Source organism: Acanthopagrus latus, chromosome 18, assembly GCF_904848185.1.
Source record: "Acanthopagrus latus isolate v.2019 chromosome 18, fAcaLat1.1, whole genome shotgun sequence".
NCBI lineage: Eukaryota > Metazoa > Chordata > Actinopteri > Spariformes > Sparidae > Acanthopagrus > Acanthopagrus latus.
In genome coordinates this window covers 18957740-19026654 of record NC_051056.1, presented here as the reverse complement: position 1 = coordinate 19026654, position 68915 = coordinate 18957740, and the positions used below count along the sequence as shown (strand labels likewise).

General features: G+C 40.8%; 8 protein-coding genes and 3 long non-coding RNA genes across 16 annotated transcripts in view; 8 read left to right on the top strand and 3 right to left on the bottom strand.

Moving 5' to 3' along the window:
* The window catches only part of LOC119007986 (A disintegrin and metalloproteinase with thrombospondin motifs 2-like), a 123080-nt gene extending 113458 nt beyond the window's left edge, over positions 1-9622 (top strand). For both annotated transcript variants that reach the window (XM_037077997.1, XM_037077996.1), the window contains 4 exons: positions 1-116; positions 483-612; positions 1641-1727; positions 5802-9622. The exon at positions 1-116 is cut by the window's left edge and continues 92 nt beyond it. In XM_037077997.1, coding sequence (XP_036933892.1) covers positions 1-116; positions 483-612; positions 1641-1727; positions 5802-8404 — 2936 coding nt within the window. In that variant the 3' untranslated portion in view covers positions 8405-9622. The remainder of the gene's footprint in view (positions 117-482; positions 613-1640; positions 1728-5801) is intronic.
* A 6688-nt stretch (positions 9623-16310) lies between these two features.
* On the top strand, positions 16311-18555 carry si:dkeyp-72g9.4. The gene is made up of 2 exons (XM_037076824.1): positions 16311-16539; positions 17474-18555. Exon 2 carries the CDS (start codon positions 17476-17478, stop codon positions 18226-18228), a length of 753 nt encoding a protein of 250 aa, XP_036932719.1. The 5' UTR covers positions 16311-16539; positions 17474-17475; the 3' UTR covers positions 18229-18555.
* A 6273-nt stretch (positions 18556-24828) lies between these two features.
* LOC119007274 (interleukin-8-like) lies at positions 24829-25986 on the top strand. Its single transcript, XM_037076829.1, has 4 exons — positions 24829-25039; positions 25220-25334; positions 25441-25518; positions 25657-25986. The coding sequence occupies exons 1-4, from the start codon at positions 24973-24975 to the stop codon at positions 25733-25735; spliced, it is 339 nt and encodes a 112-aa protein (XP_036932724.1). The 5' UTR covers positions 24829-24972; the 3' UTR covers positions 25736-25986.
* LOC119007278 lies at positions 25817-36798 on the bottom strand. Of its 2 annotated transcripts, XR_005071082.1 has the most exons (3): positions 36549-36798; positions 36289-36400; positions 25817-26386 (listed from the first exon to the last, which is right to left on the bottom strand). It is a non-coding gene; the product is annotated as an uncharacterized LOC119007278 (long non-coding RNA). The 2 variants fall into 2 exon arrangements; XR_005071081.1 differs by lacking the exon at positions 36549-36798 and having other exon boundaries at positions 36289-36422.
* LOC119007275 (C-X-C motif chemokine 13-like) lies at positions 28176-33943 on the top strand. 3 transcript variants are annotated; one of them, XM_037076831.1, is made up of 4 exons: positions 28176-28389; positions 28564-28678; positions 28886-28963; positions 33587-33943. In XM_037076831.1, exons 1-4 carry the CDS (start codon positions 28323-28325, stop codon positions 33663-33665), a joined length of 339 nt encoding a protein of 112 aa, XP_036932726.1. In that variant the 5' UTR covers positions 28176-28322; the 3' UTR covers positions 33666-33943. The 3 variants fall into 3 exon arrangements, with proteins under 3 accessions (XP_036932726.1, XP_036932727.1, XP_036932725.1); XM_037076832.1 differs by lacking the exon at positions 33587-33943 and adding an exon at positions 29122-29451 and having other exon boundaries at positions 28178-28389; XM_037076830.1 differs by lacking the exons at positions 28176-28389; positions 28564-28678; positions 28886-28963 and adding exons at positions 31789-32860; positions 33027-33141; positions 33358-33435 and having other exon boundaries at positions 33587-33940.
* On the top strand, positions 35934-37485 carry LOC119007273 (platelet basic protein-like). Its single transcript, XM_037076828.1, has 4 exons — positions 35934-36124; positions 36307-36421; positions 36570-36647; positions 36806-37485. The coding sequence occupies exons 1-4, from the start codon at positions 36058-36060 to the stop codon at positions 36882-36884; spliced, it is 339 nt and encodes a 112-aa protein (XP_036932723.1). The 5' UTR covers positions 35934-36057; the 3' UTR covers positions 36885-37485.
* A 2582-nt stretch (positions 37486-40067) lies between these two features.
* On the top strand, positions 40068-41301 carry LOC119007272 (platelet basic protein-like). Its single transcript, XM_037076827.1, has 4 exons — positions 40068-40293; positions 40473-40587; positions 40739-40816; positions 40972-41301. Exons 1-4 carry the CDS (start codon positions 40227-40229, stop codon positions 41048-41050), a joined length of 339 nt encoding a protein of 112 aa, XP_036932722.1. The 5' UTR covers positions 40068-40226; the 3' UTR covers positions 41051-41301.
* On the bottom strand, positions 40377-41130 carry LOC119007277. The gene is made up of 3 exons (XR_005071080.1): positions 41001-41130; positions 40718-40839; positions 40377-40566 (listed from the first exon to the last, which is right to left on the bottom strand). It is a non-coding gene; the product is annotated as an uncharacterized LOC119007277 (long non-coding RNA).
* Positions 41302-44349: 3048 nt separating the features above from the next.
* On the top strand, positions 44350-46861 carry LOC119007271 (C-X-C motif chemokine 6-like). Of its 2 annotated transcripts, none has more exons than XM_037076826.1 (5): positions 44350-44605; positions 44761-44859; positions 45117-45231; positions 45383-45460; positions 46727-46861. In XM_037076826.1, exons 1-5 carry the CDS (start codon positions 44539-44541, stop codon positions 46737-46739), a joined length of 372 nt encoding a protein of 123 aa, XP_036932721.1. In that variant the 5' UTR covers positions 44350-44538; the 3' UTR covers positions 46740-46861. The 2 variants fall into 2 exon arrangements, with proteins under 2 accessions (XP_036932721.1, XP_036932720.1); XM_037076825.1 differs by lacking the exon at positions 46727-46861 and adding an exon at positions 45616-45858 and having other exon boundaries at positions 44356-44605.
* Positions 44867-51970, bottom strand: LOC119007279. The gene is made up of 4 exons (XR_005071083.1): positions 51129-51970; positions 50955-51010; positions 46734-49150; positions 44867-45210 (listed from the first exon to the last, which is right to left on the bottom strand). It is a non-coding gene; the product is annotated as an uncharacterized LOC119007279 (long non-coding RNA).
* On the top strand, positions 48523-56247 carry LOC119007269 (putative monooxygenase p33MONOX). Its single transcript, XM_037076822.1, has 8 exons — positions 48523-48662; positions 49658-49780; positions 49939-50126; positions 50293-50404; positions 50660-50787; positions 53887-54038; positions 54201-54376; positions 54994-56247. The coding sequence occupies exons 2-8, from the start codon at positions 49753-49755 to the stop codon at positions 55197-55199; spliced, it is 990 nt and encodes a 329-aa protein (XP_036932717.1). The 5' UTR covers positions 48523-48662; positions 49658-49752; the 3' UTR covers positions 55200-56247.
* The last annotated feature ends 12668 nt before the right edge of the window (positions 56248-68915 follow it).

Sequence of the window (68915 nt, the reverse complement as noted above, 5' to 3'; positions counted from 1 at the left end):
ATAACACCACGCGCGCCATCCACAACAAACACTGCCACGACGACCGGCCCGAGACGCGCAGACCCTGCAACCGGCACGCCTGTCCCACCCAGTGGAAAGTCGGGCCGTGGTCACAGGTACGCAGGCCGAACGGGAATTTAAAAAAAAAAAAAAAAAAAAACTCAAAACAGTAGAAAGGAACATGACGTTTGGCCGATTTTCGCAGGAACATACTTGAACTGAAATGTTTGTACTGTAGCCCAACAGCTGGTATTTTGGTGAGACGTTCACTGTTTTAAACATCACAGGACTTTCTCAGAACTGTATTCTTGGCAGGTATCATAAGCTGTGAAACAGGTCATGTGATCCTCACTGTTTCTACCTGCAGCAAACCAGGGACAGTGATCACAAAAACAGTCACGATGCTCATGTACTCGACTTTGTGTTGTTTTAAATGTGCCCTTATTAACCGAGTTATTTGTTATAAAACACTGTGTCCCCAGTGCTCAGTGACGTGTGGAAATGGGACCCAGCAGAGACAGGCTTTGTGCCACACCAGAGACAACACCATCGGCCTGTGTCTGGACAGTAAGCCCGACACCATCAGAGTCTGTCGCATGGATCCGTGTCCCAGTGAGTGTTAAGGAACTTCCTTATTGTTTTAACATTTACTTGTAATAAGCAGAACAGGCACACTTTTCACGGCCGACATTTTGACTTGTCAAAGCACAAAAAGAGTTTGTAGCATTAATGATGGCTTCATTCAATTTAGGTGAGCCAGTTATAGGACTCTGGCATTGTGCATGCTCACTCACAGTAAGCCCAGTAAGCCATGTCATACTGGGTTACTTAACAGTACTGACCTTGTTAAAGTTTATTGGACCCACCTGTGCTTTTGCGGCAGTTCGCATTTGGTTTAAGTGTCTGCTCTGGATGATCCAATCACAGGTGGACAGCTTTAAGCCCGTCAGTTCACACCTGTAATTAAATGCATTCCAACATGTATCTCGGTTGAATTCTGTGATCGTATCTCACTCCCCCGCTCTTTATGCAAATGTACACCTACATCCCTAGGACAAACTGATACGTTTTTTTGTTTTTTGGGGGGTTTTTTCCCACAAAGAAACACATTTATAACATTTGCCCATTAAAAAAAAGCAAGCCAAAATACAAGAAAATGGTTCATGGACAGTGTTTTACAAAGTTTATACAGTTTCTCCAGGGGACTTTCTCCCTAGGCATCAAAGAAATATGATTTATTAATTATTGTTTACTGTATTTGTCAATACTGTATGTTATATTCAATACATTTGGTTAAAATGGTAAAATCAGTTGAAACAGCGAGTTCAGACAGTTGTTGGGGGGTATGACGGACTTCGGACACAGATGCGATGCCGCAACAAATTGAAACTTCTTACGAGGAAAGAAATATCTTAATGTATTGTATTTAATACCAGATTTAAAGGGAGGACGCCAGTGATTTAGAATTTACCCTAGCCGCCCCACCGTGGTTTGTTATGTTTCTCCTCCTGCTTTGACAGTTCAAAAATGTCCTTATGCCTGAATAAGTAATGTCAAACATGCCTTGATATCAGATAGAAAAATAAAGCAGGAAACGGTGTTCACAAGTGTTCCCTTCCTGTCTCCTCTTTTCTCTGCAGAGGGCTCATCAGACCTCAACAAGAACGGCAACATCCTTATCCAGTGGCTGTCCCGCCCCAACCCCAACTTCCCGAAGATCTCCTCACGTAAAACCTCCCTCTATAGTTCCCAGCCTGGTCTCCACGGCGGCAGCCGCAGCTGCATGTCTGTCCTCTGCTGGGCCCTGCCCATTTCTGTCCTCCTGTCTCTTCAGGGCCGGCCCCGGCTGGCCCCCTGACCCGCCTCTCCCCCAAGCCCCGTGCCTGTGCCCACGCCCGTGAGCGAGCGGCAAAGCTTTCGCTTCTCTTTTGGGGGGGGATGTTGCCTCTCTCTCTCTGTGTCTGAGACGGCTCTGACTGGGGGGGAGGTCTCTGGCTCCTGTGTGTGCTAGTTGGTTCTCTCTTGCTCTGTCTCTCTCTCTATCTCTCTCTCTCTCCTTTGTGGAGCATTGTGTTGTAACCGCTGGCCAGTCGAAAACTCAAAAGATCAACAAAAAACGTGATGTGAAAAGGATTTCGAAGTGGCAAGGCGAACAGGTTTTCATTGGCGTCTCCTGAGACGTGCCGAAGAGCCGTTCACGTGTGAGGGGCCCCCTCTGCATTTGGCGGCCATGTTTTGCGCGAGCTAGCTGCGTGTTGTCATGGGTTACCACTCCTGAGATGCAGCTGCGCTTTTTTCTTTTTGTAGCGCACTGTCATTGTGGGGAGAAACAGGTGTGAAAATAAACAGAAAGGGTATATAAATATCTATATAGAAAAAAAAGTTATAAAAAAAATATGAAAGCTTTATTGTGAATGTGATCTTGTCACAATGAGGACATCTTTGCTAAAGTGCTCATCTGACATCCTGGTTCCATTCGGGGATGAGAAAGGCGTCTCATTCTACGTTCCATTCTCAGATTGACAGGAACTCAGCACAGGGACAGGAAGTGACTTCAGTAAACCTTTTGACTTTTGGGGGAGGGAAGTGTGAGGTGATGAATCTTTAAGTAAAGGCTAATTTAAAAAAGAACAAAAAAAAAACAAAACAGGGTAGTCTGACCGCTTGAGGTTGCTTCCCATTTCACCTCATCATCAGCCATCCTCTCTTTGACTGTTATACTAAAGTTCAATAAATGCAGCTTATTTGTGCTTGCAGACTTTAAACAAATACATCTATAAATATATTTGTATTTATATATACCTATAAATCTAAATCTATATGAGTAACAATAATATTAATAATGTTTTACCATGAATAAGCTGTAGCTTATTTGCCTAAAACCTTTGGACTGCTATTGATCGCTTAGATCCTTGACTGTTATGTGTATTTTTTTATTGATTTTACATAAATACAGATGATTATTTAATAAAGGTAAAGTGTTTCAGGGGGAAGGGGTTAGACCTATATTATGCAGGACTTGGTCAGTTAGTTGCCTCTCCATTCTCTCAGATGGATCAGTGGTTTACTGTCGCTTCTTGTTTTCTTTACGGATAGGATCACGTTTTGTCATGCACATTTGCATTCATCACCTGTATGCATGTTGTGTACATGTGTGCGAGTGTGTGCGCGTGGGTGTGTGTGTGTGTGTGCATGTGTGTCTCTGCATGGATACATGTGTGTCTTGTGTATAAGCTTAGATGAGTGAGTAAATGGATGTGTGACTGAATGAGATGTACTTGTCTGTGAAAGAGGGTTTGTGTGATTGTGTATGTGTGTGTATATGTGTATGTGTGTGTGTGTGTGTATGTATGTGTGCTTGTGTGCTTGTGTGTGTGTGTGTGTCTTTGCATGCGTTTGTGTGTAAAAGAGCTTCATCATTCGGGCTTTTACACATCGCGATCAGATACAGAAATACCTCATAAACTTTGAGTTGAGAGCGTCCGATGATCTCATTTTCTTTTGATGAACATTAACCACATGAACAATGCCTTATCTTGGATTGAATGTAATGGCATTTATCTGTGAAAGAGATGGCTTTACTCATTCAAAGTTTCACTCGGAATAGAGGCAGCTTCAAACCAACTTAACAAACTCACACCCGCCGACCATCAAACCTACCAAGGTGATGTTGGACCAATGTCCGACTACTGGGAAGGGTTTACAAAGGGCCTAGGGTATCGACACATATGGCATCTAGAAAAAAAAAAAAAAACACTTCAGACTTGTCATTGTATTGTGATCACATATTTCTGTTGTGACTATGTAGCGAGCTATCCAAGGTTTCCTTCTGCTGGAGTTGGACTGTATGAGACCAAGCCAGACCTAGCAGTGCGACTGTATATAACATTGGTGTTGACTGTATTTAATAATGTTCATGACTGTTATCTTCTTCTATAATATTCTATACTATGGGTAACTGTTTTGTGGCTTCACTGGCCTGCTGCGTGGGGCTGGCTAACGTTTGGCTAACGTTGAAGAAACATTCAGATGGACTATGTGCACTGCGTCTATATGCACTTTGATTTATCAGGGAAATTTTATTAATGTTTTGTAAATGTTTCATATGACACTTAATGTGCCATTCCAGTTTTTACATCATCATGGAAATTATGTATTTTATTTAAACAGCCCATATAATTTATGTACTTCATTTTTTTTTTTTTTTTTTTTTTTTTTTTTTTTTTCCAATCGATTAACAGATTGACTGGTTGATTTCCAAGTAATGAAGTGTTTTACCAAAGTGACTGTGAACTTGTAACTTTCGATACAGTTGAATTATTTTTCTTAAGAAAAGAATATATCTATATATTGAGCAGGGGGGGCGTACATCTCATTGTTTCAGTTACTGTCATTCTCAACAGCAAAGTTGTATCAATAAAAATGTTTTAAAAAGTGTCATCTTTTTCTCACCAGGAATGTTGACTGGTTAGATTGTTTGTCAGAGAGAGTGTCAAATAGTCCAAAATTGCCAGGAGAACATGTTTTCTTTTTACTGGCATGGTACAAAAAGGGTACAAGTCAAGTGGTAGAGGATTCAAAATTAAAGCAACATAATGCAAAACATTATATTCTTTCTGTATTGGTACCCCTATAGCTTTGGATTGCAATTAATGTATTATGGCCATTGTTCATGTGCATTAATTCTAATTACATTACTTATAATCAAAAGCATCACTTTGTATCACTTTGCTGACAGCTAAACTTCAAGCAAGTAGTAAGCCAGCTCATACTACTCATCAAAATAGAAGCCCACATTGGTGTCTCCCTCGCAGCTAACGTTGACTCTTGTCTAGTGTCTTGCTCGTTCACTCCCTCTTTATCTCTACTTAGCGTTTTTTTAAGCGTAGGCTGCTGAGCACTGTTGTCTGTTGTCCAATCACATGGTCTCATTTCTGGTGCCCTTTCCAGTGGCACTCTCCGCAAGCATTCCCTGCTTATGATTTTAAAATGACCTCTTCCCAGTGGCCCAAAGCTCCTGTGTTACCAGTGAAAACACCAACAATCCCTTGGTGCTCTGAGCTTTACAGTCCAGAGTCAACTAGCTGCATGGCTAATTGGGCTTACTAGCTAATGGCAACTTAAGATAACTGTAGTTAGTGATTACTTTAGCAGCAAATAAATCTGTCCATCAGGAAACAACTCAAAGACAATGGAGGCCAAATAACAGGATACCTTCAGATTGAAATTTTCTCAATGTAATGCACGATAGTTGGTGCATTCTGCACTACCTATAGAAGATTGAACCCTCTTTCCTTAGGTACATAGGGCATAAACAGGTGTTCAGGGCGGATAGTTTCAATGACAGAGGCACCATTCTAACTATTACAAGTCAATGTACCATCAAAATTACACTTAAGATGTAGGTACCACAAAGCTGCATGCGCGAGAGCAAGTCAAAATTGGATTAAAAATTGAGACCTGAAACACTGTTTTATATTTACCACACAAGACTGGCGACCCTTCTTTTTCCATTTCAGTTGCTCTGGACTAATCTAATGACTGCTCTTGATGTTTGGGTTTTTCTCCTCTTTCTTCCTGCATCCTCTGCTAGTGGTCTGGCTTTTTCCACTGTACGCTGCACGGTGTGAAATTAACACACACACACACTCACACACACAGATGCCTGTTTGTTTCAACACAGAGATTAATTCTAATGTAACAATTGCATTATTCCACACACCAGTGATCAGACACGTATAACTTCATAGTCTCTAATCTTGGCTCTACCCAGTCTCAGCTCTCTGTCCTCTCCTTCACAGGCCAGAGATGTCATGGAGATCGCTCCACGTTCTGTCGTATGGAGGTATTGAAGCGCTACTGCTCTCTACCGGACTACCAGCGCATATGCTGCAAGTCCTGCAGCAATGTCAACATAACAGAGCATCGACCCAACTCCACCTCCAGATCCACCCTCATCACATCCATCCGGCCCAGTGTATCAGACTCTCCACCCACCAGCACCCTCAGCTCTGATTTCACCACCAATCAACCCACCAAAGCTGTTGTCACCATTGTTCCAGCTTCTACCATTGATCCTTTGACCACTACTCATCCTCCTACCTTCACCACTGCTGATCCTCCTCATTCCACCCCTTCCCCACTAAGTACTACACAAAATATCCCCACTCAACCATCCACCAGTGCCCCTGTCCTCTCCACTTTCTTTTCCATGCTAACCACCCCAGTTATTACAACCTCTCCCACTGTAACTGCTCATCCCCTGCCTCTGCCTGCCCCAGACATAGATGACAGCACAGTTCCACAGTTAAAGAGCACTACAAATAGTCCAACAATATCCGGTATGATAACTACCACACACCTTCCTGCAACGACCATTCCAACTATGATGAGTCTAACAGAAAGCAGTATAAAAGCAGACAAGCCACTGAAACCCAAGCCCAAAAAGACTATTCCACCAAAAACGAAGCCCAAAAAGGTGCTTCAGCCAAAGACAAAAGCTACAAAGCAAACCCAAATGAAGACAAATCCCAAAAACAACGCAGAACCAGGGCCCAAAAATGCCACCTCTCAGGTCAAGGTTAATCCAAATCGGTTTAAAGTGATAAAGACATATCCAAAAAAGAAAACAATTCAAACAACATCTTCATATTATACCACAACTGCCACTCCTCATACAAGTCCTAAACAACTGAGTGGGACGAATCCAAAAAAGAATACTGCACCAAAAAATTCAACAAGAAAAGATTTTCTGCCAAAGATCAATCCCAAAAAGAAAACAAATGCTACTCCCAAAAAGGCTACTCCAGTAAAAACTATACCCAAAAAGACTACTCCCGCAAACACAGCTCCCAAAAAGACTACTCCAGCAAAAACTACACCCAAAAAGACTACTCCAGCAAAAACTGCACCCAAAAAGACTACTCCTGCAAACACAGCTCCCAAAAAGACTACTTCGGCAAAAACTATGCCCAAAAAGACTACTCCTGCAAACACAGCTCCCAAAAAGACTACTCCGGCGAAGACTGTACCCAAAAAGACTACTCCCGCAAACACAGCTCCCAAAAAGACTACTTTGCCAAAAACTACTCCCAAAAAGGCTACTCCCATAAACATTACTCCCAAAAAGACTACTCTGCCAAAAACTACTCCCAAAAAGACTACTCCCATAAACATTACTCCCAAAAAGACTACTCTGCCAAAAAGTACTCCCATAAACATTACTCCCAAAAAGACTCCCTCTGTAAAGACCACTGTTATAAAGATTCCTCTAGTAAGGACTACTCCTGAGAAAAAATCCAAACTCACACCCAAAAAGGAGGCTCCACCAAAGGCCAATCCCAAAAAAAACATTCAGCCAAATATGAAAGCTACAAAGCAAACCCAAGCAAAGACAAATCCCCAAAACAACCCCAAACCAGGGCCCAAAAATGCCACCACTCAGGCCAAAGTAAATCAAAATAGGTTTAAGGTGATAAAGACTTATCCAAAAAAGAAAACACATCAAACAACATCTTCATATTTCACCACAGCTGCCACTCCTCAGACTAGTCCTAAACAACTGAGTGACTACTTTTTTTCCACTATTTCGTCAAGCAGTAGTGTATATGCGACAGCTGCAGACACGCCTTTCCCTGAATCCAGAATCAGCACCACATACATCAGTAAGACCACAACAGCTACTGATGAAACTCCACTGTTGTATCATGATGCTTTAGCCACAACACCCAACACTTTTGACAGTGTCGTCACACCTACTGAAACCATTTATGTCGAGGATGTCAACATTCCTAGTGGAACTGCACCAAACAGTGATGTCACAATGACTAACAGTGGTGATGTCACAATGACCAACAGTGGCGATGTCACAATGACCAACAGTGGCGATGTCACAGTAACCAGCGGAACTATTATCAGTGGTGATGACATCACAGTGTCCTACAGCAATGTAGGAGTGATCAGTGACACCATGGTGCTAGACGACGGCCACAGCATTGTGATCCCAACCATCAACAGTGAGGATATGACAGACTTAGCTTCCTCGCCCTGGATGGACCTGTCTGAGTACATCCCCGTCAGCATCCCTGTTCCTACTACAGCCGCAGACCCTGTCACCATCTCACCTCCCACCACCATCACTCTGACGACAGAAAAACCAGTCATTGCAACCACTACCATCTCAACTGTAAGACCTCAGCGAAAGCCAGATGAGAGCAGTGATAATAACTCCATCGATGTCATATATAACAGGATCATCGGCGTGGACAACGACATCTCCCAGAACAATTTGATCCCAAAGCGCCGGGTAAACCTCCGAGAGAGAACCAGGAACAAACGCATTCAGGAGCTTCTGGAGGAGAAGCGGAACTTTCTCCTCAGGATGAAGAGAGGCCACTCAGCATGATGCACCAAGCCTTCTCATTTCTCTTATAGAGATGAACATTTTCTTTACAGACATTTGTAAGCCCTAACTAAACCCTCTGAACTGCCATGATATCAGGCCTTTCCACAACAAAAACCCGTAAATCTTTCTGTCATATCACTATCATGACAATCAGGACTGTTGCAGAGAGAGAATATTATGGCCAAATGTTTGAGCAGTTGCTTTGAATAAAGCCCTTTAGAGTACAGACTGGTGCAGATTTGAAGCAAATCGCCTCGCCTGTGTAAACACAATAAGGAGAAACAGAAGGGATGAAAAGTGTGTATCCAGTTTGACCAGCACTTTACAAAGCCAAGCTTTTAGGACACAGACCACCCACAGTCTTGTTTGGGGATTCAGTGATGATGGAGATACGTGTAATTTAGTTTGTAAAAATCTCCACTGGCACTTATGAAGCAAGGAAATCTACCACCCAGAATCCAAAACTACATTTCCATATTGTATTACAGCCCAGGACTGCACTTCATCTCCCCATAAAATGAAAATAATATCTCTCAGCTAATCGGAGCTACTGTATGACAAGGCGAAAATATCTTCTTGTTAAGTGGCCAGCATTATGAATACAATACACACACTCCAAAGGGGAGCATGTGGGCCTGGAAAGCAATATAGCAATGCTATACAATCATAATGTTTACTTTGGGTTTAATTGAATTGTAAAAGTTTACACTACTTGGATTTTGTTGCCTTTTTACCAGAGCAGACGTGTGTCTGACTGCATGAAGTCTCTCATCTCTCAGGAAGTTAAGGTACAGTATTGAAGACTGGTGAGGGGCATTGCCAGACACTTGGTGCTTCCTGAATTGTGGTGATATATTTTGATATCTCATTAAGCTAAGTGGAAAACAAAAAACCCAAGAGAAAAAAAAAAGGTATTTTAAAGCTTTTTTGTTTTTCTTTTTTAACGGTCAGTCAAGTATGGTGCTTTTTTGTCCTTCATGCATTTATTTATATAAAAAGAAATACAAAAATACGATAATAAGATAAACAAGCCTGATTGTATTAATTGTATCCAAAGAGAAGCTTTGAGGGCCAGTGTTTTTTTTATTTTTATTTTCTAAAAGTTTTATTATTGGTACATCTCTAACTTGCAGCAGCTGCAAAAGTACCTATGGATCTTTCTGTACGATATCTGTACATATGAAAAAGAACTTAATGTTTAATATTTATTAAAGTTTAAGTGCCTGTGGCATTTTGCAAACTATTTGTTGAGTGATTTGTGTTCCAGAATTATGCTGCCCTTCTTTATCGTTTTACTGCAGCCAGCAGTGGTTATGTCACTCAGTCAATCCTTATAAGCAGAAATGTGTGTCACCGCTAGTGTAAGCCCCATTTCATCAGTTTTAGGTTAACACTGTGATATAAGACTTTACAGCACAACTCAGTCCGAGTCAGTCCATCATCTAATTATCAATTGCGTGCTCACAATCTTTTCCCTCAGCCTATATTTAGCTCCCATTTGAAGAGTTATACAATATCTGACAAATAGGGGGAGACACAGCACTTCTAATTTTCATATTTTCATTACTGTATTCATGTTTTTGCCCATGTCAGCATCAAACCACCCTTCTTAATGCTTTTCTTTAACTTGACAGGTCTGGAGAATCAGGTTTAGCGCATGAATGTCATAGGGATGGTTATTTCCAAAATTAACATCATAAATTTCTAAAGATAAAAGATACTCCCAGTCTCTCTATTCCCGGTGGATCAGCTCCAGCTCGAGTCAGCATGACTTTACAAAATATGTGAGCGAAGCAGAGTCATTCTCACCCATGGGATTCAAAAGGAGGAGAAGGTCTGGATACTGTTTCATAAAAAGCATTTAGATATTGATTTTGATCTGTTACATTGGAGTTTTTCCTTACTTTGAGCATTGAATGATTCAATGAATCTGTGTCGTGTTGGGGTGGGAGATCATGGAAAAGGCATTTATCAATAAAGAAAGAAGTGCATGGATAGATATCCTTGGTGTAACAGGGAAGATATATTTTTTGTGGACTGACCCTTAAGCATAAACTAAGCCCCAGGACTGCCAATTGTTGCAGCCAAATAAGCAGAAATAAGTTGTAACACTGTAACATTTAATGTGATAAAGACACTGACCCTTAATTTTTTACATCTTTCATAAGCCATCAGTTGTTGTTTTTGTTTTTTTTCCCCTTTCGGTGGTTTTCCAAAGCGGACCACAACTGGCCGACTTGTGAACTCTCCACACCACTCTTCTAACAGCCACTTAACTTCCCACTGTGTCTGTCAATACCTCCAAACAGCGTGACTGCCGTCAGAATATTAGATTACTTATAACTTCCTGTGCGGCACATTTGAACTGCATGGGACATGATACGGTGTGATGCTAACTGTCAGTAACCATACCCCACCCCCTCCCCCAGAGATGAACAAAGAGCCGAGGTAGAGAGAGGAGAGATGTTTGAAAGTGTGATATCATTCTGAGCAATCATAATTAAACACTTAGTTTCCCAGCTGATGCTGTATCACGTCAGCCTCATCAGTGTGTTTCCTTTTTTTTGTTTTTGTTTTTGTCTTTCCCTGGTCTTGTGAGATAAATGCTGTTATGAAATCATGTTGGTCTTGTTTACTTCTCCTTAAGTGATGTAACTGCTGTCTTCTTAGTGAGACAAAGGTTATTAGTTTCTCCTGACTCGTTTTGGATGAATTACCCATTTTAACACATTCATACTCACCCAAGTGGTCGATTCAAAAAAAGGAATAGTAACAATAACAACTGTTGCTTTTCCAGGGGATTATTTGCAGTTTTGTGGCAATGGATTGCATCATTTTAAACCGACGTGAATCCAGATGAATTGCAATCATTCAATTATATTATAACATCTCCATCCACTTTGATTCAATTTATTCCCCGAAAAATATTTCAGAAGAACTCTCCTCTCTGCCTTTCTGAGGAAGATCATAGAAGCATTTCTCAGAATCCCTCTGGCAGATGGAAGCTGAGTGATAAAAAATCAATAACCAGGCTCAGCAATCATGAGCTTTCTATTTATCCATCCTTCAACTCCAAGTGTACACTTCTCTCTATAGCTGCACACTGAAGCTTTTATCAGCCATAAAACATAAGCATCCTCCTGTGTCAGTCTCATTATTTTTGAGCCCATGGGCTGATGACAACATGGACAATCCTTTTGCCTTTTTGTGTGAGAAAAATCCTCTGAAATTATCTATTTCTACGCAATTTCTCTCTAAATGTATAGAGTTGTGGGAATACCACGCCGATCACTGAGATAAACTGCTCAAAATCTCACTACACTCAGTTTTAAGTGAGGATAAAAGAACACATTTTCTAAAAAATGAAAAAACATGACTGTCCAGCTTACTTAGAATGGTATTAGTTGACAACATGAAAGGAATCCTTTATTACATCATGGAGTAACCTGATTTAACCATGACTCATTAAACCCTTTCCACAAATCTTAATCAGAGCTCCTCTGATTCCTATCTGACTGCCAAACAACACCATGGCCATTGCATAAGCTGGACAGTCAGGTTTTTTTTTTTTCGTTCTTACCCTACTGCTGGCCCTCTCATCGTGGAACATCTGATTGTATTAAATGTTTATCACAGAGTTGATACAGAGCAGCAGGCTCATTCACAGAGGACATTTTGACATGTCACGGGACAAAAAAACACAGGTATGAATAATACAGCTCGTGATGGTTATATTTGGTGATGCTTCTTCAGTTTCAGGGTCATGGCCGGTGTCACACTGTCATGGCTAATTGCTTCAACAGAACAAATGCATTGAACAGAACACGAACATAACGGAGCCATTGTTAATGCTACACGTGACATTTGTGCTCCTCCTGCTCCCACAAATCAAAAAGCCTGCTGTGAAAAAGGTCTGTTTGTGTGTAAAGTGAGTGCAGAAAACCTTATCTGTTGAGTGTTTCCTGGTCTTTTTTTGTGTGAATTTGGGACTAAAAAAGGGGAAACAGATTTTATAATTAAAGCGACACTATGTAAGTTGGCAGTGTGACACCCCCCACAGGTTCTAAGTGGAACACAACTATCGTAAATACAAATCCCAGGTCTGTAGCAAATTGTCAGACGCAATTTAGATGCTAACTACAAACAAAACTGCATTTAAAGTACAAATAATTACATAATGATGCTTCAATGTTTGCAAAAACAGAAGAAGATAAGAAGAGAATGAAGGGGAGTTGTTTTTTTGTTTGTTTTTTCCCAAATCAACCACTCGGCTCATTGGTGTAACAATACAACCACAGCTAAGTGACTGTATGGGGCAATGCCTCAAGTCCAGTGTACTGTCACATGTCATGTAGGCTAGGTTGGAACACTTACTCTTGTCATTTGATTCATGCGAACCGTTTCAAGATGAAACCACATCAGCAGGGGTACAACCAACAGCCAAACGAGCAAAATCAAGTGTGTGCGAGGTCTTGGCAACCGATGAAGAGTCTGTGTTTCAATAGCCAATCAACCATCAGCAAATATCCTCATCAATTTCAATGCTGTTGTCCAAGAACAGGACTTCATAGCGGCTAATTTTCTTTTTACAGTACACAAACCACATACACACACATCAGTGTTGGCTCTGGGCTCGTGTTCAGCCGAAAGCCATCAGCTCAGCCCAGTCTTAATATGCCGAGCTATCCCCATGTGAACACAGACAGAGCTTCCGACATAAATTTACATCCTGTTGTTTTTCTTCACCACCACAGTCTGATGGTCTCATGTTGTGCCTGGTGTTTGTCATTAGTAGAATGCAGATTGATGAATGCAATCAGTGTGGAGGCCAAGAGTCTGTGAAGAGTTAAAGTGCACGACAGCACGTGACATTGTGTATATGTGTGTGGGGGTGTCTGTGTATGACTTTAAGGCAAATTTAGTTCCTTGTGACTACTCCATTAGAGATCTGGAAAAAGGTCTCTTTTTATAGGTTGGATGCAAAGAAGATGTGACTCATCTGACTCATCCGAGTTCATGCTGCCCCCGACAGCCACAAACACACACACACACACACACACACACTCTCTCTCTCTCTCTCTCTCTTGTTCTGTCTCTTACATGCAAACATGCCATAAGACTGAAAGCTGTTTTTCCCCAGAGACAGGGGCAGCTTTTAGACTGAAGGGTCCGATGTGGGATGTTCATGTCCTACGCTCCTACATTAAGATATTCACCTTGTAAAACACTGATAATAAGTGTGTCATCATGAATTTATTGAAATACACATATACACTTCTAGCTGTCCTTTCACTTTTTACTATTACGAAGGATATATATACTGTATTTGAAGTACAAATGTCTTTTAACAAGTGTCAACGTACTACAAAATTGCCTCAAGAGACATGTAAGCAATAACTGTACTCTCCACTAAACTATTTATCTGAAAAAGTTCCACACTTCAAAAAAATTAAATTTTTTTTCTGCACGTGTTCTTCAGAGATCATATTTTGAAATTAACCTCTGCGAAATGAATCATTTCAAATATTATGCTTTTTCTTCACAGTCCCATGATTGAATTACCACAGTGGTCAGAAGCCTCAATTCACTCAAATGTCACATGCCCTCAAAGCAACGTGCACATTGAGTGTCACAGAAACGAGCTTTAAATAAAGGAAAGGAAGTCAGTTTAGTTTCAAATCAAAATCACAGTGGGAGAACATTTAAAAAATGCTTTGTCACCATCAAATCACCTGCTGGCCCATTTTCACTGTCAAATTTTTGGTCTTAAAAAAGACACAATTACCTTACGATTTTACCACATCAACCACAAATTCTCAGAACTAGGTTCTTCTTCAAATTGTCCAGTTTAATACAAGCTTAATATGTATTAATACGTGTTTTTTAAATGTATTGCTTCTAAATGCTTCCTTACACAGAAACTCAGTCAGCGTCGTCTTTGCTTGGGGTCACACATATAAGAAATTTCTGGGACACTATTTGGGGACATTTTTTAAAGAAGCAACATGTATGAATTGGTTGCCTTTAAAATTCACACTCAAAACAAACAAGGGGCAGCATATCAGCAGAGTAACCAGAAGTGAGAAGTGATGGAAATTGTAGCTGCTATCAGCTAAGTGGCTCAGTTAACCAAGCAGCTGGCAGTCTGGTCCGGGAGCTCGGAGTTTACAGCTGGCACAGGGGCTTTGGACTGGGATGGTCTGGGATGACTGGTTAGCATACCTACGACAGCAGACATGATCACAATGTTTGTTCACATTAACTTCTGGGTTGAAAACCCCTGCATCACACATTAGCTCACACACAGCTTAATTATCTTTATTCCTTGTGTTCAGGGTGTTGGCTGACATGTCAATCATCTTAAATGCATGTTTGACACTTTCATATCTAATTTATAACACCACCTTCACTACCATTAGGTTGGAGAGCTACTTTACACGTTGAAGAAAAATGTCAGCTTGAACGTACCTGAAACCAGCTGTTAGGCTGAGTTGTCCCTGTTGTGTCGATAGCAAAGATGCTAGCATAGCAATAAAGCAGATGAAGTAAACACAGCAGAAACGTCAAGTATGTCAGACCAACTTGATTATATATGTATGTTTACACGTTACAGTTATGACTGAAAATGACAACACAACTAAACAAGTTTGCCAATTTCCCGTATCTACACAAGTCACGCCAACTAGCCAGATTTTTTCTGTTGTCAGCACGACATGATAGTGATTCAGTCTACACGTACACATAATGTGAAAACTGTTATTTGTTCAAATTCTGTTTAATTAAAAAAGGGGTTTTTTTATTACATTTTTTTTAGTTTATGTTTTCAACTAAAATCCTGACACATTCTTACATGCACCTTTAATAACCATCATTAATAAATGGTCAATTAATAGTTACATACATTTTAGTTACTGGTAACTTCACTGTTAACTGTTCACTGTTAATGAAGCGTCATTAATACATTTTTTTTAAGCGAATGTAAAAGTCTATAAAAGTCTATAAACATCAGCTGCAACATCATGATTGCCATCCCAATAAATGTTTATAGATGAACAACACAGTAAATATTAACAAATTATTAAAAACATCAGGTGCCACTTTAAAATAAAGGAGTGTTTAATAAATCATTTAATTCTCTGATTACAGTGAAATTACCATTAAATTAATCAAAAACTATAATAATAATAGTATAAAACTATAAATTAACTATTTATTAATGATGGCTATTATAAAGTTACCTTCAAGTATCAATTTAAATGAACTGCAGACTATCGCCCCCCCCCAATGTCTCAGTAACACATTTACATCAAGAACAGTTGTTGTATGAAGGTTTAAGATATTAAAGGTATAGTTAATGGCAGAGAGGGAGATGGCTGAAGTCCCATGAGGTCAGTGGTCTTGTGATTTCAGCTATGCAGCTTTGTGTTGCGTGTACACACACGCACACGCCCACACACACAGCAGCAGCATGTGCAAAGCTCTCACATGTGCATCACATTCGATGCACATTATGTGCTGCACACATGCAAGGTCAGATATGTTTACAGTAGCTCCAGCTGCGATATGTAGATTTCTGGTCACAAAGCATAATTTATTTTAGTCCTATTTGCCAAAATGACTGGCTGTGTTCACTGACAGTCAGCCATTTTTAGAAACAGCACGTCTTGAAAAAAAAATGAGGCAAAAATAACCCATCTCTTTTCCAGCCTTTTGGTTTTGTTTCTTCTGTCTCTCTTTCTCCCTCTCTTCACTCTTTCTCTGCCTCTGTTTTTCTCTTCTCCATCAATACAGTTGGCCAGTGACAGTGCTGGGTTTGAGGAAATGGATGGTGAGTCTATTTTTAGAACCAGGGAAGGAGGGCAAACCAAAAGTAAGCTAGGGAGAGAGAGAGAGAGAGAGAGAGAGAGAGGGAAGGAGGGAGGAGGGATGTGAGGGGAAGATAAATCTGCATTCTACCGCTGCCTCTGGTCAGAGACAGTTGGAGCGCAGCTCAAGGAGAAGCAGCATCACTGGCAGGAGACACAGCATCACAATTTTAAAAACACATTTTGCTGCGAACAGGCTGCAGAGTGATCTTTGAGACTGCAAGAGCAGAGACAAGAAGGAAAGACCAGCTGGACTCGACAAAGACGAAGGTAAGTGTGAATGCAAAGTGTGCAGAATAAAAGCTTGCATAACTATTGAAAATGCATGAGGAGAAAATACACAGGCTGCCTGATCTGTGTTAGAGCCCAGAGCTGCTGCCGTGGAACCATTTTTAGCCACTGTATACCAAAGGTGTGGTCTAAATTTAGCAATGGTTACACCTTGGAAGAAACTGGGAGAGGCTGGCATTTTGGTTTGCCTTGCACTATTTTTGGCACGGAGGTTGAGACGAAAATACATAGCGGGCTCCACTCAGGGTTATAACAATATGGGGTTATATAAGTAAACATAAGCTGACACATTCTGTGGCTCTACACGACTGAGGTGGCATTTGAAATAGACGTCTATTTATGTTGACTCTTGCTACTCCTTGCTGGGATTGTTTGTATTTTGGGCTGTTTGCACTGCCACTCCAAAGTAAGCAGGGGATGGTGTCTGAAAAGGGGCAGAGGAGAGTCAGGAGGCGGAGAGTGTGTGAATTAAATTGGATTCATACAGTTGGGGCGGGGGGGGGGCAAAAATAGACTGATGTGTTTTGAAACGCTTCAGTTATATATCATGTAATCAATGTCCAGATTGACAGCAAAAATATGTCATGGGAAAAACACATTTGGCAGATGAGGTAATTGCATAAAGGGCTGCAAACAAAAACAGCTTCAAACAAGCTTGGTTTTGTTTTGTTTTTCATGCCTGGTCAAATGACATCATCCTTCCAGTTCAAGTCCTAATACCATCAGCCACTGTTACGACTACATCTGCGTTCTGACCTGCTTTTGCAAGAGAAACCTTTACTGTAAAACCAAAGCAAAAAAAAAAAAGAAAAAGAAAAAAAGGCCTTCCTGGGGCGTTTAGTCTACCCTGTCTGTATGCTCCCAGACATTTTGGCTCTTAACACCACCTCTTTTCTTCTTGTCCTCCTCCCAGCCATGCGGCCGCGGTCCAGACTGCTGTCCAAGAGAAGACTCCTGCTGCCCACAATCAGAGAGGGCACCGAAGAGACGGTGAGGGATTTAAATGAGGCCAACGCACTCCACTTTGACCAGGCTGTCTCCTCTGAGGACTACCTCCTCTCCATCTGCCACCTCGCCCACCCCACCTTCCCCACCAGGGATGCGTCCCCCTACAACAGCCACACGCGGCAGCTGGATGCTGTGCACCAGAGGCTGCGGCTGTCGCGGCTCAGCGGGACACCATCAGCCACCTTGGGGTTCGACCCCGCGGAGGAGGGGCACGTCATCGATATGCAGCTGGGAAGGTGGAAAGAACTGGACGGTGAGCTCACGTTTGGCAACTCTGACCCCCTGGAGTATCTGTACGGACACCAGGACAACCTCCCGGGAGGTGTGAGGGGGACATTTGGTGAGGGGAGGTTTAGAAAGCAGCATGGGGGCATACAGGAGGGCCAGGCTCGCGCCAGAGCTCACAGCATCCCCCACGCTTCAAGTCCTGACCTCTCACGCCAACGCAAGAGCAGCTGCCCAGAGCTACACTCCTCTATTCCAAACATCTCCCCAAAACACAGCAGGAGAGGCAGGCCGGCTGACAGGGGAGCAGAGGGGGAGAGACAGAATCCAGCCGTCAAGCAATCCCTCATCTCCCAGTGGATCTCTGACTGCAGGTCGGCCTGGAGGGAGGCGCGTACGCGGGCCTGCATGCTGCCCACCATCGCCGAGATATAGATGGACAGACATTGTGACAGAAGACGTCCCTCAATAATCTTTTCCTGTCAGTGCATGAGACACTGACATTAGGAGCTACGTAGATGTGTATTATGCAGATATATATATGATTAAATACACATTTAAAAACACACAGAGGCAAATAAATACTGCCACGATTGTCTGTCTGTAATGTTACATACATGTCATTAATTACTACCTATGCTTGATGTATGCTGGTGATCATACAAAATCATAAAAACTAGACAAATCTGCAAAATCTTTTTTTTTTTTTACCCTCCAGTGTTTTGTGAACTGATTATGAATCAATTAAACATTCCTTTTGATACTTCAACCAAACGGCCTGATTTATTTCCTTCGCGCCACCATCGTTGTTTTCAAGCATGTGTAAATCCTTGGAAAATGAACTCCACTCTTCCGCCTCTGCCGGTGCTGGAGTTTCTATGGTAACTGTCGTGGGATCCTGCTCTGGTAAACAGGAGAGCAGAGAAACACAGGCTGAGCGGAGATGACACCGCTGAACCTCAACATGCAGGACTGCAGGGCGTCTGCTGTGCTGGTGGTCAAAATATCCAAATTAAAAGCGGGTAAAATTATTTAATAATGATCAGGCAATAGAAGCCATTGGTTCAGATGATTACATTTGAATACTGCAGGAGCAGGAGATTCGGAAATTAGACTAAGACAGAACAAACGCAGGTTAAGGTGATGAGAACTGTTTTCATCCGAGCTGGTTTGAGCCAGTAAGCACAGGGCGACAAAACAAAGCTGCCTTCAGATGTACTTTTGAATTGTGAACACTAGGGGGCAGCATTCAGTCACTCACCACTCTAGAAAATGTTTTCCATCAACAATCACAAGACAAAGTGTTGATGTATCCAAATTACAATTAAAAAGAAGAAAAACCTGTAGCTATGGATGAATGCATACATTTGAAATAGCGTCTTCCTCTGAGATGTTCCCCCAAAAACCCAATAAGATGAGACCAAATGGTCTTCACAGGAGATTGCTCAAAACTTACAGCAATGGACTAAAAACAAGTGTGTAATGGATGTATTTTTTTTAGCATTAACTCCAGCAAGAGCATTTGTTGAAGGAGTGAGTAACACCAAAATAAAGAAGATACATGTAGTAAAGGAGGTGGAAAAGTAATACTGCACATGATACTGAAAACAAAAACTGCATATTGAGAAAGTAATATTACATATGAAAAATCTGAAAGGTCATCAAGTACAGATGTCCTTTCTGTTTCAGGGGACTGAACCAATACTGTGGAATACAGAACAGTGAGAGTGAATCAAGACTTGTTTGTGGTTATTAACAGGAAGTTCTGATATTTTTTTAAACCTGGGCCCAACAGTTTCGGAATCAGTCCAGTCCGGCTGCAATGGCTGCAGTCTGACCCTGTGGGGCAGTCCCGACTGTCAGCCATACATCCTGTAACAGTGCTTGTTCCTGCCGCTCTCAGTTTGAAGTTATTTTGAGCGTCTGACGACATTATGGAAACTCCTTACGGATACAGAGGGCTGAGAACGGCTGACAGCGTGTTTCTGAGGATTAGCAAGAGTTAAGGGAAACTGAAGCCAAGGATGTTCCTGTTTCAAATAAACATTTTCTGTTCTGCGCACCCATGTCATCATCATCTCCATTAAGGCTGAAATATTTGAGAAAGATATAAAAAAAAATTAAAAATAACTGCAAGACCAAAGGCAAACCTCAAATTAGTGCATCATTGTATACCAGCACAGTAAAAAAGTTAAATTATCTAACAGGTAATGAACACAAACATTAACAATACATTAACAACAAGGTGGATGATGAAGTCCATGCTGAACTCTGATCATTTTGAATCACCTGGTTCTCAACTTCCTGGTTCAAATTTGTCCAACAAAGGGTTTTCTGGGGGAAAATCGCCAACATTTTGGCTTCTCACTTCAGATTTTACCATAAAATAAAGTTAATGTGGCTGGGTTGTTGGTTTGTTTCCCACCTGTCTTTTGTTGTTACAAACATTTGTGTTGGCAACAGCAACGACACTGTACTGACTGAACCCTGATATGTGGTGATATGCGGGAGGAAATGTCATGGGGGGGAGGGGGGTGGGGGGGCGATACATATACCCCAATGGTTCCAGTATGAGAAACCCGCCTTCGCTGTCACAGAACAATATATTTTTGGGGTCTGGAAACTTTCGAAGATTCTTGTGCAGTCGAATCAACTTGCCGCTCCGTCTTCCTTTTCACACTTACCTCATCACACCTCAGTCAAAGGTTATTTTACAAACATGAATGTCAAGATAGACACTGCCATGACAGTTCTGAGACATTTCACACATTTAGTTTTACCATGGAAGATAATCTGAAAACAATCTCCCTCTGCAAACTGAATCAGCCATCTTAACCTTGAACGCTGTTGATGCTGCTCTGCCTCTGCGGCTTTAAACATCCTATTTTATCACGTGTTTGTAAAACATGATCCTTCAGCTATCATGAAAAAAAAAAATAAAAAATCTTGAATTTTATGGGACCAAATAAGGTATCATCTCAACTATGCTGTGGAGGGAATAAACCACACGTGGAAACCACACAAAGGAACAATCTTTAAATGAAACTTGTGCGCAGCCCTTTGACCTTCACCACAAACTCAGCAACATCCGCTCTCTGTAAAACAGCCTGAAGTGATAGGTCACCTGCAATGCAGAGCTGTTAATTTTTAAAGAAACACCAAAAAGTTGATGAGTGTACTTCGATATGTCGCTCCCCTTAGCGTAAACACTCTCCGATAGAGGACGCACCAGTGTGCAACAGTCTGAGACAAGAGACAGCGGATGTGTGGTGGGGGATCTGTAGTTCCACTTCCCTTATTTCAGATGGAAACATTGTACTGTCCTTATTCCACTACATTTATTTGGTCATGGTTAACCAAAAGCTGTCTAGTTGGGACTCCAACTGCAATACAATGCAAAGGAAACGGTTACTAAAAAGCAGAAAAGTCAAAAGAGATACATTTGTTAAAGGTTAATACCAGGATTTCTAAACTTGGGACTTGTGTTAACATGTTTTGGTGTTTAAATGGTTTGTAGTTTACCAACATTTTTTGATTCGGTCAAGTCGATCGCTTCAGTCGGCGGCTGCAACAAGGCTGCAATGTAATCCTCTGGGGCAACTCCGGCTGTCAAAGTTAAGTCCACTAAAAGTATTTGTTTTTGCCACTGACAGACAGACGTAGTCACACTGAGTTACTATAAACTCCTCTCTGTTCCTGTAACAACAGCAAGACCTTGACTTGAGCAAGATTTATATTTCTAGTACCACAAGGATCCAATTTTTTTCAACAAAAAGGCCCCCATACTTGTAGTTGTGTTTTTTTGGTAAAACATTTTTTTAGTATGAATCATTTGAACACCCAAACATGTAAATATCAGGCCTATAATCCCCTTTGAACTAACTCGAGCAGCTAAGGCATTAAAATGCTACACACGACATCAACAATCTAATCATGTATCACTGACGGGCCTGCAGTACACATACCTCTACTGCTGATATTTGTCTCATCTGTTCATACCTCTGTGCTAAAGTAGGAGTTTGATTGAATGCAGGACTTTTAACATTAGTTAGTCATTTGTATTAGTACTTTCACTGACCAAAAGGAGGTCTGTTTTCTCTTTCTCTCCTCTCTAATCGCCTTGTATTTCATCATAGACTTCCTGCTACTAGTAAAAATTACTTTTAAGATTAAATGAGAAGTGTAGCCACATCAGCAGTGCACCCAAAGTCTGCAGAGGAAGAGGCTCTGCTGACGTTGCTCATTCCTACACAGGGTCACACTTTGTGGTTATTGACTTGCTGAAGAGCACTGCTTCGTGAAAAAGGGAACGTCAATTATTAAAGATAGTTACAGTTGGTAATCCCCTATCATATCAAAACCAACATTCACCCACCACACAGCCAAAAGGGCAACTCTGAAGAACCACAATTCTCCATGATCCAAGCTGGTCATAGTGTGGACTGCCACTAATAGCTCGACTGCAGAGTCACCTCCTTTTGTTTCTGTGCATGTCAGATCATGCGAAGGAACAAGATGCACCGTACCGATGAGAGCTGGTGCACTCCAAAGTCCCCAATAAGTAAAAACTCATGAAATATTAACAGCAGGGAAATATAAAATATTCAAGCTAGCTAAGTGCAGTCTGTCTCTCATGATGAAAGTTCAGCAGACGTGGGGGCAGCACACTGTGCCAACGGCAAATCAATGTGTGATCACTAAATCCCCCGTAAAGTCAACCAGTGCTCATGATATGACTCACTAGATTTAATTTTAGTCAAAAGCTCAGCTGTCTTTTGAGACAGTTTTAGAGAAGTCACTTTTGCTGACCACCTGACTCCTGCTGTTTGGTCTTCACTGTATGCAGAAACACATGAAAGTCCCTTTCACTGCTCTTCCCTGTCAGGGAAGCCCTCCATCTTAAATTAGCTCGGATTTCTCAAGAATCACTCTCAAGCCAAGCTCTGACATGAAGACAGTGAAAAGTATCTCAGGATTATGTGTTCCGACATGCTCGCCAAAAACTTTCAAAACCCACTGGATTGTCTTATAAATGAAGTCACAATGCTTAAAGGGTCAAACTACACAGATCAGAACAGGTCTTCATATTTACCTCTGGTGGTTTGACATGGGCCCTGTGTTCACAGAGTCCTGTTTACCCATGGCCCTTATATACCCCAAATCAAATGTCCCCAGGGTTCTATGTTCCCCGGGTTGACTGTAAAATAGCAAATGGAAATATGACAAAAGTTGCTAAGCTCCGAGACTCCCATGATAGCAGGGGTCTTGGTTACCAGGGTTCTATGTTTTCCAGAATCAGGGTTAGGGTTCTGATACAAACACTATCAAACATGTGTTAACAGAATACTGACATGTGGACGCTGGGACATGCTCTGATACACTCCTGTTTTGGTTTTACTTGCCTTGGTTTTAGATATGAATCTCTGCGGTTTCATGCCGAACTGATAAATATCTCAAAACCTGGGCGAGTAAAAACAAAACTCTCAGAATGGTTTCAAGTCATTTAGTCTTTTTTCACATGCAGGACACATGTCTGTTTTTTAAAAGGCATAATGCTCATGTATCCCCCTTTTTTTTTTTTTTGATGGTCAAGTGTTTCCTAACTTCTTATAATAAATGGCTAGCACATTACAGGTAGGAATCTAATACTTATCACCTCCTTATGTTGCTTTCCGTCCTTGTGGCTAAAGTACAGAAGAAAAGAGAAGGACGTGAAAAAAGAGAAGGAAAAAACAATGTAATGGGATCTTGATATGTTCAGGAAAAGTGAAAGAGGACTTAAAACTGAAACTGACATTTAGACCGTGCTTTCTGATGAAACCGTGCATTTTCCATAAACCCTCGGCCCTTAGGGCATATCAGCTCAGATCTATCAAGGCATCAAATTTCACCTTACAGTCTCAACAAAGGTTATGAAAGGTTACTTGTAGCCACCTTATGCTAAACATATATAGAGCACATGTTTATATTGTACATAAGAAAAGTATCAAATTGAAATCAAAACAATACATAGATAGTCACACATATAATTATATGCATACACAGTATGTGCAGTATGTGGAATGTGAATGGAGGAAAATGTCTTTGTGTTGGTGGTGTTAATATATATGACATATACAGAATATAATGAGGAAATGAATCACATGAAGCTGTTAATATTGATTTTTTTTTTTGCTGTTTTTTTTTCACACCACAAATGTCAAGACAGCGTGATTGCCACGCAACCACGTGGAAAGAAATGAAATCGTCTTTTGTTCCGAGCACTCGTTCGTAAGATTTGAAGCGTAGATGCAGAAGGTGTTAACCACGGGTGCACACAGTATACATTTAGAATCTAAGAGCATCGGCCCACACTGCAATTCTACCCTCTTTATCATGGTATGATCATTTATTGTTATTAAAATATTTGATTGTCACCAAAGCACCTCTTCAGTTTGGTTGGTTTATTTTTCCTGATTGTGTTGTTTTACATGAGATTGTTTTGTTTTGTTGAGATAATCTTGTGACCCCCAGTATAATATGCAATCAACTCAGCTTAGCTCAGCGGGAACATGTGACATCATCTGTGTTGACTGATGTGTAGGATTTGGGAGCACAAATTAAATACAGTATTGAAAGAAATTTAATATACTATAATATTAATAATGACGTTTCCATTAGTGTGTAACTGCCTTTGGATCAGTGTTCTTCATTGTACTGAACTAAATGAAGTGTGCAAAATGTCCAAGCATGTACAGTGTTAGTACTTGTTTGTACTAACTTGTGTAAACGTTTAAAGTTTACATAAGTTACACTACTGTTTTTATTTTCTAATTTCAATAAATAATATTCATGCATTCTTTAATTATTTATCTTATTAAATCTAAGAACAGGATAAATAACCAGTATGACCAGAGAAGGTGGAAAGACTGCGTGGTTCTTTTTTCTTGTGGTTTCTCAGTTTCACTTTCCAGTCTGACGAAAATTCCCAGTGAACACAGGAAGGATGATGCAAGTGTCAATACAGACTATTTAAGACGACCCTCTGCTTCGACCCATCACAGTTCTTCTGTCGACAGATTTTGATTTTGGTAGCTCACCTCTCAGCTGCAATTATTACAGCCTCTATCATCTCTACCACACGTACCAAGATTTCTTTTTCTAGCAACAGTGTGATCTTCACTACAGAGCAACTCAACAATGTCGACCGGCATCATGAAAGTGTTTCTTCTCCTGGCTGTCGTTGTCTGCATCTCTCAAGCCCAACGTAAGTTCTTATACTTTTTATACTTTCATACCTTTGCTTTGTATTTTCATCACTTTGCAAAGTGAGGCTTGTTTTGTTGACAGCAGCGAAAGTAAAAGAAAGAAAGATTTATTTATAATATGTTCTTCTATGTTTTGATAGCAGTGATTTTAACCACATTTCCCTTGTCTTTTTCTCCAGAAATGGGATCAGGAAAGCAGTGTTTGTGCTCAAGTGTCAGGAGGTTAGATACCTCTGACGTAAAGGATGTCCAGATCTACCCAGCAACCATCTTCTGTGACAACGTGGAGATTGTGTAAGATACAATCAAATCTTTAATAAAGTGGGAATATCCAAAAGTGATGAAGCAACAATGCCAACATTTTTTTTCCTCATCTCACCTCCATTTTCCATCTCAACAGTGTCACCACCAACAGCGGCTATCGCTACTGCCTGGACCCCAAGAGAAGATTGGTGCAGAAGCTTGTGGCTAACATCATGTAAGTATATTTACAGAACCCATCCGTAGAAAACACTACTGATGTTAATCTTTCAGTAAATATTGATTAGAAATAACAGTGATGAGTGACATGATGATGATCTAATATGTGTCCTTCTTGTTTTATTGTCACCTCTAGAAACAGACAGAAAGCCTCTACAGCCTCACCAACTACGTTCAGCTCCACAGCCGGCAGCAGCAGCACAGCTCGTGTCTGACTCTCTCTGTAACTCCTTCAATCAGTGAGAAGCTCAGATGACCTCTTGCTGCAACAAAAGCACCTTCAAACAAAGACGATGTGAACTGAATGAAGCTTTTTTTTATTATTTATCTTGTATTTATACTTTTGTGCACATACAGTATATCTCCGTTTTATTTCCTTTGACTTCTGTAAATACATTCATGTGCTGTGAACCAAGTGTTTTGTTCATTCCAGTTTTTTATAATAAAAGACATAATCAAAAAAGCATCGACTCATTGTTATCTGCTCCTTTTTTCCGATACTGTGTCATATGTCAACAGTGTAACCTTGTGGTTCAGGCCTGCCAATGCAAGAAATACATCTCATGCAATATTGAATTGGCAAGAAGCTCAAGTCAGGAGAAACTCCTGAAAATATCAGTCAGTCCTAATATCCCAAAGTTTTTTGGTTTTTGATGTAAGATTCAGGCCAGAGGCATACTCACAATCATATGTACTCAGGCCCATTCAGACACAATCTTCATTTTTAGTAGGTCTGTGTCATTTCCTGACTTACAGGGTGATTAGGGGCAGTTCCCGGCTCAATGTGACCATACACTCGCTTTGTCTTTCATCATTACAGACACATCAGGTGCTGAAGGAGACTCTGCCATGACAGTCACATCAACCTGTAAGGACAAAAGTTGGATGTTTGACATAATCTGTCTATTAAATCTCTGTCTCTAGATTGCGTATTCACTCACAAATAGTTGTACTGCATTAGGTTTATCATATGTTATAACTCAGAATGTAAAAAAAGGAACACAACTTATGAGTTACATGATACTAAACGACAGCAGCTCTTTAATGAAACAAATGTTGCAAACGCTAAAAATCTAAAATATAAGTATAAAGAAAACAAACATATGTTTAACAAATATTGGAAAAAATGAAATATATATTCCCTCTTTGCTTCATCTGTCCTGCTCTTTTACAGGCATGTGCGTCAGTAGATGTCACGACAACTGAATAATGACTCAGCAGAACATACTGATTTCTCACTTCACAATCGGGCGTGGTAACGAGTTGACTGGCTGACCTGTTACAAGCTGAAACTGTACAAATAGAACTGTCTGAGAAAATCCAGGTGCTCTCCAATCCAAGAGAATGACTCTTGTTGAAAAACAAAACTAATGGATCACTGGGTTACTGAGGGAACCAGAGAATTAGAAGATGGTCCTCATGTAGACCACTAATTAACGAACACCTGTTCAAGAGTTTGACAGTGTGCAGATAAGAAAAGATTTATATACAAGGGAGGTTAAGTACAAAGGTCAGTGTCACCTTTTGAATTCAGAGGGGGAGAGTTCATACCCAGTCATGTTGAACATGCATGTTTTGGGTGCAACTACACTCAGCACTTATGAATCACACTTAAATTATACAGAAAGTTACTTTTAGCTTCTTTTCACAAGATTTTAAGTCCTAAAAGTTTAGCACCATTCTTACAACCAGTTCTTAGAAGTTTTGTAAATACCAACCGCAGGACTATATTCACAAATCAGTCAATAGCCATCAGCACTGATGGAATGTAATACGTAGATTTACGCAGGGAGGATACTTCAGTGAGGTACTTGTACTTTACTTGAGTATACCCATTTTCTGCTGCTTTATGCTTCTACACCACAACATTTTGAAGGCAAATAGCACACTTTTTACTCCACTAAAATTACCTGATAACTTTAGTCACTAGTAACTTGTAACTAAGCAGGTTACATGCTGTGTTAGAAGCCATAGTGGGGAATTGTTTAATTTACTGATTCTGACAATCTGAAAAATGCTGATTATCAGATCTGACCATCAGCCAGGCCAGTACTGGTTCAACCCACAGCACAGGCTACAGTGTATACATACATCTAATTATATGTGGACAATACATACAGTCTTCTTTAACTTGTGCTTTTGACACTTGATCCATTTATTGCCAGAAAATTGTTTTGATACTAGTACATTTAGGTTCAGATATGTTACGACAAAATTGCTTATATTATTGACAGAACTGGAGTATACAGTAATATTGATAGTTATATTTTCATTAATGTGTAACTGCCTATTGATCTTTGTTCTTCATTGTACTGAAATACATAGTGTACAAAATGTCCAGGTATGTCCAGTGTCAGTATATTTAGTTAGTCTGTACACTATATATGGAGGTTTACAGTTCACATAAGTTTCACTACTGATTTTATTTTCTTACTTCCATACCTGATATCTAAGTATATTTTTATCTTTAGTAGATCAAAGATCAGGTTAATTTATTAGTATAACCAGGAAGAGGGGAGAGGCAGAGTGGAAAGTCTGACTCCCTTTTGTCTTGCGGTTTCTCAGTTTCACTTTCCAGTCTGACAAAAATTCCCGGTGAACACAGGAAGGATGATGTCAGTGTCAATACAGACTATTTAAGACGACCCTCTGCTTCGACCCATCACAGTTCTTCTGTTAGCAGATTTTGCTGGGTAGCTAATCTCTCAGCTGCAATTATTACAGCCTCTATCATCTTTATTACACGTACCAAGATTTCTTTTCTTAGCACCAGCATCATCTTGACTACAGAGGAACTCAACAATGTCCACCAGCATCATGAAAGTGTTTCTTCTCCTGGCTGTTGCTGTCTGCATCTCTCAAGCCCAACGTAAGTTCTTATACTTTTTATACCTTTACTTATACATTCATTACTTACAACATGAGGCTTGTTTTGTTGACAGGCAACACACAAAAGAAAGAAATATTTATTTTTGATATGTTCAGTATCTTTTGGTAACTGTGATTTTAATTACATTATTTTTTCTCTTGTATTTCTCTCCAGAAGACAAATCGGGAAAGCAGTGTCTTTGCTCTCGTGTCAAGAGGTTAGGTACCTCTGACGTAAAGGATGTCCAGATCTACCCACCAACCGTCTTCTGTAACAGGGTGGAGATTGTGTAAGATACATTTAAATCTTTAGCATTGTGGGAATATGTAAAAAAGCTACAAGGACACATTTAAGGCACATCAGAAATCTCTGATATCACACCTAACCATCAGTCTGCCTGCCTTAATCAGTGATGTACCTGTTTATCTACTCCATTTGGTAAAGAGATGATCATGTTGGTTTTTTCCTCATCTCACCTCTACTTTTCATTCAACAGTGTTACCACCAACAGCGGATATCGCTACTGCCTGGACCCCAAGAGGAGACCAGTGCAGCAGCTTATAGCCAATATCATGTGAGTATTTTTACAGAACCCATCTGCAGAAAACACAACTGATGTTAATCTTTCAGTAAACGTTGATTAGAAATAACAGAAACGAGTGTCGTGATGCCCTCTCCACAGTGTTGTAATGTGTCTAATGTATGTCCTTCTTGTTGTATTGTCACTTCTAGGAACAGACAGAAAGCCTCTACAGCCTAACCAACTACGTTCCGCTCCACAGCCGGCAGCAGAAGCACAGCTCGTTTCTGACTCTCTCTGTAACTCCTTCAATCAGTGAGAAGATCAAATGACCTCTGACTGCAACAAAAGCACCTTCAAAGAAAGACGATGTGAACTGAATGAAGCTTTTTTTTATTATTTATCTTGTATTTATACTTTTGTGCACATACAGTATATCTCCGTTTTATTTCCTTTGACTTCTGTAAATACATTCATGTGCTGTGAACCAAGTGTTTTGTTCATTCCAGTTTTTTATAATAAAAGACATAATCAAAAAAGCATCGACTCATTGTTATCTGCTCCTTTTTTCCGATACTGTGTCATATGTCAACAGTGTAACCTTGTGAACTCAATTAAGCTTTCTGTTTATTTATATTCTATTTATAGTTTTATGCACATATATTATATCTCCGTTTTATTTCCTTTGACTTCTGTAAATGCATTTACATGTTGTGAACCAAGTGTTTCCTCCATTTTGTTCATCCAGTTTTTTATGATAAAAGACATAATCAAGAAAGCATTGAGTCATTGTTTTCGGTTCCTGTTCTGATTCTGTGTCATATATCAACAGTGCTCCCTTGTGGTTCAGGCCTGCTAATGCAAGTAATACATCTCATTGTGTATTAAGTAGTCAAGATGCTCCTCTCTGTCAAAGTCTGGAGGAACTCCTGAGAATATCAGTCAGTGCTAATGTTAAGATCCCAAAATTTCTGATGTAAGAAGATTTCACAAAGAGGTAGGTCAGAGGCCTACTCACAATCAGTCAACACCTGCAGGTTGAGGTGAAACTCTCGCCAAAATGCAACCTAGGGTCTTTTTGTGAATGTACCCAAGTTAAAAGTTCATTTAAAAGCATAATTACAGTGAAAGTGCTACTTTTAAAATTGACCGTATTTTCGTTTTCAGGTTAAAACCATTTTCAGTGGAGTGCTAGGGGCAGTAATATGTTGGCATCAAAATCGCTATTTTTAAAACACTAAGAAGGTTTGACACAACATGAAACTTTGCTCATATTATCACAAGGGTCTCTACACATGAACACGAGCATTGAGAACATTGTTTGTGTACACAGAGTTTACTAAAAGAGAAAGTTTTTGAACAACTCACGTTAGCAGTTGCTTGTTCCGCTCAACGCCGTCCTGCCAGTCGAGAAGTATCGATCTCCGAATGCAACGTAACATGGAGGACAGTTAAGGTGTCTTCTATTAGTCTACAAGTCCAGTTGCCTACGATACAGCACTTAGAGATACTTGAGTACATTTAAGATTTTCTCCAGTACTATTTGTATGGGTGACTTTCACTTTTACCAAAGTAATATTCCAACACATCTTTTCGTTTGCTCAAGAATGACTTTGGGGTATATTTTTACAACACTGTTCACTGGTGGACCATCGTGTCGACATGTATGACAGAAAGGATGCAAAAATGCCCTCTACAATGGCAAAGTGTGCAAGGAAACGTGATAATGGGCCCTCGACATCGCATTGTAAATAGTAACTAGTTAACAGTTTGATTTGTGTTTTTAGTACAGAGCTCTGCCAAATAAAATAAAACAATTATCATCTTTATCAGGTTTTGGAGTGGATTCACTATAAAAGCATTACAACTTCCCATGAGTTGCCACCATTGCCAAGTGTTAAATCAGAGAGAGTTACACTCTAAGGAGTCTCTGATACTCCATTAACAAGTTGGCGTTTGTTTAATGTCACCATGTGACCTTATGAGGAGATTTTGGTGCCTACAAAGTAATCTAAGTGACACAAGTATGCCTAACACATACAGTAAAGGATGGTGGGCTATTTCATGGAAATCAAACCCTTTACTAAAACGGGTTCCGAGTTAGCCTAAACACTCCCAAGAACTAAACGAAACATGCCGTAAATAGAGCAGCATGTGTCACGTGACAAGCAGCAGCATGCCTGAGTGATACTGTCATCCGTTTTTCCATCAGCACGTTTGGCTGTGCAAAGTCAATCAGTGCCAGTCAAACTACGTAGAACCAGCCTGGCGGATGTCATGGAAAAAATGGTAGAAGTTTGCGGGTTCAATTTTGAAAAGTTTGGAAAACACTGACAAAGCTGGTTTCACAACTGACATCTGGAGCTCAGACGTGTGCGCAATGTCATCACTAAGTCTGAAAGCAAAGCAGATAGATTCAAGTTTTAATTTGCAAAAAGCATTGCTGCATGCTGAGCAGCTTCGTGGCTCACACACAGGAGAAATCTGCAACTTGTATTTGATTGTCAGTGATACCTTCATCATAAATACTCAGAGCTGCCTACTCTCTCTGCTTGAGATATTTTACCAGAAAGTCGCCACATACACCCAGTGCACATCTCTGTACATCCCCAGTATTAAAGCAAATGTAAGTGCTTTCATCAGTGGACCATAGGCTCAATCCTCCTAGTGCATCCTCATTCGGTGATAGTGATGTAACAGATATTTGTTCACATGAAAATCTGCGAGATTCTTACTTTAAGCATGTTTTTAATGCGTTAAGCAAATGCTTCCATACAGATGTGGCTTTGTTGTTTAAGAAAGGGTGAAAGGCTAATCAGATTGATATGGATATCAGCAGATACTCAGTGTTCTCTTATTGATATCAGACATGAACAAAAGGTCAATAGACAAGATGTTGTCCTTCACTATAGTAATAGTTTACAGATGATCAGGGCATTCCCATACGCAACAGCAGATACAATAACATTCAGCTGTCTGGACAGACACCAAGAAATGCCATCAACATAAAGCTGCAACATCCGAATTCTGAAAATTTAGATTCCTGTCTTGTCCTGTCATTGTTCATCAAAGTGAGGAAGATGCAGGTGAATTCCAGCGGACAGTGAGCTCAGACAAGGCTGATAAGGGGCAGTGATAAGGGATAGAAAGGCTCACAATAACACAAGATTACAAGTTAGAGTGGCTGCATTTTACAATAATGAGGAACTATCCGGAGAAAAGAGTGAATTCTATAAAACAGACAGTATTTCTTCAATTCATCAAGTTTCATTTCCTCATGAGAAGGAGCCTGCCGTAAATGCCTTCGTTAAAGGGCCAGTATGTAGGATATGGAAGCAAAATACACTTTGAAAAGTTGAATACATTGTAATATTAATAATGATGTTTTCCTCAGTTTGTAATTGCAGTTGGATTTTTGTTCTTCATTGTACTGAAGTAACTAATGGCTGCAAAATGTTCAGGCATGTACAGTGCAAGCACAAGTGTGATAAAAACATCTGATTATACATGAAGGTTTACAGTTTGCACACTTTACACTGCTCTATCTAAATATACTTTTATCTACTCAGTCTAAAATCAGGTCAAATTATAAGCATAATCAGGGAGGAAGGAAAGGCTGACTGCTTTTTTTTCTTGTGGTTTTTGAGTTCCACTTTTCCATCTCAGAAAAATTCCTGTTAACACAGGAAGGATGATGTCAGAGTCAATACAGACTATTTAAGACGACCCTCTGCCTCGACCCATCACAGTTCTTCTGTCAACAGATTTTGCTTGATAGCTTAATCTCTCAGCTGCAATTATTACAGCCTCTATCATCTTTACCACACATACCAAGATTTCTTTTTCTAGCACCAGTGTGATCTTGACTACAGAGGAACTCAACAATGTCCACCAGCATCATGAAAGTGTTTCTTCTCCTGGCTGTCGCTGTCTGCATCTCTCAAGCCCAACGTAAGTTCTTATACTTTTATGCTTTTATACTTTTACTTGATAACTTTCATTATTTACAGCGTGAAGCTTGTTCTGTTGACAGGCAGAAAGATTTATTTTTACAAGTTAAATATGTTTTGGTAGCTGTGATTTTCATTACATAATTTTCCCTTGTATTTGTCTCCAGGACACGGCTCGGGAAAGCAGTGTCTGTGCTCAAGTGTCAAAAGGTTGGATTCCTCTGACGTAAAGGACGTCCAGATCTTCCAAGCAACTGTCTTCTGTAACAGAGTGGAGATTGTGTAAGATACATTCAAATCTTTAATAATGTGGGAATATGCAAAAATGATAATGTGACAATGATCTGCACATTTAAGGCACATCAGAAATCTCTGATATCACACCTAATCATCAGTCTGCCTGCCTTAATCAGTGATGTATCTCTCTTTACTCCATTTGGTAAAGAGATAATCATGTTGGTTTTTTCCTCATCTCACCTCTACTTTCCATCTCAACAGTGTTACCACCAACAGCGGCTATCGCTACTGCCTGGACCCCAAGAGAAGACCGGTGCAGCAGCTTGTGGCTAACATCATGTATGTTTACAGAACTCATCTTCAGAAAACACAACTGATGTTAATCTTTCAGTAAATGTTCGTTAGATTAATAACAGTAAAGAGAGACATGATGCCCCCTCCACACTGTCGTGTCTAATGTGTGTCCTTCTTGTTGTATTGTCACTTCTAGGAACAGACAGAAAGCCTCTACAGCCTCACCAACTACGTTCAGCTCCACAGCCGGCAGCAGCAGCACAGCTCGTTTCTGACTCTCTCTGTAACTCCTTCAATCAGTGAGAAGCTCAGATGACCTCTGACTGCAACAGAAGCACCTTCACAGAAAGACGATGTGAACTCAACTAAGCTTTTTGTTAATTTATCTTCTATTTATACTTTTGTGCACATACAGTATATCTCCGTTTTATTTCCTTTGACTTCTGTAAATACATTTACGTGTTGTGAACCGAGTGTTTCTTCCATTTTGTTCATTCCAGTTTTTTTTTATAATAAAAGACATAATCAAGAAAGCATTGAGTCATTGTTATTGGTTCCTTTTCTGATACTCTGCCATATATCAACAGTACTACCTTGTGGTTCAGGCCTGCAAGTGTAACAACTACATCTCATTATGTATTATGTTGTCAAGATGCTCCTCTCTGTCTAAGTATGAGGAAATTCCTGAAATTATCAGTCAGTCCAAACATTAAGATTCCAAAGTTTCTGATGTAAAAAGATCTCACAAAGAGGTAGGTCAGAGGCCTACTCACAATCAGCCAGCATCTGGAGGATACATGCTGTTCAATGCAATCAGGACTGCACAGATTTTTACACTGGGGAGACAAAAAACTTCTCAATAAACCACAGGAGAGCCAACTCCCAGGTCAAGACTCAGCTGCCAAGTTATATCTGAGGGAGATTAATAATTCCTTTAAGGACAATAATGTAAACTTATTGGCCAGAGAAGACAGATGGTTTGAAAGAGGAGTAAAAGAATCCATCTATGTCAAACTGGAACGACCGTCTGTGAACAGAGGAGGTGGCCTAAGACATTTCTTATCACCCACCTATAATGGAGAAACACATCATTCACACCTGCACTGACCTAGCCTTAGCAACCCACATGAAGGCTGGTTAGGTCAAAGACAAATAAGTGGCTCTAACAAGTCTCAAAACTCAGGGCTTGCACGTGTCCTAAACACACTCTCACACAGGGTTTAAAACCTGCAACTCCCCTCCAGTTAGTCAGAACTGAAGAAGCAACTTGGATGAGAGGTGAAACGTCTTCAAGAAATTGAAACAAGTCCAGTTGCCTACGATACAGCACAAGAGATACTTCAGTACATTTAAGATTCTTTTTCCAGTACTATGTATTTGTATGGGTGACTTTCACTTTTACCAAAGTAATATTCCAACACGTCTTTACTTTTGCTCAAGAATGACTGTGGGGTACATTTATACAACACTGTTCAACATTGTGTCGCCATGTATGTAAGAAAGGTTGTAAAAATGTCCCCTACAATGGCCAAGTGTGCAAGGAAACATGATAATGTGCCCTCAAAAACCTGTACTAAATAGTAGTAGTTTGGCGATAGTGACTTAACAGATATTCATTCAAATGAAATTTGGCATGAGTACTGCTTTAAGAATGTTTTAATAGGTCAAGCAAATGATTCCATACGCATGTGGCTTTGCTGTTTAAAGGGATATTCCTGTGTAAGTTAAATCCATGGTCTAACACACCGTGAAACTGTGTTAGACTCCCGTTCGAGAGATCAAGTTAGCAGACCGCTAATTTATGCAGTTTTATAAACTGCAACTTCCGAATTCTGACAATTTAGATTCCTGTCTTGTCCTGTCATTGTTCATCGAAGCGAGGAAGATGCAGGTGAATTCCAGCAGACAGTGAGCGCAGACAAGGCTGATAAGGGGCAGTGATAAGGGATAGAAAGGCTCACCATAACACAAGATTACAAGTTAGAGTGGCTGCATTTTACAATAATAAGGAACTATCTGGAGAAAAGAGTGAATTCTATGAAACAGACAGTATTTCTTCAATTCCTGAAGTTTCATTTCCTCATGAGAAAGAGCCTGCCGTAAATGCCCTAATTAAAGGTCCAGTGTGTAGGATATGGATGCAAAAACTGAATATAGTATTGGCAGAATTTGAATAGACTATAATATTAATAATGATGTTTTCTTTAGTCTGTAATTGCAGTTGGATTTTTGTTCTTCAATGAACTGAAGTAAAAAAGTATGCAAAATGTTCAGACATGTACAGTGTTAGTACAAGTTTGATGTAGATATTTGATTATACATAATATCTAAATATGTTTATCTTTATATAATCTAAAATCAGGTCAAATTAAAAGTATAACCAGGGAGGAAGGAAAGACTAACAGCATTTTTTTACTCGCGGTTTTTGAGTTTCACTTTCCAGTCTGACAAAAATTCCCTTCAACACAGGAAGGATGATGTCAGAGTCAATACAGACTATTTAAGACGACCCTCTGCCTCAATCCATCACAGTTCTTCTGTCAACAGATTTTGCTTGATAGCTTAATCTCACAGCTGCAAATATTACAGCCTCTATCATCTTTACCACACGTGCCAAGATTTCTTTTTCTACCACCAGTGTGATCTTGACTACAGAGCAACTCAACAATGTCCACCAGCATCGTGAAAGTGTTTCTTCTCCTGGCTGTCGTTGTCTGCATCTCTAAAGCCCAACGTATGTTCTTGTACTTTTGATACCTTTACTTATACATTCATTACTTACGAGGTGAGGCTTGTTCTGTTAACAGGCAACAAAAGTAAAAGAGGAGGAGTAAAAGATTTATTTTTGATATGTTCAATATGTTTTGGTAGCTGTGCTTTTAATTACATTTTTTTTACCTTTGTATTTCTCTCCAGAACTTGGATCAGGAAAGCAGTGTCTGTGCTCAAGTGTCAAGAGGTTGGATACCTCTGACGTAAAGGATGTCCAGATCTTCCAAGCAACCGTCTTCTGTAACAGAGTGGAGATTGTGTAAGATACATTAAAATCTTTAATATTGTTGGAAAAGTCTGCCTGCTTCAATCAGTGATGCATCTGTTTATCTACTCCATTTGATAAAGAGATGATGATGTTGGTGCCATTTCTTTTCTCATCTCACCTCTACTTTCCATTTCAACAGTGTCACCACCAACAGCGGATATCGCTATTGCCTGAACCCCAAGAGGAGACCAGTGCAGCAGCTCGTAGCTAACATTATGTGAGTACGTTTACAGAACCCATCTGCAGAAAACACGACTGATGTTAATCTTTCAGTAAATGTTCATTAGAAATAACAGTAATGAGTGACGTGATGCCCTCTCCACAGTGTTGTAATGTGTCTAATGTGTGTCCTTCTTGTTTTATTGTCACTTCTAGGAACAGACAGAAAGCCTCTACAACCTCACCAACTACATTCAGCTCCACAGCCGGCAGCAGCAGCACAGCTCGTTTCTGACTCTCTCTGTAACTCCTTCAATCAGTGAGAAGCTCAGATGACCTCTGACTGCAACAGAAGCACCTTCACAGAAAGAAGATGTGAACTCAGTTACGCTTTTTTTTAATTATTTATCTTGTATTTATACTTTTGTGCACATACAGTATATCTCCGTTTTATTTCCTTTGCCTTTGTAAATACATTTACATGTTGTCAACCAAGTGTTTCCTCCATTTTGTTCATCCAGTTTTTTATAATAAAAGACATAATCAAGAAAGCATTGAGTCATTGTTTTCGGTTCCTGTTCTGATTCTGTGTCATATATCAACAGTGCTCCCTTGTGGTTCAGGCCTGCTAATGCAAGTAATACATCTCATTGTGTATTAAGTAGTCAAGTTGCTTCTCTCTGTCAAAGTCTGGAGGAACTCCTGAGAATATCAGTCAGTGCTAATGTTAAGATCCCAAAGTTTCTGATGTAAGAAGATTTCACAAAGAGGTGGGTCAGAGGCCTACTCACAATCAGTCAGCATCTGCAGGTTGAAGTGAAACTCTCGCCAAAATGCAACCTAGGGTCTTTATGTGAATGTATCCAAGTCCAGCATTCATTCAAAAGCATAATTACAGCAAAAGCGCCATTTCTAAGATTGACCATATTTTCGTTTTCGGGTCAAAACCATTTTCAATGGAGTGCTAGGGGCAGTACTATGTTGGCATCAAAATTGCTATTTTCAAAACACTAAGAAGGTTTGACACAACATGAAACTTTGCTCATATTATCACAAGGGTCTCTACACATGAACACGAGCATTGAGAACATTGTTTGTGTACACAGAGTTTACTAAAAAAGAGAGTTTTTGAACAACTCACGTTAGCAGTTGCTTGTTCCGCTCAACGCCGTCCTGCCAGTCGAGAAGTATCGATCTCCAAATGTAAAGTAACATGGAGGACAGTTAAGGTGTCTTCTATTAGTCTTCAAGAAACTGAAACAAGTCCAGTTGCCTACGATACAGCACTTAGAGATACTTCAGTACGTTTAAGATTTTCTCCAGTAATACTTGTATGGGTGACTTTCACTTTTACCAAAGTAATATTCCAACACATCTTTTCGTTTGCTCAAGAATGACTTTGGGGTATATTTTTACAACACTGTTCACTGGTGGACCATCGTGTCGACATGTATGACAGAAAGGATGCAAAAATGCCCTCTACAATGGCAAAGTGTGCAAGGAAACGTGATAATGGGCCCTCGACATCGCATTGTAAATAGTAACTAGTTCACAGTTTGATTTGTGTTTTTAGTACAGAGCTCTGCCAAATAAAATAAAACAATTATCATCTTTATCAGGTTTTGGAGTGGATTCACTATAAAAGCATTACAACTTCCCATGAGTTGCCACCATTGCCAAGTGTTAAATCAGAGAGAGTTACACTCTAAGGAGTCTCTGATACTCCATTAACAAGTTGGCGTTTGTTTAATGTCACCATGTGACCTTATGAGGAGATTTTGGTGCCTACAAAGTAATCTAAGTGACACAAGTATGCCTAACACATACAGTAAAGGATGGTGGGCTATTTCATGGAAATCAAACCCTTTACTAAAACGGGTTCCGAGTTAGCCTAAACACTCCCAAGAACTAAACGAAACATGCCGTAAATAGAGCAGCATGTGTCACGTGACAAGCAGCAGCATGCCTGAGTGATAGTGTCATCCGTTTTTCCATCAGCACGTTTGGCTGTGCAAAGTCAATCAGTGCCAGTCAAACTACGTAGAACCAGCCTGGCGGATGTCATGGAAAAAATGGTAGAAGTTTGCGGGTTCAATTTTGAAAAGTTTGGAAAACACTGACAAAGCTGGTTTCACAACTGACATCTGGAGCTCAGACGTGTGCCCACTGTCATCACTAAGTCTGAAAGCAAAGCAGATAGATTCAAGTTTTAATTTGCAAAAAGCATTGCTGCATGCTGAGCAGCTTCGTGGCTCACACACAGGAGAAATCTGCAACTTGTATTTGATTGTCAATGATACCTTCATCATAAATACTCAGAGCTGCCTACTCTCTCTGCTTGAGATATTTTACCAGAAAGTCGCCACATACACCCAGTGCACATCTCTGTACATCCCCAGTATTAAAGCAAATGTAAGTGCTTTCATCAGTGGACCATAGGCTCAATCCTCCTAGTGCATCCTCATTCGGTGATAGTGATGTAACAGATATTTGTTCACAAGAAATTCTGCAAGATTATTACATTAAGCATGTTGTTAATGTGTTAAGCAAATGCTTCCATACAGATGTGGCTTTGTTGTTTAAGAGAGGGTGACAGGCTTATCAGATTGATATGGATATCAGCAGATACTCAGTGTTCTCTTATCGGTATCGGACATGAAAAAATCGTCAATAGACAAGATGTTGTCCTTCACTATAGTAATAGTTCACAGATGATCAGGAGATTCCCATACGCAAGAGCAGATACAATAACATTCAGCTGTCTGGACAGACACCAAGAAATGCCATCAACATAAAGCTGCAACATCCGAATTCTGAAAATTTAGATTCCTGTCTTCCTCTGTCATGGTTCATGGAAGATGCAGCTCAGACAAGGCTAATAACAGGCAGTGATAAGAGATAGAAAGGATCACCATAACACAAGATTACAAGTCAGACTGGCTGCACTTTACAATAATAAGGAACTATCTGGAGAAATGTGTGAATTCCATGAAACAGACAGCATTTTTTTAATTCATGAAGTTTCATTTCCTCATGAAAAGAAGCCTTCCGTGAATTCCCTTGTTGAAGGTCCAGTGTGTAGGATATGGATGCAAAATACCGAATATACTGCAATATTAATAATTATGTTTTCATTAATCTGTAATTGCAGTTGGATTTTTGTTCTTCATTGTACTTAACTAATGTGTGCAAAATGTCCTGCCGACAGTGCTAGTGCAAGTTTGATGTAAATATTTGATTTTACATGGAGGTTTACAGTTCGCACACTTTACACTACTTGTTTTATTTTCTTACTTCCATACCTATATCTAAATGTACTTTTATCTTTATATCTACAATCAGGTCAAATTATAAGTAGGAGGAAGGAAAGACTGACTGCCTTTTTTTTTTGGTTTTTGAGTTTCACTTTTCTGTATCAGAAAAATTCCCTTCAACACAGGAAGGATGATTCACGTGTCAATACAGACTATTTAAGACGACCCTCTGCCTCGACCCATCACAGTTCTTCTGTCAACAGATTTTGCTTGATAGCTTAATCTCTCAGCTACAACTATTACAGCCTCTATCATCTTTACCACACGTACCAAGATTTCTTTTTCTAGCACCAGTGTGATCTTGACTACAGAGGAACTCAACAATGTCCACCAGCATCGTGAAAGTGTTTCTTCTCCTGGCTGTCGCTGTCTGCATCTCTCAAGCCCAACGTAAGTTCTTATACTTTTGATACCTTTACTTATACATTCATTTCTTACAACATGAGGCTTGCTCTGTTGACAGGCAACAAAAGTAAAAGAGCAAAAGATTTATTTTTGTTCAATATGTTCAATATGTTTTGGTAGCTGTGATTTTAATTTCCTTTGTTTTTCCTCGTATTTGTCTTCAGGACATGGATTGGGAAAGCAGTGTCTGTGCTCAAGTGTCAAGAGGTTGGATACCTCTGACGTAAAGGATGTCCAGATCTTCCAAGCAACCGTCTTCTGTAACAGAGTGGAGATTGTGTAAGATACATTCAAATCTTTAATATTGTGGGAATAGTCTGCCTGCTTTAAGCAGTGATGTATCTGTTTATCTACTCCATTTGATAAAGAGATGATTATGTTGGTGCTTTTTCTTTTCTCCTCATCTCACCTCTACTTTCCATTTCAACAGTGTCACCACCAACAGCGGCTATCGCTATTGCCTGGACCCCAAGAGGAGACCAGTGCAGCAGCTCGTAGCTAGCATCATGTGAGTATTTTTACAGAACCCATCTGCAGAAAACATGACAGATGTTAATCTTTCAGTAAATGTTTATCAGATTAATAATAGCAATGAGTGACACGATGCCCCCTCCACGCTGTTGTGTCTAATGTATGTCCTTCTTGTTTTATTGTCACCTCTAGGAACAGACAGAAAGCCTCTACAGCCTCACCAACTACGTTCAGCTCCACAGCCGGCAGCAGCAGCACAGCTCGTGTCTGACTCTCTCTGTAACTCCTTCAATCAGTGAGAAGCTCAGATGACCTCTGACTGCAACAGAAGCACCTTCAAAGAAAGAAGATGTTAACTCAACTAAGCTTTTTGTTAATTTATCTTCTATTTATACGTTTGTGCACTTACAGTCAATCTTTATTTCCTTTGACTTTTGTGAATACATTCACATGTTGTGAACCCAGTTTTTCCTCCATTTTGTTCATTTCAGTTTTTTACTAATAAAAGATATAATCAAGAAAGCACTGAGTCATTGTTATCTGCACCTTTTCTCAGTAACGTGTATCAACAGTGCTCCCTTGTGGTTCAGGCCTGCAAATACAAGAACTACATCTCATTGTGTATGAAGTTGTCTTGACGCTCCGTTTTGTCCAAGTTTAGAGAAATTCCTGAAAATATCAGTCAGCTCTAATATTAAGACCCCAAAGTTTTTGATGTAAGAGGATTTCACAAAGAGTTAGGTCAGAGGCCTACTCATAATCTGTCAGCCTCGACAGGTTACGCACTCAAGCCCCACTCAGACGGTACCTTCTTTGTTAGTAGGTGTGTGACATTTCCTAACTTACTCAGTGGTTTGGGGTATGATACAGCACTTAGAGATACTTCAGGATAGTTAAGAAATTCTCAAGTACTACTCCTATGGGTGACTTTTCCTTTTATCAAAGTAATATTCTAACATGTCTTTACTTTTGCTCAAGAATGACTTTTGTGGAATTTTTAGCATTGTTGCCGACAACACCACAAAAGTTGTATTCAGTTTAGTCTTACAGGCTATCATCCCCCAAACCCATATCAGTTACACACACAGTGGTATTCATATTCTTTTTCATTCCTTGGACATTTAGCCCTACCACTGACCCTAATTTTGACCTTTATTAAGTGTAAACCTGCAGCCTAACCCTAACCCGTATGAACAGATTTTGGTGCCTACAAAGTGACATAAGCAATACAATGACACACAAACACTCTTTAGAAGTGTAGTATGCCTCACACATTCAGTAGAGGATAGTGGGCTATTTATTGAAGATCAAAACCTTAAACCTCACAGCAAACCTTATGTAAAATATTAAAGGAAAGGTTACAAGATGACAACATTAGGGATGCGCCAATCCAATAGTATCTGTATCAGTCCAATATCGAACAAAACTACTGGATTCAGATTTCTGAGAAGGAAAATTTTTTAATCCAATCTGATTTATAACGCTCCTATAAATGCTTAAACTATGCGCAACATGCTGTAAGGAGAGCAGTATGTGTCATGTGGCTGGCTGGACCGAACTACAGTGAGACTGTCATCCGTTTCTCTGCGCTGAGTCAAACCGCTGCCTCCAAGTGGACTGCGGTGATGACTCGAGACTGCAGTCAGCCCATAACAAGCACCCTCTCCTCCTGAAACAGATACTCAACTCACGTCTATGCAGGAAACCTGAGACAAAGATGTTTTTTAAACGTCTGTGTTCAGCTCTCAGTGTTTTTGTAGTTTATTACTGAAGCTCTTCAGTTTCTCTCATCCTGCTCGCACTTTCAAACATCTGCTGTGTTTTACTGTTTGCTGTGTTCACTTTCAGCTGTTTCAGGAGTCATGTTTAGATACTGCTGGGGAAAGCACAATGTTTCCTGTAATGCTGCTTCATAATAAAAGCTTTTGACTAAATAACGGGAGGCTTTTTTGTGAACAAGTTACATGAAATAAAACATGTTTATAACTGAATTAGCAGGGCAACTTTGTTAGGGGTTATTCTTTGGTAGAATTACAGGCATCGGGACAAGAGCGTCATTTGTTTAAGACACACCTTCAAGCAGGTAGTCCAGTTGTGATGAAAATGCAAAACACCGGCTGTGGCAACTCAAACCAAGTAGAGCAAGGCCAGCAGATGTAACGGAAAAACAGCGACAAGTGTGCGGGTTCATTTTGAAATGTTTGGAAAACGCTGATAATGTTAGTTTCACAACTAACATCTGGAGCTCAGACATGTACACAATGTCATCACTAAGTCTGATGGCACAGTGGATAGATTCACGCTTTAATTTGCAAAAAGCAGTGCCGCACTTATGTCTTGTATTTTAGACTGCGATTATGATACCTTCATCATAAATATTCTGAACTACAGCTTGAATTTTTCAGATACATTTTGAATGTTTGAAAACCAGCTGGGTTAATACATCACTAACTGTGCGCGCTTGTGATATTTTCCCAGAAAAGTCGACACCTACACCCAGTGCACATCTCTGCACATCCCGTGTATTAAAGCAAATGTAAAGGCTTTCATCAGTGGGCCATAGGCTCAATCATCCTAGTGCAACCTCATTCGACGATAGTATAATATAGTAGATTAGTAGTAGATAGTATTTATTCAGATGAAAATCTGCAAGATTATTACTTTAAGCATGTTTTTTATAGGTTAAGCAAATGCTTTCATACAGATGTGGCTTTGTTATTTAAGAGAGGGGGAAAGGCTGTATCGGTTTGATATCAGCAGATACTCCATGTTCTCTTATCGGTATCGGACATAAAAAATAAAAAAAAACAGACAAGATGTTGTCGTTCACTATAGTAATAGTATTCCCATCCGCAACAGCAGATACAATAACATTCAGCTGTCTGGACAGACACCAAGAAATGCCATCAACATAAAACTGCAAAATCTGAATTCTGACAGTTTAGATTCCAGTCTTGTCCTGTCATCATTCATCGAAGCGAGGAAGATGCAGGTGGATTCCAGCAGACAGTGAGCGCAGACAAGGCTGATAAGGGGCAGTGATAAGTGATAGAAAGGCTCACCATAACACAAGATTACAAGTTAGAGTGGCTGCATTTTACAATAATAAGGAACTATCGGGAGAAAAGAGTGAATTCTATGAAACAGACAGCATTTCTTCAATTCATCAAGTTTCATTTCCTCATAAGAAGCAGCCTGCCGTAAATGCCTTCGTTAAAGGTCCAGTGTGTAGGATATGGATGCGAAAACTGAATATAGTATTGGCAGAAATTGAACATAATGTAATATTAATAATTATGTTTTCATTAGTCTGTAATTACAGTTGGATCTTTGTTCTTCATTGAACTGAAGTAAGTTTGAATTAAATGTTTGATTATACATGGAGGTTTACAGTTCGCACACTTTACACTACTGTTTTTATTTTCTTTTTTCCATACCTAATATCTAAATATACTTCTATCTTTATTAAATCTAAAATCAGGGAGGAAGGAAAGACTGAATGCTTTTTTCCCTATGTTTTTTGAGTTTCACTTCCCAGTCTCAGAAATTTCACAAACACAGGAAGGATGATTAACATGTCAAAAGAGACTATTTAAGACGAACCTCTGCCTCGACCCATCACAGTTCTTCTGTCAACAGATTTTGCTTGATCGCTTAATCTCTCAGCTACAATTATTACAGCCTCTATCATCTTTACCACACATACCGAGGTTTCTTTTTCTAGCACCAGTATCATCTTGACTACAGAGGAACTCAACAATGTCCACCAGCATCGTGAAAGTGTTTCTTCTCCTGGCTGTTGCTGTCTGCATCTCTCAAGCCCAACGTAAGTTCTTATACTTTTTATATGTATATATACTTACATCACTTACAACCTGAGGCTTGTTCTGTTGACAGGCAACACAAGTAAAAGAGAGAAAGATTTATTTTTGTTCAATATGTTCAATATGTTTTGGTAGCTGTGATTTTAATTTCCTACAGCCTCACCAACTACGTTCAGTTCCACCCCCACCAGCAGCAGCAGCAGGTCTACCCAGGAACCCACCTCTGTAGCAACGTCCATGTTGTCTGTTTTCAAAGGTAAGTACGCTGTGCTGCATTCACGGTGTGACGGAAATTCCCTGTTCCCATGTTTGCTAGTCATTCTTTCAGCCTTTTCAAGTTCATGTTTCTATTGTTTATGTGTAACAAATGGAAAAATACTGTGGATATCAATTCATGTCAGCAACTACCAAAATTATGACCGAGTTAACGAGTTCTTTTCGTTAACTATGTTCAATATGTTTTGGTAGCTGTGATTTTAATTTCCTTTGTTTTTTTCTTGTATTTGTCACCAGAACTTGGATCAGGAAAGCAGTGTCTGTGCTCACGTGTCAAGAGGTTGGATACCTCTGACGTAAAGGATGTCCAGATCTTCCAAGCAACCGTCTTCTGCAACAGAGTGGAGATTGTGTAAGATACATTCAAATCTTTAATATTGTGGGAATAGTCTGCCTGCTTTAAGCAGTGATGTATCTGTTTATCTACTCCATTTGATAAAGAGATGATGATGTTGGTGCTTTTTCTTTTCTCCTCATATCACCTCTACTTTCCATTTCAATAGTGTCACCACCAACAGCGGCTATCGCTATTGCCTGGACCCCAAGAGGAGACCAGTGCAGCAGCTCGTAGCTAGCATCATGTGAGTATTTTTACAGAACTCATCTGCAGAAAACATGACAGATGTTAATCTGATTAATACTGATTAGAAATAACAGTAATGAGATACATGATGCCCTCTCCACACCATTGTAATGTGTCTTAAGTGCGTCCTTCTTGTTTTATTGTCGCTTTTAGGAACAGACAGAAAGCCTCTACAGCCACACCAGCTCCAATCTGACTTTCTGTAACTCCTTCAATCAGTGAAAGCTCAGTTGACCTCTTATTGCAACAAAAGAACTATAAAAAAAAAAACTGATGTGAAATTAATGAAGTTTGATTATTTGTATTCCACTTCTTTTCTTGTGCACTTAGAGTATATCTCTGTTTTTTTTCCTTTGATTTTTAACTAATACAACTAATAAAACGTTGAAAGGGGCAGTTCTTGGTTCAGTGTGTTACATATGTAGGCAGTCCTCCCAGAAAAATGTGGGTTTTTTTTGTGATTGTTGCGGGCAAAAATCCTTGATTATGGACGATTATGGCACGTTCCTTAAAAAATGCGAAAAATATTCAGGATATTCATGCATTTTTTTTGCGATGAAATTTTGGGAATTTGCTAAAATGTAGTAAATTTGCAAACATTGCGGGAATATATATCTAACTAAACATAACTAAATATATAACTCTTGTATATAACTAAATATCATTGGGCTGTATTATGTAAACACACACACACTACACACAAGCAAACACACACCATACCACAACAGCACACAACACACCGCACACAAAGTCCAGGGTAACCTACACCAAACTGCAGTATAATTACACTACAATTCTACTGGCTATCTAACCCTAACATTAACTTAAATCCACACACAACATACTTGGAAATCTCATTCACACTCACACACGCCTCTGTGTGTTTCAAGTACATTTGCCCAAGCATCATACTTAAGTGGGGTACTTGTACTTTACTTGAGTATTTCCATTTTCACTTCTTTATGATCGTCTGACAGGCCAGTATTGGTTCAACCCATAGAATAAGTTTTTTAATTGCAACCATACTGTCATTGAGCATTCATTTTCCCTTGCAGCTTACTTGAAGTGTAACTATAGCCCTTAGTCAATATAAACATTATCAGCATGAAAAACACCTTCTATGAAGGATTTAACAATAATAAACAATTTTAATGTCTAAACCTTGTGTTTGATATATTTTTCCTTGGTTTCAAATTACTTAATAATCCTGAAATATTAAAAACCTTCAAGAGTGTAATAACAGGGTAACTCTGTTGTGTTTCAGTTGGTACCTGTGATGGCGGGAATGCTGGAACTCATATAGAAATCCACATTGAAGCCGCAGGTCGGGAAACTTAGTGAACAGCGATCCAACAATGTTCTCAAAAACTTCTTCCCAGAGGCAGCGTCATGGCCAGAGACCCACCCTGAGGCTTGGTCCTGCACCGACTCCTCCGTCCCGCAGCAGCACTTGGCGACATCCAATGTCCAACTCTCCTGACGATGCTAACCGCTAGCAATGGTTAGCATCGCACAACCGTTGCTAGCTCGATTTCATCCTGGTATTCAGCTCTAACTTCTAACTTCTAAAACATGTTCGGTTACACTCTAAACAAAAGAAACAAGCACTTGCTTAAACTCCCGGTTAATAACGGTAACTAATCCTGTTTCATAAAATTATCTGAACGTTTACTTGGACTTCACGTCCTTCCCCTTCCCATTCTTCTCTTATTTTCCATGTTTTTTCTCTCGTCCCGCCCCTCTAACATTCCGAAAGGTTAACCTCCAGGACATGATTGACACCTGCCCAAACAAATGAAAACCCAAATAAGAGAAAGCGGAGATGTTCAAAGGCCTTTCAAAATATAGGACAATTGTGGATCATGCTAACAGCAGCAATACATGTATGGGTTCACAATCACATCAGAACACTTTACGGAAATAAATGCAATGAAACCCATATACACAAATTAGAAGGGTGCTACATTTATAACATTGTTCACTGGTGGACCCCTGTGCCCTCATTTTGAAAAGGGAGCTGGCCTCTACAGTGGCCAAGTGTGCAAGAGGATTTTAGTACCCTCTTCATCCCATTCTAAATAGTTAATAGTCAAATGTGACTTTTAAGTACAGAGCTCTGCCACATAATAAAACAATTATCATCTTTACCAGGTTTTGGAATGGTGTCACTATAAATGTATCCCAACTTTCTATGAGCTGGTGCACTTTTTATAGTGCTTGCCAATGGCCCTCAGACAGCCTGCCACTGTTGCCAAGTGTTAAATATCAGAGGGAGGTGCACTCTAAGGAGTCTTCAAGACCCATTAATGGGTCATACCAGTACTTACATATATCAGATACCAGAGGACACCAAAGCTGACTACACTCTGGGACTACAGGTCTGTAGCAGCAAGCCAACACCATGACCATGTGTTCCCGCTCAGCTCTGACAGGGGCGGGTCAGATCGGTTCAGTCTTATAGGCTGTCACCCTCCACACCCATATCACTACAGACACAGACACAGACACACACACACACACACACACACACACACACAGTATTCATTGCCTTTCACTCCTTGGAGATTTAGCTCCTCTAACCTTAACCCTAATCCTATTTTTAACCTCATTTAAATGCAATCCTGCAGTCCTTCACCATTCCTCATTGGTTCCAGAGCTTTTTTGGCCCCAAATGGGAACTGAGCATCTGTTCGATGTCACTGTCTGATCATATACAGATATTGGTGCCTACAAAGTAACCTAAGAAATACAAGGACACACAAACACACTTAGGAAGTTTAAGTATGCCTCACACATACAGTAAAGGATGGTGGGCTATTTAATGTGAAGATCAAAACCTTAATAAAACTTCACAGGAAACCCTCTGTGACATGACAATAATATGACATCCGAATTCTTCTCACGCTTAACAATTCAGTCTTCCCAAACGGGCTGCACGGTGACTTTAAGTTTGTGAGGGTGATCACTTCCTGCCGGCTCCGCTGACGGAGACGCGCGGCGGCTGCATGGTTCTGCGCGGACGTCCCCTGCAGCGCCGCTGTTTACTCTGCATGTCCAAAAGTCATGGATGAAGCAGCCGATAAGCAAACATACAGTTTTTCCGAACAGCCTGTCGGGATGATGCGACCGTGACAGAGAAATCGCTGCAGCTGAGGAATAGCATTTCACCGGGAGAGGATTGGAGACGCAGGCAGGTCGAGGTGAGTGTTAAATACATGACGAGATGTTGTGCTCCATGTGAGCGCTGCAGACTGGACACTATTTTAAATACTGACAGTATTAATGCTATTAATGCATGTAGAGATGACGCAACATACCGTCGGATAGCGTCAGATCTTTTACTCCATTTAGAAACAACATGAAAAGTAACTGTTAGGCTGTGATCGCTGTTTACAGATCATTGTGCGGTGCTCCCAGACGCCCATTGCGTGATTTCGGTTCCTGGTGTTCCTTTTTTTTTTTTTTTTTTTTTTTTTTTTTTTGCAAGTCACTGTATTTGTCTCCTCGCGGCGCTGACGTGAACCACAGCAGATGGAATATCAGTCAGCTGTCCGGACAAGACGCCAAGAAATACCGTCGATAAAGCTACAATATTCTGACAGAGTTTAGATTCCAGTCTTGTCTTGTCATCATCCATTTGATAGGGAAGATGCGGGGGGTACCAGCGGACAGTGAGCTCAGACAAGGGCTGATAAAGGAGCAGTGATAAGAGATAGAAAGGTTCACCATTAGACAAGAGGACAAATAAGAGTGGCTGCACAGAGTGAATGCTATGAAACAGACAGGGTTTCTTTAATTCATGAAGTTTCATTTCCTCCTGAGAAGGAGTCTGTTTTAATGCACACTCTGGCTGTTTTCCACTGAGCAGAGGAGAGGCCGGTTCATGAGGGTGACTCTTGTACATAAACTGATATCAATGTCCATGCTGTAACCAGACTCCTTGCTTCTATTTGCAGCGGGTCAGAAACTGAACGCTATGCACTGTGCACAGTAAATACAAGCCTCTGATGCGTTATTCTCTGACATAACCACGGTTAGGTTGACAAAAAATAATCCGTGCGTGTGTTTCTTCATCGGCCTCACTTCTTTCCACAGCGACTTGATGAAGTGCTGCACACACTTTGCTCCCTTAGATTCAGGCCTATCTGTCTGTTTTAACGACCCGGTTAACACTTTGTGATGTCATGTGATGAAGTGTTCAGATTCGGATTCCAAAGCAAAGCAGAGTGGGCTTCCACACCGCCAACCTCCAGACTGTCCTGTGGTCAGCCCCACAGATCTGCTGTCAACATGGCTTCACGGCAAGGAGACATTCCAGGTAGATTTAACGCTTAGATACTTGGACATGTGTGGTCATCTTTACACGATTTAACTTGTGAAATGATTGCTGGTTTTGTGGAAGTTAACTGAAGAAGTTTCTTTGTGTAAAAAGTAAAACGCAGTTCAGACGTTCTTCTCTTCTCTCCCACCTTTCAGCCCTTGAGTCTGGCACGCCGCCTGGACTTTTCGGTGCCCTATCATCACCGATCGGAATGACTCGGCGCAACACCAGTTACGACGAGCTCATGGAGGCCCCCATGCACTCGCCGCCTGCAGACTTTAGTGTCAACATCTTGTGGAAAGACCCTGTGATCCCACAGCACAAGTTCAGAAACACTGCAGAGGTGATTTCCACCAGCCCAACTGTTTAGTAGTTGCCTGAACACTTTGTTGTTTGTGCTGTCCTGTGTGAAATTCGGCGCGTGGCTGGGCACATTTGATTTTCTCACCTATTTGTTATGTAACTGATTCGTAGGCTAATCCTAACAGTGACTATACTTGTGTGACCAGGAAAGCGAGAGTGGTGGGAAGCCCCTGACTTTCGAGGCGGCAGCGACAGCCAAGTCCCCAGTGCCTGTTGTGAAAGCCAAAGCCACCTCTCTAATGAGCTCGCTTATGATCAGTAAGTGGACGAAAACAACTGAGTAACATGATTTAATAACATATATTTACGTTTTCATCTTTTACATACAAGTTATAAAGTCACTGATAAATGATTTCATCACAGCTTTATCAATGGTTGCCTAAGTGGCTGCTGCCCTGGCTGCCAAACATGGATAAACAATCTTCAGAGTTACCAGCAGCAGGCTATAATGGAGTGCAGCATATTAAAAATTCAACTAATTTTGTATCCACTGTTAACTGTTTCTTCACTTAGAGCAGACCCAAGAGAGCCTGCAGAGGTTTGAGCACCAGGCAGGGCTGACAGACGCCAAGTATTCTCCCCACAAGGGGCTCTCGGCCGAGGAGACTCGCTTTCACCGGCTTGGTGATGGCACACTGCCAGTGAGTATGAACAAATGTGAGGAGGAAGACTTGATTTGCCAACGAGCAGTGAAAAGTTCCTCTCTCCCTCGAAGAATAACAGCAAATACCTTCTCACAACCAAACGTGTGAAAGGTGCGTTAGAGGGCAAAATGTTCACTAAAAGTTCAAGAGAAATCTGAACTTACTGCCTCGTTTACTGCTGGTTCATCACAAAGTTGAGGCCTGATGAAGTCTCTTTAGGCTGAAATTGCATAACAAACCAGGGATAAGCATGGCTGTGTGAGAGTTTTCAATGTCTTTTTTTGTTGTTGTTTTATTTTAATTTTTATTTATTTATTTATTTTACCATCAGTTGGTACCTGGTGAATGTTGACCAGTTGCAAAGTTTATCGGGCAGATCCAGATTGAGGGTTTTCCAAAAGACTGTTTTAGAAAGTCACAGAGGAGTCCATACGGACAGCACCTGCGCCTGTGTGGATGCACAAAGGTTGTGTTTTCTTTCCTGTTTACTTTTGCACAGATTCCCTGCCCGCCATGACCCACTCTTCCAGCGCTCACATTTCAAGGGTTGTGTCAGAAGTACAACAGTCCATAGTGCTGTGGTGTTATTACGTTATAAAGGCATCAAGGTTCAGTTATTTGTTACTTTACAACACCGGGTTTGCACAACGAACTGTAATATGTAGCTCATCCATGCTGCACAACATATATACAAATTTATAATACCATAAAAGTAAACATAGCCTACACACATAGCTACATTATACACATTATGAGGACTGTATTACTACGAAAACAATTATGATGTTTGCATCATTATTTAAAATAATCAAGTATTATTGTGAGAAACTAAACACCATCTTGTTGAAGCCTCCAGGGTGACTGCGGGGTAAACATGGAAAAAAAAAAAAGTCTTGATAAACACATTACGTAATCAGCTCCGCAGCCTGCAGCTTTTACCAGCAGTGTTGCCAGGCAACGCCCTTAAATGAAACGAGCCACCTTATTTTCTGAAACGGCCCAATCACGGAGCTCGTAACAGAACGAGCAACACTCTGGAGGCCTACTGCGGTGTGTACAGACGGTATCGTCTGTGTTTTCGACGAATAACTAGTCCCTTAAACTTGTTAAAACTGCAAATTATGGACAAAATGAAGGAATCTATCGGACTGGAACGCCAAATAAATGTTATCATAAAAAGGTACGTGAAGGAGTTATTATGTTACGTGGTTTGTACCTTTCGGCAGGAGAGAAGGCCGTTAGCAAAGCAGCACTGTAGGCTAGCTGGCAAAACCCGAATCAACAAACTAGCTATAGCCGGCGATAGCTCATTAATTCCGCGGACTACCATTTTTCAGCCCACGTTTCCTGTAGTGTAACCATTGTTGAGCTCAGAGACAGAAGCTGGCGTTGATTCAAGAAGCGTTAGCTCTGTGTGTGGCTTGGTAGCATCATACACAAGATAAAGTGAGCTATTATGTGGCACCGTTAGCTTAACACCTGCTAACTAACAGTGCATATAACGGTCGTATTGCTTAACGGCAATGGGTTTACCGAGAGGGAAAGAAATGATGTGCTGTCCCCACAACTGAAATGGTTTTGAGACTTTTGTTTCGTGTCTCAATATTATTTAGGAAACCGTCATGTCCGTATCCACGCCTGCTTCCTGTGGTACACAAGACACGATTTGTGCTTCTCAGATATTGTCATGTAAGCCAGCTCCATGACAATGAATGACAGGCACAAACTGTGGCTGCTTCCACTTGTCCTCACGCGTCACGCTTATTTTAAAACATATTCCACACTAGACCCACTTCTACTGTCATCAGTTGATGATAGAACGGTTTTGGAGTGAATTAGGAACCACCATTAATACCCCAGAAGCACTTGGTCCAACATGAAAGATGTTTTTGTTTGATTTTCTGTCTCAGTGACTCAAAGACTTTCTAAATCACACAAATAGTTTAAAATTGCTGAAATGTAGTTGGGTCCTGATTTGGAATATTCTGGTCAAGCAGGGTAGGAACATGATACCAAATAATGTATTTGGATCTAAACCATAGGGGAGCTGCTTGTCATTCATTTTCAGGATGGCCTTCCCTGACCAGAGTGCAGGGCCACTTGTGCAAGATTGATATGAGTTAGGAACAAGGTTCAACATATGGGTCGGATTGTACCCATAGTGAATACAGACTGAACATCAAAGATGTTTTTCCAGAGACCGCTTGAAATAAATCTTAATGTCATGCCATGTGTGGTTGATCATGTATTTCGGTTTGTTAGAGTTATGTGGAAGTAGCTTTTGCACATGATGTTATTGTTTTGAATGGAAGAACTGTGATACAAAATCAGAGCATTCACTTTGGCTGGTGGTGTTATCGGGAGAGCAGGCAGTTTTTTTAGTTAGGTTGAAGCAGTTGTACATGGTTCAACATAAATTTATTATATTTTCACATTATTATTATTATTATTATTATTATTATTATTATTATTATTATTATTATTATTATTATTTATATTATATAGTTATATTTTCTACTTTTTAAAATAGCTTATATTGTTAATTTGTTATATTTTCTATTTTTTAAAATAGTTTATATTGCTAATTTGTCATATTTTAACTTATAGTCATTTGATGCATGCACCAACATCACCACAACAAATTCCTTGTATGTGTAAAATCGTACTTGGCAATAAAGCTTTTTCTGGTTCTGATTCTGATTCTGATTCTGATTAGAGCGATTGTCTTCTGGGTCTCCTCTCTCTTTTCCCAATTACATCACAGGTCACAGGCTCTGAGGGTCTTTGATGCACTTTATGATGCAGGTTCAGAAAAACACTGGTGACCTTTTGCATAGTGTGTTTAGAGAATGTTTGCTCTTCAAAATTGATCGATGCTGTGTTTCTGCTGTTAGCCTAACATGGACATGGGGAAAAACATGTCAGAGATTTGCTGCTTTGCTTGAGTAAAAAATAAATGGGCAGCCAACTGTGGTTTTAAAAATGTAAATGCTTTTTTAATCACTTTCTACTATACACAATGATTTCAGATCCGTTAAGGATTTTCTTCAAGTGTCATTTTGTTTAATTGCTTGTTTTTTTTTTCTGTCCCTGCAGAAGTTGAAGATGCCAAGCGGGGACTTCAAGGAGGACAGGCTTACAACATCAGCACAATCCACCCCAAGTGGCACCCCCTCCGTCACCCCCTCTGTCACCCCCAGTGTCACCCCCTGTGTTAGTCCCCACACATCACCGGCTCTTACTCGCAGGTAGGCATCATGCTACTAAATGTTTATCTCGTATTGTTATTGATCTAAACCCAAATCCGAAATGGTTGGAACTCAAACCCCTAATAGTGACATACCTTATTTCTGAACTCGTAACAACAAGCTTGTATGTTCATGTGTTGGCCTTGCTTGGCGGGAATACAGGTCCTGGTTCCAGCTGAGTCCTGCACCATTTCTTACTACCCCAGAGCTCAACAGTCCCTTCCCCAGCACAGACATGGGAGGAAATGAGGGGGGAGGAGGAGAGAGATGGAACTTTTTTGGAACTCGATCTGTGGTACAGAAGTCCCCCACTGACCCTGGCTCTGACACCAGCACAGGTGAGAGATTTATACCCATATATGCATCTGGATTTTGGCTGTGTTGCAGCTTTTGATAGCATAGATTCTCCTGCCAGTAGGTTGAACTCTGTGCTACGACAAACTGTGGTGAGGCCCCTGTTTTTTGTTTTTCCTCTGAATACAATAGTGATGGTTCAACTGCCAACGATGAACTGGTTGCAACTGAATAGTCATGCCAAGAGACAACATGCTATGTTTAATCCACAAGCTGCGTTCCAAATGTGATCAGAAGGGAACCCCTACAGTACCACAGAAAAATCAGGACACAAGATGGGACCCTGTAATGACTTGTATTACTAGTCTTGTTATTTTAATTGCAAGACTAATGTAGAAAGAAGCATGTTGGACCTCTGAGCATATCTGGTTGTGGTTTAAAGTTGGCTATTTTTATATCTGAAACCACACCCACTAGTGATGTCATATGGACGTGGAGCACACCTGCACACCACTGCAACAATGTGAGAAATAAACTACTGAACATTAGCAAAAATAGGACTTTGAGTGTTAAAGTTATTCTTCAGGATCAAGAACCTTAAGCTGCAGCTAGATTTAGCTAATTAATGACACCATCCTCCTCTTCCCCGTCTCTCCTGCAGGATTCTCACTGCAGTCCTACTTCGGTATGCAAAAGTCCTCCACCATAGATGGCACCAACACCCAGGTCAACTTCACAGGAGAGAACCCTGCTAACTTCATGCCCCCCAAGATTGAAATCTCAGGCATTGAGGCAAAGCGGGTGCCCCCACGGCCACATAAACTTAAACCTCGGGACATGAATGTTTTAACACCTTCAGGCTTCTGAAACCGGTCGAGCTGTCCAGTGACAGCTCTGTTCATCAACTGTTGTCCTGTCTGCGTCTGATTTCTCATTTATTTTCCTACCTTCCTTTGTCCTCTCTGCCTCCCTGCAAATTGGCTGAGGCTGAGAGGAATGAGGACCACCTTGTAGTATTAATGCTCACCAGCCCCAGTGACATCACTGCACTGTTACCCCTCCTAGTGGGCCAACTAGGTGGATTGCAATTTTCTTCTAGTGCACATCATCCCTTTCCTATTTCTTCCAACTTAATGGTCCAAAATAAAACATCATATGAAGTAACGTCATTTGTCATCAATTAAGATGGCACTGCTTTGTATTATTATTGTTCTGTCACATAAAGGGTGCATTGAATGCATTGCCTTGTCCTTGTTCTATTGTCAGTGATGGCAGCATGAGCTTGAAGTTGTTGAAATATCTTATCAGTCCTTAGCTCAAACTAATAACTTTTGCATTGCCTCATATACTAAAACTGACAAGCTATTTCAATTCCTAATTCTCAGTTGCCTCTTTTTTTTATTTTCAACAAGCTCACAAATGTGTAGTTGTGTAGTGCTCTTCTCTGTTAGCATGCAGAGTATAGCGTAGTATGACTGATATTGTGCCTAAACTTACAGCTTGTTTGCTTTCTTGCCATCTAAGCTCAGCTTTTGTTTTGGTTTTTTATATGTGTGATTTTACTGTGTGAGAGAGTATGACTGCTGACCTGAAGTGTTTTTTTTTTTTTTTTTTTGTATTATTTCAACTGAAGTGTTTTCAAATTGTTCTGCTTTAAATCAACAATTTTTCTTTCTAATAGTAGCTAGTATGTTGGTTTTATCACATTTTTATATTTCAGCACAATATTGTTTCAGCGTGCTATAAAAATACAAATTATTGAAGTGGTCATTTTCAATTGATCGTTTTTGGTGTGTGTCACAATACATGAGCCCCTGCTGTTTTGAGAAGTTGATAAATTCCAAGTAAGTAATTGCACAAGGGAGATTGTCTCCCACTTACATCTGTAAATAAATCTGATATTAAGAAGCAGAAATGGTTTACTGGTTGCTTTCTTTATGCAAAATGAAAGTTATGGATGTGAAATATGTGTAAGTGCCCCTCTCCTTAAGTTAACTGTGCAGTCTACAGATAGCATATTAATACAGTTAAGGTGCAATATGTAAGAAGTAAAACATTACTTATCATCCACCTACAATGCAGGACTGAGTTCACTCCCATGACAGCTTAACAACCATTCACACCTGGACTCACCTAGCCTTAGCAACCCACATGAAGGTCAGTCAGGTCAACGACCTACAAGTGGCCCCAACGACTCTGAAAACTCAGCTCACAGGTGTGTGATGACACACAAAGAGCTTAAAAGCCTGTCAACTCCCCTCCAGTTAGTTAGAACAGAGAAAATCTCTTGGATCAGAGTGGAAACATCTTCAGGAAACTGAGTCAAGTCCAGTTACCTACAATACAGCATGTAGATATTTCCTTACATATTTATAGTTTTTAATAATCCCGCAGACCATAAATTGGGGGTGTGGGTGTGATTCGGAGGTTCTTGGAACACATGAAAAACAGACATTCCTCATACATTTTCCTTGTAAAAAAAAGAAAAAAAAAATATCCACTGGCACCAACCTGAATTTTCCATTGCACTGCTACCAATGCATAAAGGTGAAATTTGACCCTTGTGCTGATAAAGTGCAATGATTTTACAACCCTCAGTTACCACCATTGACCAGAAGATGGTGTAACAGGCTCAACATGAAATCACAGTGTTTCATGCGTTCCTATGATGTTATGTGTTTTTTTTTACTGAGATAGGCTCTAGATTAAATTCACTGAAATCAAATAACGTATTCTATAAAGCGAGACAACTTTGCCCTAAATTAAAAGTGCGGTAGATAACGAGGAAATTAATTTTTGCCTGGCAGACATGAAAGGAGGGCTGTAATTTTGTCTGTTGACTAATCCACCAGGTCATCTACTGTGTAAACATAATATTGATAGACTTCTCCTACTGTGTCAGAGACGCTGATGATGTCGGAACAGCAATTATTATCAAGCAGAGCCGCACAATAGCCCACCGCCCAACCTCCTCCCTCCACATCAGAGCAAACATCCAGGCAGACACACAATGAGCCCACAGGTAGAAACAGCAGAGGGCAGAGTCCCTCCCCCCGCGGGCTCGCTCAGCCATGAACCGGGTGAGTTTACAGCCCTGTAAAAGCTCTCAGCAGTTACTGTCTGATGCTGTCTTCATTGTGTGTGTCTGTGTGTGAGTGAGTGTTAGTGTGGAGAGATAGGGCAGCAGTGTGTCTCTGTGTATGCTTGTGGTTTTAGAGCAGGGTGTGCCTGTTGCTCTCGTTTTAATTGCTGTCAGAAACAGACCATGGTGCAGATACACAGCATTTACATCGTACAGAATGAGTCCATGATGAATCTCTGTGTCTGTGCCTTGAGTTGAGTCCAAAACATCGCTTTCTTTCTCATCAACATTTCAACTTTGATTTCAAATTATCCAGAAATTAGCCGGAGCTCCCAAAGGAACCCCTTCTCTACTTAATTACAGGCCCCCGAGCGTCCACCTGGTTTTTTCAGGTGGTGCTACAGGGGTGAAGGTGAACATCAAATGAGAGAGGCGAGTCCGGACAGAGAGCTGTCAGTCAGAAGCTGGAGGTGGACGATCGTTAGTGGCAAATACAGTGATGGATAGAGTGATAGGAGATGAAAGGCAGAAAGAGGATGGTGGCGAAGAGGACAGCGCAGCAACGGAAGAAAGAAACTTAGTACCAACACAGTCAACGTGACAAAACTTCTAGTACATGGCACATAAACAACTGTTCAGTGATGTGTCAGAAACAAAAAAACTGTAGACACACCCACGGCAGTAAAGCAAAGACATGCGAAACAGTGGGTGGGGGAGTCTGGGAAGGACAGAAACAGAGAAATGGAGAGCAAAGGGTGGAGTGCCCCAGCAGCCATGACATAATACAGATGTCTCTCTTTCTCTCACCCTCTCTCTCTCTCTGGGTCCAGCATGACGTGGTCCCATGGACCCCCTCCTTTCTCGGGTCCCCGCCCCCCCCCACCTCTGCTCTGATCCCACACAAATCATGTGGCTCACTCACAGATGTGCGAATGATGGCAAACGTCGCCCCACCAGAGTGACCGCGCACCAAAACAAACAGCAGAGCCTCATCTGCAGCCTCAAACGACACGCTCGCTTACTCATCCGTGTTTTGAAAGACCAGTCTGGCCGTATTCCTTCCTTAACAACCTCAAAACAGTGACTTTCAGTCCACAGACTGTATTTTAGCTCCTTTGCCCTCTATGACACAACTTCCTGGGTCTGGAAATACTGCGATAATGCCAGCGGCAGATTGCAAGAAACCACAAATATTTAAGAACTTTCAGAGCGGCTTGCTCCAGTGACCCAGCTTGTCAGTGATACAATGTGTGTTAATGAATGTGCTGTGGAGGAAGGTCAGCATTGACGTACTTTAATCTCACACATGGAGGAGTGGCAGAGTCTCTTTGTGTCAAGGTGACTCTTCAAGTACACAACACATCAGATACCTGAGCTGCACAAAGCAAAATCCTCGAAGGCTCCGGTGATGTTAAGCACGTGTTCCTTTCTTCTTTGCCATCATCTAGATGTCAGATGCTAAAAAAGATCAAGATGAATTATGGACGGCGTTTCATTTCTGCCTCAGTCAAAATGACTAAAACAAGGGATGAAGGGATTTGTTGACATCAAGACTTTTATTAAACTCATCCGACGTGACTCAAGCAATACTGTTCCCAGATGGGTCAATGCTCTAAAACTCCATTTAAATTCTGTTAAGACGTGTTTGTGATTCCCTTCCTCATCCTCTCACTCTCTCCCGGAGGCTATAGCGACAGGCAACCGCCATTACCTTGAATAAAATTACAGATTATGAGAACAGTTTTGCCATTTTTAGACGTTTTGATTCGGAAAAGTTACATATTATATCTTTAAGTGACACTAAACGAAGCAGCTGGGACGATATAATAATAAAGACAGAGAAGACATTATTACTGGAATAACACTTCATTTACAGCAACTCCCAACTAGTGTGGCGAGCGTCACTGACCACAGCGATGACTCACGTCGTCTTTTTTTTTTTTTTTTTTTTTAAAGGTAATTTGGTTATTCACACGATGACAAACAGCTGGTGATAAAACCCGACAGGGGATTTTAAGGGGGTCCCTTCTGACGTGTGCTGCCGCTGGGTGGGACTCGCTGTGTCGTATGTTACGCGAGCCGACTCCAGAAACACATCTGGGGCTGATTCACAGCACGCTGGCCTGGAGGTGAACCCACAGAGCCCAGAGGGACCCAAGCGAAGCCGATGGCTGCCTTCAGGTACTGTGTCCCGGATAAGTTAACATCAATCATTGCCCACTATACCTGGGGATAGGGTTACAGCTTTACGGCCATTAACACTGATGTAGGTCATGCACAAAAATCAAATCAGCGTGCTTGTGTTATGCAATTGAACGACTGCCGTATCTCATAAATTGAAACGGCCTCTGTTACAGCTCTCAGCTTCTCCATGCTGCTGCAGAAGAAAGGTGTGAGGTCACATTTTCACATATCAATTCAAAGTTTTCCTATAAAATTATATTTGTCACATGTGCAAAACCATTTGCTTAAAATACAGCATCATATCCTGAGCCGATCTCTTTTTCTATTTCCTACCGATTTAAGACTATCAGAAGCTTTTTTGAGTTGTACCCCAGATAAATCTGTAATATTACTTAATATTACCCGAGTGTTCATTGGCAGTGGTGGTTGTTTAACAATGAAGACAACAATTCCCATTCCCATGATCCCATGCTATGTCTTTTGTTGCCATAGTTCTGATTGAGAGACCCCTAGAGGCAGAAATGTCATACTGTTCGTTTGACGTAGTCCATTCCATTACATGGACACTAATATTCCACTGTTCATCAGAATGCGCCCCAGTAAGAATAAAAATGCCTCATGTTAACCCCTCAGACTGATCCAGTCCAGCCAGTGTAGTGGTGTAAATCTTTGATGTTAAAACCAACACAAAAATTAACATGTAAACCTTTAATCTGATTGTTTCTCTTTGGTCAGAATAAAGATATTCTTTCTGCTCATGTCCGCCATGTGTGGGGGAAATATCAGCAGTGACGTTTCCTGGAGACACAACTTATTTGTTGGAGGTCTTCTGGGAGTTAAAGAGTGTCGAAGGCCCCGTTGTTTGAAAGGCTCAAAACAACAAGTTGTTCAGACAAGACGAACAAAGCCGGAATCCACCTAACCGCCGACCAAATCAAGAACCGCTGCAGAAGTTTGGTGACCTAATGGTGGAGCGATGCCTGGCAAACGTAACTTGCTCCGGTGTGGATGTGGGTCTGAGGCTCCTGTTCCTCCTCAAGAGGGTGGCGGCATTACGTTAACACTAACATCACAGCATCAGCTAACGTTAGTTCAATAAATATGGAGGTAAAGCGTGTGTGGACGGACGCAAATGAATGAGTAAACTCAAGTCGCCAGCTCATCGTAGGGCCCTCGCTGATGAGCAACATGGGGTTCAGTATCTCACGCAAGGACACTTCAACATGCAGTTCAGCCCAGCCCAGGATTTGAAACAGCAGCCTTCTGATCACTAGTCGACCTGCTCTACCCCCTGAGCTAAATCAGAATGATTTTAATAAGACTGAAGAAATACTGTTGATGTAAACACAGCTGCTGTTTGTTTTGTGCTTGTGTACTGTTTGTGTGTGTGGAGAGGAAACACCTTCATGCACTACACAATGTTTCATCCGTGCGCTTGGTTTTGACTATTGTGCAGCTGGGGACGAAACAATCAATGAATATACTGAAAATGTTACCTGTTTCATGTAACTCCTGTCTCCAGCCTCTGGCCGCGAGGCTCTGTGTGTCTGTTCCTCAGGCATTCTCCTGCCATCCCCCACTGAGAAAGAGAGAGAGAAGCAGAGTGTGTTGTTGGGCCCTCATGCGCTGGCCGCCAGGGCCTAACATGAAACAGATGTGGAAAGGGAGACCCCCCCCCCAACCTCCCTCCCTCTACTACAACAAGGTCTGAGCCGTCAGCTGAAGGTGCTCAGCTTACTGGAGCCACATCCGGTTGATGCTTGAAACATTTGTTTAAAAGGTGCCAGTGTCGAACAACTCAAGAGAAAAATACCAGAATCGGCCTGTATGTGCATGTTCAAAAGTGAAAACAAGTGTGACATGACTCATTTCTCGGATGTGCTGCTGTGAGAGATGAATTAGATATCCATGACCGAATTGTGTTGTGCAACTAACCAAAGTGCATGTAGCTTTATAAACTTCGACACGTCATCCAGGCTGTATTGTTTCCTTATTGAGTCCAGCCAGAGATTAAGGCGTCTCCATCCCCCATTTATATCAATGACTAGTGTTTATTTGTTTTTATGCGGTGTGGGTGTCAAGAGTTGTCCACCCTTTTTATTATCATGAAGGGCATCACTTCATTTTGAAAAAGTGGTGGAGATGTAAGGTCTTAGACATATGCGTGTTTTAACGGGGATCAGAATGAGGTCAGAGATGAAAATTAGGGTTTTGCATGGCATACAAAACACGCTGACCATTGACATTTCTTGGTGGATGCTATTTTTCCAGAACATGTATGAGAAATCATGTGAAAACATGATGAGGACAAACCAGTTTCCCCGGTGTTAATGACACAGAGGATTAGAATTCTTTAGGGATCATTGAAACCAGTTTATCCAGATGTAACGTCATGAATGTTTCTGACATAGTTACTGCCCCAAGTTAATAACTTTCTATTAAATTACAACGTGGTAGCTGCAATTAGAGAGGATGAATCACAGCACGTACGCCCACAGGAATAGCTTGGCCCCTGATAGGGTCAGGTCAACGGGCCCCTGCCAAACCTGCTTCACTATCAACATCATCCCTTTTCTCAGAGGTGGTGGCGGCTCCTACACTGATTCTAGGGACTTGAATGTAACCTGGCTGAGAGGAGAAGAAGTTATAACTTATTATAAGTCGTTTGATCCTGATCTGTGTCGAAAGCAATTGCCAGCTCCCTTTTCTTTCTACCATGACTTGTCATATTATGTACATGTGAATGGTCCGTTGCTTTCAGTTTATGTGTTTTACCTACGTATGTGTGTGTTTTCTTTTCTTGTCCGTGTAAAGGGCTAAATTCCAGTAAATTGTGTGGAAAAGTACTGAAATGTGAGATTCATCTGCAGGGAGGTTTCATTTATATGTTCGAAACAGGCTACAATTGAATAAAAGCAACAATAAATAAAGTCGTGTTAATAACATATAGTGAGTTTATTGGCTCAGAGCAAAATTTGCCTTTTGTTTATGGGATGCAACAAGCCCAAATAAAGCTTTTCCCCTCACACCCCTCTATAAACGGGTGGCCCTGAGCACAGGGCATTGAAGTCAAGTCAGAGTAGACCGCAGGAGTGAGAAGTCTCAACAGCTAAAAGTGTAGACGAATCAAAGTGTCCTTGATGAGCTGTAGCAAAGCGTGCCTATCATTTTATATCATCGTAGTAGTTAAGGAACTTTTGATCTTTGGGGTGGATCTCGTTGGATAACAACGTCATGGTGCACACTCAATTATACCTATTAATCCCTTAAGCAGGGGAGGAATGTGGTTCTTTGGCTTCTGACACTGGCTCTCACTCACGCACATCCGAAGCACACCTAAACATATGCACTATCTACATAAAGATATATAAAGAAAGATCCTATAAACATATGTGTGTGGTCATCTTTATCGGTATGCAAATGCAGTATTTAAAAACAATACTTGGGAAGAAACATGCAAAACAGTCATGCAGGTATTAAAACTAATATCCAGTGTATGTAACTTGGCGTAGCGTCACTGCGGCGCGGAGCTGGGAAACCACGCCAGATCGTACCTCTTCTGTACACGCACAACAGGCCACACTGAGCAGTCCGACATCGTGTTCACATATGGGCTGATGTGGTTTGGACAAAGCGAGGTGAGGCGTGTGACTTGGCAAGACGCTCACACATTCCTCAAGCGGAGATGTGGACAGTTCAAGGACATGATGTGGATAGAGAGAGCACACCACCGCACCTCTAGTCTCTGATTCTAGTCTTGTGCCTGTCTTAGTCACATATATATATACATATTTTTTTTTATTCCACGTCTTCCTGCCTACACACCGTCTCACTCACCGTCTCTCTTCCTGTGTGTCAACTCAGCTGCCTGTGGCTGACCCTCCTACTGAGACACAGGCAGACGGAGATAAGCAGTGTCTCCGACTGTATCTCTGCCTCTCACTGACATCTTTCATGTTTTTATATGACTTCCAAGGTAGTTTATTTATTAATAATAAATATATTAGATTAGTTTATACAAGAATGAAATCTCCCTCAGTATCTGTCTTCAGTTGCAGTGGCAATAAATCCATATACAACTGTTAGTTTCTATCAATAACGACGGCTCTAAATGTTGCCTGGCACCAGATCTGAGCTGCGGTCAGACCTTTGCACAGGGTGAAAACCTGAAGCAGTAGCAGCAATCAAGGTGATAAGCTTGAAAAAACTTAGGGTAAGCGCAATGTCTTTATCCTACAAATGTGAAACCGCTCTCTATCATCAGGTTCCTTCCCTGAATTTAGTTTTTAAAGTGCTCAGGGGTTCTTTCAAGCTATTTTTGTTCTCCTGGATCGAAACGCACCATTTAATACCATCGGCCATGATGCAAATGAAGCAGGTATCATTTCCTGCTGGTAAATGCTGACAAGACGGAGATAACGACCAGAGGTCAGGAAAGCGAAAATACCCAAACAGCCCTGGTTACTATTCTGTAAGTCAGCGTTGCCGAAATCTTGGTGTTGTTTTGGGACAAAACCTCAGCCGAGACGACACGTATTGATTCAGCGGTTCAATCCTGCTTCCGCCGCTCCAGAAGCAAGAAACAAGGGTTAGATCATTTCTTTCATCCAAAATATGGAAACTGTTATTCACGTCTTCCTCACCGGTTGGTTAGACTTTTGTTATTCTTTGCTGTCTGGCATCAGGAAAAAAAAAAAAAAAAAAGAAGAAGAAGAAAAAATCCCCCTCCCACCTCCAGCTCATCCAAAAACTCCGCTGCCAGGATTTTGACTCGAGCTGGTAAACCACATTACATCGACCCAGGCTTCCTCACACTACACCGGTTACATGGTGGTTTTAGAATTGATTTCAAGAGTTTATTGCTATATGTCCCTTCCTGCTCACTTGGATCTTCTGGTGTGTCACTCCTGGTCACTCCAACACCAGCATTTTTACACAAAGGTGATTGAGTCTTTGCAGCCCTAAGAGAGGGCTCAGAGAGTTTGGCGGGACGTGCCTGAAGAGATCAGGGCTGCGAACTCTGTCTCGCCCTTCAAATCACTTTTAAAAACTCACTTTCAGTGATTTATTTAATTTATGATGTTTCAGTTGGTTTTCCTCTTTGTGTTTTATCATCTTTTAAGTGTTTATGTCTGTTTTATTGTATTTGCGTTTCAGATGTGATCAGTTTTTTATTGTTTGGCACTTTGTAACTGTGTTTTGAAAGGTGCGATATAAATCCATCCATCCATCATCTGTACACATTATATGTACGCCGCTTAATCCTCTACAGGGTCGTGGAGAGAGTCAGACACCAGCCTTTAAAGCTCAGGCGAGGTTTGAACCCACAACCTATATAATTATTATATATACATCAGTAAATCTGTGTTATCCAGTCATGTGTAAAGTCAACAGTTGTGTCATCGCCATGTAAAGTCTACGTGGAATAAAGCCAGCTTATCTGAATGAGCTGTATCCGTCTGATGCCTGGGACTTCAATAAAACTGCTTCCCCGGTAATCATTTAACAGGAGTCTATAATAAAATAATTTTTTTATTGAATTATAAAATGCTTTCAGTTTAGAAACTTAGGCTTCCAGGGAAGAAAAGGTTTCAGAGTCCAGGAAATGTTCAGAGATGACAGGAAAGCAACCCGTATAAGTCAGGATGGGAATAAGAGAGGTCAAAATTTCCAGGTAAGATTTCTGGCCATCCTCATGCCACTTGAGATTAGATCTTCTTTTTGAAATATTTTTTACCCCACACAGCCAGCAGCAAAGTGGAATTACACTTCATCATAACAGAGAAGCTCCTCCTGACAAAGGCATGCATGGAGGTACGGGGCCCTTTATCTGTGTGTTCTCATCAGGAAATTGGAGGTGAATTATTTGGGACAGTGAGTAACCGTAACACCAAGTGACTACTGAATGACCCTCAATCAAGGAGTGATAAGATGACCCCAAAAACAATGCCCCTTCCTGTTTTGGTTTGCAAAATGGCGGACGTGCCCTTTTGTGCCACGATTCAGCTCAGTGGCAGACCGCATAGCATAGTAAGAGGGAGACTTTGAAAGCGAGGGAACCGATCTCTACGGGTGGATGGTGTCGTTTTTTCTGCAGCCATTAGGGTGTCGCAATCATCATTTTCTTCAAGAATGATATGTTTAAGCCAAAAAGTTGTGTTTTGTCAGGTGAAGTAAAGGCTCGTAGTATAATCTGCTAAGATGTACTTAATGCACAGAAGTGAAATACTCATTCTGCAGTAAAATGCTCCCTGTCTGTAGTTGTATCTTGTGATTTTGGATTAATAATACTGCTCCATTAATATGTATGGGGCATTTCACCGCTGTAGGAATCTAAGGTTTAACCCATTTCAACTACTGCATCATATTCTATAAGATCATCGTATGTTTATGGTCCTGTAAGATCCACAGTACCAACAAAGTCAGCTTCCCACAAGATCAGATTGACCACCTGTACTCTGTTTTGTGGCAACGCATTTTGCGGCTAATCTAATAGTTTATTCATCTTAAGAAGTTGGAGAACGTTCTCTATACATAAAGGAAATCTTCACAATTCAGTTGATATCAAACATTCAGAATCAACACATCTGGAGATCTTGGCTTCAACTGGACAGGGAGTGTGGCAAATCACTCATACTCCAGTAACAAAAGATGCCGGACAAATGTATCCGAGTAAAAGGCTGCCGTTTTGACGCAATACAGGTATCAACACACATCTTGGAGACGTTTGTCTGAACCTGGAAGCGAAACAACCTCGATGCTTATGTAAACTAGGAAACTGCTGACATCTGATAACGATTTCTCAAATATGATGTTTTACCTTGAAATCTGTCCGAATGTGCCTCCGGAGCTTCACTATCATCGTCCTTTCAGTGGCTGATCGATTGGGAAGCGGTAAACTGACAACAGTTCGCCAGATTAGCTTCATTTATACAACTTGCAACCTGGAATACAGCAGCTTAACATTATCTCAGCATTCAAGTTTGGCCACTCTGAGCGGAAAAATAACCGCCATGTGAATAAATCTATGAGTCTAATTGGGTAAACAAATTCTATACTTCTATATGTATGTATGTCATAATATTTCTGTTGCTAAGTTACAATTAATTGCACAATATTACCCAAGAATGGGTGAGTACATACCGTGAATTCCTGAACGACTGCCTTAGTGACAGCTATGCAAATTTTCACTTAAGGGGATATTATAAGGAAGTACTGCTTCGGTTGCTTTTCTTTTGCACGTGACTCAGAAAATGATCTGCGCCCTACCGAGCCCCGAGCTGATCACACCACTTCATGAGCATGGTACGCACAACTTGAGTTTTATCTTATCATTTGCCATGGAATCTTTCTGAAACAACTCCCTGTCCCAAGCGCCAGAGTGGCAGGCTCATTGTGGTCGTCTCTCTGTAATCTGTCGAGCCCACAGGAAGTTGACTCACTCAGGTCCACCAGAGTCCCGTTGACTAATGTGCTCAAACTGCACCGGCAAAGGTGGCAAAGTTTACTGCAGCCACCCTGTCTGGCTATCCTGTACTGTGCGACCCCTTCGGGACATTTGTGGATGTAATGAAGTACAATTACTGAAATCCCTCCGTCCCTTTATGTCGAAGAGCGGTGGGGACATAAGGCTCGAAAGGGGGGATCAGTATGAGGTCAGAGCAGGGACGCTGGAAGTCAGTCACAGTTGGTGGTGCTGAGAGGTCAGTCCGTATAAAGATGTCGTATCGAACGGTGTGCGACGTGTGTTTTTGTTTTGTATTGATCTGAACCTCCTGGATGACTTACATCTAATAGTTATCAACAGACATGTACGACAGTTTGAAGAGCAGACAGGAAACACAACCACCAAAATAGGTCGAAGCACCTACAGCAACTGCAGTCGACGACAGCGAGGACACCAAGAGGAAGAGAAATCCCCCAGGGTCCCTTATAAAATCGCTCAGTTTTGTGAGCAGTTGAGTCAGGAAAACTTTATGAAGCTGTTTTTGACTATTTCTTAATTATCTGGGCCTTCTTGGAGATTCAGCGAATGTTAAACAGGCAGTTGTTTCTCTTGTTGTATTAAGAGCAGTGTGTCTGATACAGAGATTCACAGAGGAGAGGAGCACGTGTAACGTTTGTCACCATCACCAGAGACTCCAGACCGCAGTGCAGTTCACACACTTGACTGAATAACCAGACAACTGTCACGCAACATACGGCCAAGAGATACTTCACATCGTATGGGCACTCAAATGGCCATTTGGCCGAAAAAATTGCATCATGGTGCATCAGAAGAGCTCCGCCTGCTAAATACTCAGCATAAAACACACAATACCGTCCACCGACCAAGCAACAATGATCCATGAATCACATCCACAAATTCAACACCGCGTCAAGGGAACAATGCCGACATGAGATAGGCGTACCAGTGCATGTGAGTCAATTCTATCTATTAGTACGTCATCACTGAAGGCTATTCTTCAGGACATCGTTAACAAATAATGCTAAAAAGTGATGGGGCGGTGACATGTCCCCAGTGTTTACTGCTTTTGTGTTTCAGTTGTGTTCAGTTTTTTATTGTTCTGCGCTTTGTGACTGTGTTTTGGAAAGGCGCGATATAAATTAAGTTTATAATTGTTACATATGCATCAGTAAATCTGTGTTATCCAGTCATGTGTAAGGTTGACAGTTTTGTCATGGCCGTTTAAAGTCTATGTGGAATAAATCCGACTCATCTGAATGTGCTGTGTCCGTCTGATGCCTGGGACTTCGATGAAACTGCTTTGCTGGTAATCATTTAACAGAAGTCTACAGTAAAATAGCATTTTTATTGAATCATAAAATGCTTTCAGATCAAGGCCTCTACAGAAGTAGTCTAGGATATGTTCAGACATGACAAAGAAGCAGCCCGCATAAGTCAGGATGGGAATAAGAGAGGTGAGGTAAATATTTCCAAGTCAAACATTAACAAATGACGCTAAAAAGTGATGGGGAGGGGACATTCCCAGTGTCCCCAAGTGCAATTATCACCATATGTACAAATCTGAGATACTTGGACTTTGCTTGAGTATTCCCCCTTTTGTACAGCGTTATACTTTCACTCCCCGACATCCCAGTGGCAGACACACCACAGCACCAGATCTTTGGCAGAGTTCACAACCAAAAAGTCTGCCAGAGGAAAATCATCAGTGAAATCAAAAGTGAGTGTAGAGTTACACAACACCCTTCACATTGAGACGGCTGCTGAATAATGCAGGCTCTGTGTACGTTTGTTGGGGGGGTCAAACTGACAAAGAAGTCACGACCAAACCTTATTCAAAGAAAGAAAGAAA

Bases quoted from the DNA above. Each gene is read 5' to 3' on its own strand.
- LOC119007275 (XM_037076831.1), top strand. From the start codon at position 28,323: ATGTCCACCAGCATCATGAAAGTGTTTCTTCTCCTGGCTGTTGCTGTC. The intron at 28,390-28,563 runs GTAAGTTCTTAT...ATTTCTCTCCAG, and splicing joins CTGCATCTCTCAAGCCCAAC to AAGACAAATCGGGAAAGCAG. The intron at 28,964-33,586 runs GTGAGTATTTTT...TGTCACTTCTAG, and splicing joins CAGCTTATAGCCAATATCAT to GAACAGACAGAAAGCCTCTA.
- LOC119007273 (XM_037076828.1), top strand. From the start codon at position 36,058: ATGTCCACCAGCATCGTGAAAGTGTTTCTTCTCCTGGCTGTCGTTGTC. The intron at 36,125-36,306 runs GTATGTTCTTGT...ATTTCTCTCCAG, and splicing joins CTGCATCTCTAAAGCCCAAC to AACTTGGATCAGGAAAGCAG. The intron at 36,648-36,805 runs GTGAGTACGTTT...TGTCACTTCTAG, and splicing joins CAGCTCGTAGCTAACATTAT to GAACAGACAGAAAGCCTCTA.
- LOC119007272 (XM_037076827.1), top strand. From the start codon at position 40,227: ATGTCCACCAGCATCGTGAAAGTGTTTCTTCTCCTGGCTGTCGCTGTC. The intron at 40,294-40,472 runs GTAAGTTCTTAT...ATTTGTCTTCAG, and splicing joins CTGCATCTCTCAAGCCCAAC to GACATGGATTGGGAAAGCAG. The intron at 40,817-40,971 runs GTGAGTATTTTT...TGTCACCTCTAG, and splicing joins CAGCTCGTAGCTAGCATCAT to GAACAGACAGAAAGCCTCTA.
- LOC119007271 (XM_037076825.1), top strand. From the start codon at position 44,539: ATGTCCACCAGCATCGTGAAAGTGTTTCTTCTCCTGGCTGTTGCTGTC. The intron at 45,232-45,382 runs GTAAGATACATT...CCATTTCAATAG, and splicing joins TGCAACAGAGTGGAGATTGT to TGTCACCACCAACAGCGGCT. The intron at 45,461-45,615 runs GTGAGTATTTTT...TGTCGCTTTTAG, and splicing joins CAGCTCGTAGCTAGCATCAT to GAACAGACAGAAAGCCTCTA.
- LOC119007274 (XM_037076829.1), top strand. From the start codon at position 24,973: ATGTCGACCGGCATCATGAAAGTGTTTCTTCTCCTGGCTGTCGTTGTC. The intron at 25,335-25,440 runs GTAAGATACAAT...CCATCTCAACAG, and splicing joins TGTGACAACGTGGAGATTGT to TGTCACCACCAACAGCGGCT. The intron at 25,519-25,656 runs GTAAGTATATTT...TGTCACCTCTAG, and splicing joins AAGCTTGTGGCTAACATCAT to AAACAGACAGAAAGCCTCTA.
- si:dkeyp-72g9.4 (XM_037076824.1), top strand. From the start codon at position 17,476: ATGCGGCCGCGGTCCAGACTGCTGTCCAAGAGAAGACTCCTGCTGCCC.
- LOC119007269 (XM_037076822.1), top strand. From the start codon at position 49,753: ATGGCTTCACGGCAAGGAGACATTCCAG. The intron at 49,781-49,938 runs GTAGATTTAACG...CCCACCTTTCAG, and splicing joins ACGGCAAGGAGACATTCCAG to CCCTTGAGTCTGGCACGCCG. The intron at 50,405-50,659 runs GTAAGTGGACGA...TTCTTCACTTAG, and splicing joins AATGAGCTCGCTTATGATCA to AGCAGACCCAAGAGAGCCTG.